The sequence below is a fragment of the Cavia porcellus genome, unplaced genomic scaffold, assembly GCF_034190915.1.
Source record: "Cavia porcellus strain 051 isolate PalLab524CR breed Dunkin Hartley unplaced genomic scaffold, mCavPor4.1 scaffold_13, whole genome shotgun sequence".
NCBI classification, from domain to species: Eukaryota; Metazoa; Chordata; class Mammalia; order Rodentia; family Caviidae; genus Cavia; species Cavia porcellus.
Window position 1 is genome coordinate 8792993 of NW_026947496.1, and position 71005 is coordinate 8863997.

At 48.1% G+C, this 71005-nt stretch overlaps 1 protein-coding gene and 2 pseudogenes across 1 annotated transcript; 1 reads left to right on the top strand and 2 right to left on the bottom strand.

Moving 5' to 3' along the window:
• Positions 1-14788: 14788 nt before the first annotated feature.
• On the top strand, positions 14789-25230 carry LOC100736109 (serpin B9-like). Its single transcript, XM_023564699.2, has 6 exons — positions 14789-14963; positions 18196-18333; positions 18698-18815; positions 19612-19754; positions 22136-22291; positions 23649-25230. Exons 1-6 carry the CDS (start codon positions 14796-14798, stop codon positions 24051-24053), a joined length of 1128 nt encoding a protein of 375 aa, XP_023420467.2. The 5' UTR covers positions 14789-14795; the 3' UTR covers positions 24054-25230.
• Positions 21475-22051, bottom strand: LOC106027464 (HIG1 domain family member 1A, mitochondrial-like; annotated as a pseudogene).
• A 5136-nt stretch (positions 25231-30366) lies between the features above and the next one.
• On the bottom strand, positions 30367-44031 carry LOC100714664 (serpin B9-like; annotated as a pseudogene).
• Positions 44032-71005: the final 26974 nt, after the last annotated feature.

Consider the following 71005-nt stretch of genomic DNA (forward strand, 5'->3'; position numbering starts at 1 on the left):
TAGGAGCCTTAAGCTGTGTTTTAGCTCATCAGCCGTCATCACAGCCTGTGTGTCTCTGGCTCAGCTGGTCACTTGTATGGGTGGGGAGCTGGCTCTTTCTGTCTCCTGCCTGCATGACAGAAGGGGCTGGCTCTGGTTCTTCCCCCAGCAGCCCACCATGGTGCAGACTCACAGGAGGTCTTAGCTTCTTGGTGACTTCTTGCTCTCCTCCCCCACAGCCCACAAAGGGCACAGACTCCCAGGAGAGGGCTGGTATATGACTCTGTCCTTGTCAGCCTGGACACAATGCCCTGGTGTCATACTTTAAATATTAGTTACCTGGTATTTAACATGGAAATGTAATTGTATACAAACACTCTCTGTAAACTGGGTTTTCTATAAACATAAGGGGAATTTCTGTCTTCTGGGGCTGTTAGAAGAAACAAAGTATCTGATCTCTCCAACCTGGGTTACATGTGAAATCACACACAAATGTGTTAGGCCTTAGGGAAAGGGCCTTTAACTTTTCAAGGGTCTGGGCTTCTTCAATGCCCTTGGGGAAAGGTTCTAGAGAACCTGAGCACGCAGATCACATTCTGCACAGAATATCTGGGGTGTGTGGATAATCATTCTGGGAACCCAGGTGGAGGGTTGTTCTTCCTTGGAGGAGAAAGGCTGTGGGTTTGCACTGGGTTGGAGACATCTTCTCATATCAGCCAGGCTGCAGCTGAGAAACCCCGGGCTGGACAATCCCATGAACTCTGTAGCTGGTGCTACTCGCGGTGCTGGGTGATGAAGGGAAGGCCTGGCTCGAGCTGCACCTCCAGCCCCACGTCCTTTCCCACCGGGACCCCGCTGAGGTCTCAGCACAGAGGTCCGTGTGGAGGTCGGTTTTTCGGGAACCCAGAGGGTAATGGCGTTGGGTTTCTGCTCCCAGGTGTGTGGGAGCAGCACAGAGACATGCACCTCCCTACCGAGGTGCCCACAGCTTCCTCTGAAGTCAGCACATGGGCCCTGCAGAGCTTCCTCAGAACCATATTCGGGCTTAGGAGGAGTGAGCCTCCTTTGGTAAAGAGGGTTTGCACACTGGTGAAAAGGAAAATCATCTGCAGAAGAGTAAGTAGACTGTGAGTTTTTGCATTAGAATGTACCCACTCTACACTTCTGTAAGTGCAATTTCTGATCCATGGTTGCTTCTGAATTGTGTCTTCCTCTCTTTTCATCCATCCCGCTGAATCCCCCAGTGTTGTAGTCAGGGGTTGTACACAGAGAACCATTCAGGTCAGGCCATGGAGTTTATAATATTTTTATAATGGTCACGGAAGTTAACACAGGAGAATGCAGGAAATCTATCTGCAACACCAAAGATATAGATTATTTAGTCAAGAGTCTAAACCCCATGGCAATGTCCCACATGAGTCCAGATAAAAACCCAGAGCTCAGGACAACGCCTCCACGAGTCCAACTGGAGGTCCAGAGCCCACAAGAAGGACTCATGCCAGTCTCTTTTATGGATTCGTGCCGGGAAGACCCAAGGGTCAGCGGTGGAAGCCAGAAAGTCCATTCCAGCAGGATGAAGGAGCTGTGCTAGTGGGATGAGGGTTCTACACTGGAGCTGAGAAGTCACACTCACAACAAAGAGTGGGGCTGTCCTGAAAGGAACCACAGCTGTCCTCGGCAACAAGGAGGCCCCGAGCTCCTCCGACGACAAGCACAGTCGGGTACATGCCAGGAAGCAGCGGGAAGAGTTCAACCTGGAGACCAGGCAGCACATGTCTTCCCCTCCGGAGCCAGGAAGCAATGATAGATGTGAAGACCAAAGCTTCTCCAGGAGAACCAACAGCTCAGACAGCAACTTGCAGGAGAACTAACAATGCCTCCTTAACGCCTCAATCCCTCTCCACACCTCTCCTCTTCTCCACCTATTTATCCTGGCAACCCTTCTCAGGTGGAGCATCTTCTCTCAATGCATGCTGATGTAATCCAGCTGGCGTTAAGTTGACCACTAGTTATCAAACCATAACACCCAGTCCTGGGCCAACTCCAGTGTGTCCTCCTCCTGCAACTGTGCCCACGGCTCTCCCTCTGTCCCAGCCTGCAGGAGGGGAGCTCAGCTCATTGGGACTCCTCCTACCCCAGCTGGGCCTCAGCCTGTGGCCACCTTGGTGTGCCCTGGGGCATCAACTGGATACTGAGCCTGGGGCAGCAGTCAGAGAGGTGGGCAGCACTGAAAGAGGACAGGCAGGCAGTGGCTTTCAGTGACCAGAAGGGGAAACCGTAGCAGTCTATGAATGAAGCCAGAAAGCTCTGCGGTCCTTGAAGGAAGAGGGGCAGTGCATGGAAAACCTGGATGGGACCCTGAAAACACAGATGCCACAGATCTGACCCAGAAAGGACCCTGAGCTCCATGCTGTCTTCATCACAGTTTATTTCCATAAGAACATTTCTGCCTGGATTGGAACACAGAGCCCGCAGTAGTGCAACGTAGCTGACCTCTCTGTCTCGCTCCCGGAGCTGCCTATGGGCCTCCCAGCTTTCTCCCTTTCCTGTAATAAACTTTCAATGAAACTTTTAGTCTGGAAATTTGTGCTGCTGTCTGTGTTTTCATTTCCAAAGTCACTGACACAAGGACCCATGCTGGATGATGACAGTGACAAATCTTACCATGGCACCAAGCACTGTGTAAATGTTCAGTTATTTTTTTTTATCAACTGAATAAATGAATCCTAGCACGCTGCATGACCTGTATCTAGTCATTTATAGGAAATACATATTAGGAGGAGGAGCACATTGTCAGAGATGTGGAATCCTTTGGAGAAAGTGACCAAATTCAATAGTTTTCTCTTTGAAGTCATTTAAGGAATCTTGTCAGGCAGAGCTCGGGAAGCTGTCTTTTGCCAAAGATACAGAACAGTCCAGAAGCATACATGGCAATATCACAGGAAAGAGAGTCAGCGATATCTGGAACAGACTTGCGCGGCTGCATTTGCCCTCCAGGACTGTGGAGCTGTGGTGACTGTTCCTGGATGCCTGTGAGGAGTTTTCAAAAGCTGTCAAGGCAGTGACACAGCTCCGTTATTGCTCTTGACCTTTTGGCCTGATGGAAAATCTTTGAAAAGTGGTTTGGACTAGTGTTAGCATCTCATTTCTCTTAGCAATGCTGAGAAATCCCCCCAAAATGTGTCCTCTCTGAGGACTTGCTTATATTCCATCTGGGAGTTCCTTGAAATCAACCCACAGGGAAGCATTTTTATATACACTGTGACTTCTTAAAAATAGAGAGGTAGGGAAGATTTCTGAATGGGAATGATAATTTTCTTCAAAATCTCTGAATTCTCTGTTTCTGTTTGGATTTATGCCTCTTACATATCTTTATTGGGGGAAAGGGGACTTTTTTATAACTACAGTTTTTATTTTCATTTAATCTATCTTTAAACAAATCTGTCTCAGTTACTGGTCATATTATTTGGATTAAAGGGAAGTTGCTGCTAGAACTTGGAGCACCGACACCCGCAATATTATTATAATTTTTTGAGTGAGAGTCTCATGATTTTCCCAGGCTGGTCTTCAGCCTGTGAGCTCAAGCCGTCCTCCTGTCTCAGACTTCCCAGGAGCTGGACCTCCTGCACTTTCGTGGCCTGATGCACTCTGTACCATCTTGTCCTGCATTAGTGTGGACACCAGAGCAGTGCAGTGAGACCCTCACCTAAATAAATATACACACAGCGCCTGAAGGGAGCCTTACCAGGGGCTGTCCCGTGCACCATGCCTCATTCTCCTCTGCAAGAGCAGCAAAGCCTGAGACCAGTTATCTAAGAGGGCTCATCGCCTTCGGAGTGTAATTTCTAATCGAAGCTGTAGTTCTAAGAACATCACTTCATGTTCCTTTTAACTTGGGGAAGGAATTTAAGCTCTAGCTGGGTGAGGTGGTACAGGCCTGTAATAATCCCAGCACTTGGGAGGATGAGGCAGGAGGTTCAGCACAAATTCCTTGCCAACCTGGGCTTGTTTTCAAGGGCAGCCTGAACTACATAGACTCTCTCTCTCTCTCTCTCTCTCTCTCTCTCTCTCTCTCTCTCTGTCTCTCTCTCTCTCTCTGTGTCTCTCTCTCTCTGTCTCTGTCTCTCTCTCTCTCTCTCTCTCTCTCTGTGTCTCTCTCTCTCTGTCTCTGTCTCTCTCTCTCTCTCTCTCTCTCTCTCTCTCTCTGTGTCTCTGTCTCTCTGTCTCTCTCTCTCTCAAAAAGTAAAAGATAAAGCAACAGCAAACCAAAAGCTGAGATCCATGGGTGTGCTTCTCTATGAAATTTCTTAAGACAGGGAGAAACAAAATCCCAAAACACAACTCCTGGCCAACCTGCTCTCTGGGTGAAGCCAGATGGACCCTGATGAGGGTTCTCATGGGGTATGGGCTTCCAGCACGGTGACTCAGCTCCTGAGATTTCGAATGTCATACTGGCTGCTGGCAGGTCCAGCTCTGCACACCTCCCTGTACAGCCAGGTGATAGATCTACCCTGGCTACTTAAAAGGATGGGCAGAGGCCAGCGACACAGGTAACCCGGAGCTGCAGTGTAGCGCCCACGTGTGAGAGCCTCCGTGGTTAGAGAAGGGGAAGATGGGACGCTGTGGTCCCTCCTTCCCTTCCTCCTTGTGACTAATATCAATACGTGATGGCTCGCAGAGGACTGGGAACTGGCCCCAGGGCAGCCCAGGAGCCTGATGGATGAGGACAGACAGGGGTGCTGAAAGCCAGGAGCCCTCTGAAAGCCCCATTTGGCTTGCTCCTTCCTCGAAGAAACACACTGCCTTCCATGTGGGGATTGCTGTCTCCTCTCCTCTGCAGGCAGAATGCTGGGCCCTGGCTTTGCCTGTCTTTTGCCAAACTTCTCTCTGGCTCACAGCAATGTGCATCACGCAAATCCTGATATAAACAACTGGTTACGAAAATTCGTGCAATCAAATCTGAAATCAGCCTGGGACAGGGCTTAAAACCTCTTGTTTGTATCAGTTTCCCAGCTGTTTCACTTGGTGCCCACAAGACAGAAAGGGGCAGGTAGAACTTGGGGATAGCTCCACGTAGCCTTAGATGGCAGTGGGCCTGGCTGTGTGGTGGCCTGCGAGCCTGGTGGGAGGAGGGGCCTGTGCGGAGAAGTGGGGTGGAATTGGCTTCTGCATTTTTAGATGTGACTCTCTTTTCCAGGCAGGAAAAATACATACCTGTGAGAAGTTTTCAGCCTGGAGAATTTCAGCGAATTTGACTAAGTGCGCTTGGGTTTTTCCTTGCTGGGCTAAGGCAAGAGGAGCTCTTTCTTTGCCTTGGAGAAGGGATGTGAGCTTTGGGGGCTGCTTGCTCTGGAATCTGGCTAGGAATGGCCATTTCTAAGGTTACACACAAGTGCTTTGCAGAGGCAGTGGGGAGGCTGATGTGCAGTCTGGCAGGGACCCACATGGGAGGGCGGGGACTGCGGGACAGGACAAGATCTGGTGTGGCCCAGCCCTGGATGCTTCACTGAGTGCCACCAGATGAGCAGGCCAGCAGCACCTCATCTTGGATGGGCTGCTTGCTTGTAAGAGGCATGGCCGGCCGCCCTTCATGACCCCTGTCCCTCTGACTACATCGCCTTCCTTTAGAGTTTGTAGGGTCAGCTGGCTTGGCGGTGCAGACCTATAAACCCAGCTCTCTGGAGGGTGAGGAAGGAGAAGGTTGAGCTTGAAGCCAGCGTCAGCTATATAGCAAGACTTCAGCTCAAAATACAGACAGAAAGCTAGCATGCAACTGATGCAGGAGTTTGGGGAAATGAAGTGTCAGCTCTAGGGAGCTCTGCAGCCCTGGGAGCACCTAAGCTCCATCAGCCATGCTGGAGGGTGGAAGGCTGCTCTGTCCTGGCCAGCACGCCCTGTGACAGCCTCCACAGCCCCCCAGGTTGGGCCACACTTGCAGATGTGTTCAGGAGCTTTTCGGTGAGTCCTGGACAGCACACCTTATGCATCCTGTGTCCTGGAGATGTCTCCAGGCTGTGGCCCTTTGACATCAGGCTCCCCAAGAGAGATGCCAGCCCAGCCTTGGTGAGCCAGAGAGTCTGCAAGGCTCACCCACAGCCACCCAGGCCTCGTGACAAGTCATGCAACCCTGCACATCCCACATGACACAGGGTCCCTCATGGAAACAGGTTGGCCATCGACTTCTTCCATCAGCCCCAGCTCCAGGGTGGGCCTGTGGCCCTGAGCTTCCAGAGGGGCCAGGGGTGCCTCTCTGAATCTGATGCTAAACAGACACCCTGTGATGCACATACAGATTGCAAAAGGGACCACTCAACCCCTCCCGGGGACCAGGCCCTCTATGGAGATCAGAGACACTGAGAGATGGCTGAAGCTCAGCCTTTGCTTAAGGAAGGTCCTCCTTATGCCACATTTTTTATTGGAAGAGAATATGTGTTATGGCAGAAATTTATAGACTGTAGATAAGTGTACTTGCAGGCTTCTTACAAATCGCTCTCTAAGGTGTTGGGCTGAGGGTCCTTAACTTACACCAATATTTCTGCCCCGCTTGGTATTTTAGACTTGGGCTGAACAGTTCTGCTCCTGGTTCTTCTCTTGTGTCCCCATGCCTCGGCTGGTTACAAGAGTCCTTTGTCACAGCACAGCTTTGGCTTAAAAATTACCAAGGAAAACTGTATTCTCTTTTAGACCACATTCATTTTAAGGAATTCATTTTGCAAAGTGGGATTTGTTTTAAAGACAAAAAAGAAAGAAAAAAAAATGAATCCATAGAGCTGCAAAGCCAGTATCATTTACTCCTCTAGTTTTAAAATGTATTTTCACAGTTTCATGACAGTGTCCTTGAGCCGGTGAGCTTCACTGTGTAAGCACTAATGCAGTTCAACACTTAATCTGCTTGTCTGTAAACTGCTACCCTGGTGAACTGTCTTTTAAATATCTCAACTTTGTTGGGGATTTAGCTGAGCAACATAAATGCCTGTCTGGCAAGCACAAGGTCACGAGTTAAACCCGAGGTACCAAGAAACAACAACAACAAATAATAATAATAAATATAAATATATATATCAACATTTATTTTATTTTACTTCATTTTAATTTTTAATACTGCTTGCTTAGTTTCAATAAGGGTGTGTGTGCATATATATATATATATTTGTGTGCATATATATATATATATATATATATTTGTTCTGTTTTTTATGGTATCAGAGCTTAAACTCACGACCTCTGCTTGCCAATAACACACTCTTGACTACTGTCAATTAAGAACAAGTTGTAAGACAGCATGACTCCTATTCTTATTTTCCAATGCTTTTAGCAAGCTTTGGATCTTTATATTTCCCGTGAATTTAGATTATAAATATAATTGATTTGTGTTTTAGCCTTGTAAATTCATTAAATTACTCATTAATAGCCTTTTTAATAGACTACCTTGTCTCCAGTGAATTATCTTATTTCCAGTTGATAAAGATGATTTTGTCTTCATTTCTATTTAGATACCTTTCTTCTGTTTCTGGCTTTCTTGCAGTCCATAGAATCTACCCCTTTGCAAGTAGCTTTTCCTTAGCACGTATGGTTTTGCTGTAGGTTTTTCATAGATGGTCTTTATCAGGTTGAAGGACTTCATGTCCAATTGTAGTCCGCTATGTTTTGAAGCAGGAACAGATACACAGTTTTCTTCTGTGCTGTTTCCCCATCTCTGAGATAACCGTATTTTCTCTCAGATTGTTCATGTAATGTATTCTATCACTTAATTGTCTGATGTTAAGCCAGCCTTTCATTACTAGGATAAACCCATTCCTTCATGCCATTTTCTGTGTTGTTGGATTCAATGTATGATTCAGAATCTTCATCTATGTTCCTGAAGGGTACTGATTCTAGTTTTCCTTGGGTGTCATCTCTTTGCCTTGTTTAGATATCATGGTAATTCTAGCCTCGTAGAATGAATTAAGTAGAAATTTTAGAGAATTTTTGTTCCTTCACACATTACTATTTTATGAGCTTCACGAGTGAAGTCATGGAAACCAGCGTGTCCTTGTGGGATTTGAACTTCAAATCCAGTGTTTTAATAAACTCAGGACTCTTTATCATATCTATTCTTGAGTGAGGCTTGGCAACCTTTGGTTTTTAAATATGTGCTCATTCTATCTAATTTGTTAAACAGATTGGCATAAAGTTGTACATCCTATTCCTTTATCATCCTTTTAATATCTATAAATTCTGGTGTGACACAATCACTTTTATTCCTAATGCTGGTAATTCCTCCCCCTCATGCAGTCATGGGGCGGGCTCCTAGAGTTTCCATTGACTCAGGTCCAGTGCTGAGCTCACAGGCCCTCGGGTGACCACATGCATGTGATAAAAGTGACAGAAAGAGGCTTCTCCCCGCGCTCCTCCCTCTTTGCTCTTGTTCCTTTGCTGTCTTCTGTCTCCATGAACTGCTGTCCTCTGCCATGATAGCCTGCCTCGGAGCCAGCAAGAAACTGGCTGAAACCTCCACAAACTGTGAGCTAAACAAATCTCTCCTTCCTTCATTTTGGGTGTTGGGTATTTTGTCTCAGCAATGAGAGAAAAGTAACCAAGACAGCTATGAATTTAATTTTTCTCAAGGAAGCACTTTCAAGTTTCCAGTTTCATCATTTTATTGTATTCAAATCATTGATTTCTGCTCTGATCATTATTACTTCTTTTTCCCTGCTTATTTTGGGTTTAATATTTCCAATTCTCATATCAAGTGGTGTCACTTCAGTGAACTAAGGGCATCCTTGCTATTGTAGTTAGGGGCTGTACACAGAGTACAATTAGATTCAGGTCACAGAGTAGATAATATTTTTATAATGGTCACCGGAAGTTAACACAGAAAAATGCAGGAAAACTATCCACAACACCAAATACATAGATTATTTAGTCAAGAGCTAAAACCCACAGCAATGTACCACATGAGTCCACATAAAAATCCAGAGCTCAGGACAATGCCTCGCATGAGTCCAATTGGAGGCCCAGAGCCCACAAGAAGGACTCATGCCAGTCTCTTTTATGGATGTGAGCCGGAAGTCCCAAGGGTCAGCCGTGGAAGCCAGAAAGTCCATGCCAGCAGAATGAAGGAGCTGTGCTAGTGGGATGAGGGTTCTACGCTGAAGCCGAGAAGTCACACTCACAGCAAAGAGCAGGGCTATCCTGAAAGGCACCACAGCCATTCTCAGTGACACGGAGGCCCCGAGCTCCTCGGAAGACAAGCACAGCCGGGTACATGCCAGGAAGCCAGCGTGACGAGCTCATCCTGGAGACCAAGCAGCATATGTCTTCCCCTCCGGAGCCAGGAAGCAATGCTCGATGTGAGGACCAAGGCTTCTCCAGGAGAGCCCACAATGCCTCCTTAACACCTCAACCCTCAAGCCTCCTTCTCCTCCACCTATTTATCCTGGCAACTTTCCTCAGATGGAGCATCTTTGCTCCATGCTATGCTGATGTAATCCAGATGGCATTAAGTTGACCTCCAGTTCTTAATCCATAACATTTGCTAATTAACTGCCTCAAGAGGGCTTTAAGTGTTAAAGCCTCCATGAGGAGACAAGGGAAACAAGTGCTGAGTCACTTAAGGACAAACAACCTGTCATGCTCTGCTCTCATCTGTTAGCCAAACTTAGAACTTTCCCAGTGATATGGTACCCTTTCGCCCTCTGAAACTCATGTGGAAATGTAATTCCCATGGCAAGATACTAAAAAACAAGGAAGACTGGGGCCCTTCAGAGGTTATTAGTGCTCTGCTCTTAGGAACTGAGCCACTAAACCCGAGGTCATCCTGGGTTAACTGAGCTTTGCCAGTGGACCTGGCATAAAACGGATCCTGCCGGGCCTCTGAAGAGTTCCCTGTCTGTTGTCAGGAGCTGCTTTGCACCACACAGGGCTCTGTCTACAGTAGAGTACTTCTAGATGTGGCCCCTGCACCTCTGCCAGAGGAGTGAGCCCAGGGAATGCTCTTCCTTTATACTCACCAGCCTGTGGTGATGGGTCACTAGCAAGAGAGAAGGAAGAGGCAGAGTACAGAGGTCACCAGGGTAGAGGCCACTGAGCTGTTCCAACATCAGATCAGCACTGGCCTATAGCCAAGGTTGGATGTGCAAATCTCTGGGTCAGAAGGAAGTTCAGCCCCACGGAGCCTGAGAGATGGTCTGCAGTCCACCATCAGGTCTGGACTCAGGGGATCGAGAGCAGAGACACCAAAAAGCAGTAGAAGGAAAATCCCCTTACTATGTGAATATGGCGGGGTTTGGGGCACCACTTGGTCTGAGATGAGGTGACCCAACGGCCTGACTGCAGGGAGATCCGTCAGTCTGATCCAGGGGAACAAAATTCTCCACCTACTTTATGTCCAGAAAGAGATCGTGCTCTCTAAAATCGAAGAATGAATTTTAGAAACAGTGGAGGTTCACAGCAGAAATATTTATTTAGAGAAAGAAAGCTTCTGTCTGAGAGAGAGACAGGAGAGGTCCCAAGTTGGTTGCCAAAGATTGTGTATTTTCTCAGGATTTTTATGAGTAAAACCATGAGGTGAGGCGGGTCTCAAGTTGGGGAAAACTGGGAACTCTTGAGGTAGATGGCAAGAGGAGGGACAGAACCATGTCAACCAATAAGTTTAATTGCTCAGGTAAAATGGACCAAATCAGCAAGCTAGTATTTTTTAGGGATCAGTGACTGTTCCAGTAGGGGTTGGGTGGTGACTCCTGGCTTCTCAAGGTGATCCATACCTAATCCCTAAGGGTTATACTTAGGCTGTGGTTGCATTTGTTTTGTCTTCTACCTTGGGGTCTGGCCCACAGCAAGAGGTATGTGTCTCCTCCAAGCTCACAACACATCTGGTCCTCTGGGCCAGCCTAGCCCTGTCTGACTGCCTATAGCATTTTTAACTAGCTCAGCTGCCTGTAACATGTCCACCTACCTGTTCTCACAGTGCTGACGGTCTGCTGGCATGTTACATAACCCAGAACTTCAATCTTGGGAGGATCCTGAACTCATCATAGAGATGAAAAAGCAAATTGTGACCCCCACACTTAAAAGTCTCATGCAAAGCTCAGCAGTAAATAAACCAGTTACACAACTGTAAAGCAAGGGAAGGTATTTACATAGGCCTTTCTCAGGGAAAGACCTTCAGAATGTCAGCAAGCACAGGAAACGTGCTGGGTGTCAGCTCACCAGAGATGAGCAGCTCAAAACCACGTGGAGACCACACATGACAGCCAGCAGAGGGACTGGAAAAGAAAGGCGGCAGAGAGGGGGTGAAACAGATGGTCACCTTTAAATTTACAAGAAAACTGACTATGGTAAAAGACACAAGGCCAAGAATGGTGGCACCACGTGCTCTCTGAGGCGGGAAGTGTTTTGCACATTTTGAAGGGGATCAAAAGCAATGTATCTTTCACTGTAATACATGTTTAATTTAAAGATTTGTCACAGTTTGTCATCTGCCCACTACATTCTGGGCAGGAACCTAATGTTACACAGTATTGTGCAGTTGCCAAATATTCAGATACATCTTCAAAAAGTTAAATATGGAGTTAATATGTAGCCCAGAAATTCCATTTGAAAGTTTACACCCAAGATAAGTGGAAGGAAGCAAGTTGACCTACAGAATTATACACGGATAACTCACAGCAGCGTTAGTCACAAAGGACCAAAGATGGAAACCCTCCAAATGTGGGCCATCCATAAAGAAACAAATCGTTGGTGGTAGTTTCTTGAAACAATGTCTACCCATGTGTTCTAGGCTGGCTTTGAACTCATCATGAAGCAGAGCCTGCCCTAGACCCGTGGTGATGCTCCTGCCTCAGCCTCCAGAGTGCTCACAGGTCCACTGCACCCAGCTTGTAAAATGTGCTCTGAATCTAAGGAATTTCTGAATGAAAATCAGGAGAGGAAAAGCCATAAATGACTTATACTGACCCACACTGGTCAGAGGTGAGGGCAAGGGCAAAGGGACACCAGCCCAGTCCCGGGTGGTCCACATGGGAGTTTGCTGATTGGTTTCACCATCTGCAAGGAGATGAGGCCCATGGTCACCCTCCTTAGTGAGGGAAGGAGCAGGAAAGGTTTTTCTGTCCAGTGTCCCCACCCCCAGCTCCCATCCCCCGCTCCCCACCCCCTTGTTGGTTTAGCTTGAAGCTGTCAGTTAATAGAAACTCTGTCTTTTCCTCTTCCTCTTCCTGCCAGTAACCTAACTCTGGAATTTCAGGATTCTTCCCTTGTCAGTATTATGCTGGGTATGTTCCGTTTTAAGAAGGGTGTTTGTGAGGTCCAGGGATTTAGCTGTGCCTATCTGTCAAACACTAGGTCTTAAGTTCTATCCTTGGTACCAAAAAGAAAGATGTGTTTTGTTTTGTTGCTAAGTGAGGAAAAAGTTAAGGATCTCTGGATGAGGGAGGGGATGTCATCCCAAAACAGGGCCTGCACCCAAAGGGTTCTGTTAGAAGACCCCAGCTGACCTCACCTAAAGTCAGGCCTCAGAGGATCCCAGGACTGACCAGATGTGGGTTCCTGGGCAAACCCTGGGAATTCATCCCCAGGGTGCCCTGGTGTGAAGCTGGGGGAGGGGGCGGTGTGAGCTTCCCAGGCTCCTTTGCCTCCTAGAATTTGGAAAGCCTGGCTTCCTGGGTGCCTCCCCTCCTCTGGTTCCTGTTCCTTCTTAGGTTTTTGGTAGGGGCTGTAGTGGGGGTGGAACCTAGGACCTGTATACATCCCCAGCCCCCACCCAGTCTATATATACATATATATATTATACCTATTTATAATATATATATATTTTTTTTCTTTCTTTCTTTTTTAAAGAGGGATTCTCCCTAAGTGGCTCCTGCTGGGCTGCACGGCCTCCCACAGGCTGGGACCCAAGTTGCCAGGTCCAGGTTCTAGTCCAACTAAGTCCCTGGGGTCTGCTTTCACTTTCTCTTTCATGGAGGCTGCATTCCTTCCAGAGCTGAGCAGTTGTAGCAAGTATGCCCGCATCACCCTGCACCTCTGTGGTATCTGCGGCCCAAAGTGACCACAGGCAGGGACAGGAGGTCCATACAAGTTGGGACAGCCCCTGCCCCTGGGACTGGAAAACTCCCGCATCTCCAGGGCCATAAAGCCCCTGCGTCCTCCTCCACCAGGCAGAGCTGCCAGCGCTCCTGCAATCCTCAGGTGAGGTCTCAGCTCCAGGGGAACAAAGCCAGGTGGGAAGGCGAGGCCGGGCTGGGCAGAGCAGGGGACAGACCTGGCTCAGACCCTGGGGATGGAGCAGAGACCCGGGCAGCCTGGCCCGCTGGTTCTGCAGCCACAGCTCCTGGACTGGAGGGGACAGACAGGGATCCTGGATTGGAACCATCCCGGCGCGGTGCGGAACCTGCCATGGCACGGTGTCCCCTGCAGCAGCCCCGCCCAGGTCCTCTTCTGTCTTGTACAACCCAGGCTCCTGTGCACATGCAGGGCCCCCAAGTATCTTGGAATCCCTGCCACTCACCCCAGGAGACGAAAGCCTTCCCTGTCCTGAGCCCGCGGCCTCTGAGGGACCCGGTCCTTGTCCCCACAGCATCCAGGTTGGCCCCAGGTCACTGACTTGGGCTGCATCACATCAGAGAGGGTGACTGTGGCTGAGAGGTAGGACAGGAAGCCATCTCAGCTGCCCTGAGATCCTGGGGGAGACCAGGGCACAGGGACCTTCTTAGTGGAAAGAGTGTCCAAGCGGCCCACAGCCCACTGTGAAGGGGACATTGATGGGCAGAGGTGGCTGCAGAGCAGGGAAGGAGCACAGGTCAGCACCAATTAGAGGTGGGGTGTGGGGAGCTGTGTTTGATTTGCATGGTGGTGAGGACAGGCAGGTGACAGAAGGGACCATGGTAGAGGGACAGCAGGGACTCTGTAGAGAAGCCAGTGTGGAGTAGAGCAGTCGCGGTCTCCAGTGGGTGGTGGCAAGAGCTGGAGGGTCCTGGGCAGAAGAGGGGTCTCCGGAAAGGCGGGGAGGGCAGATGAGAGGGATCAGGGAGGTCCAGCAGGTGAGCTGGGACCAGGGAGGAGAGGACCCTACAGGTCCTTAGGGAAAGTGCAGTTGATTGGGTCTGAGAAAGCAAGCAGGAGAACAGGGTGCAGGGTCCTCTCCCAGTCCAGGGTTTCGGCCACGTGACTTCCTGAGCAGGGCAGGATGGAGGTGGAACTCTGAACAGGATGCAGGCTGAGCAGAGAGGTCAGCCAGGCTGGCAGCCCACCCTAGGCTCCTCAGGCTGCAGGGCAGGAGACACAGCAGCCTGGCGCCCTCTGCTGGCCCTGGTCCCTGATCCCTCCCTGTAGAGAAGGCTCTGGCCTCACAGCGGCTGACACAGCTGCCTCTGGCAGCAGCTCCTGTGTATTCGCAGCCTGGTGTCCATCAGAAATCACCCAGTGACTCTCAGACACACATGTGAGAATAAGCGAGGCATGCGCTGTGGTCAGGAATAAGTTTGGTTGTCCAGGTAAAATTGACCGACTCAGGGCCAATGGGGGAGCAGGCAGGTAGCAAGCCAGGGTTCTTCACACAGCAGTGACCCTTCCTATAGGGCTGGGTCGGCGACTCCTGGCTGCTCAAGGTGATCCATACTTAGTCCCGAAGGATTATTTTTAAGGCTGTGGTTGTATTTGTTTTGGCCTCTATTTTGAGATCTGGCCCACAGCAAGAGGTGTGTGTTTCCTCCAAGGTCCCCAGACATCTGCTCCTCTGTGCTGGCTTCTTCCAGGGCCCAGCCCTGTGTGACTGCCTGTAATATTTCTAACTTAGCTGCCTGTAACACGTTTGTCCCTCCCTCCAGACCTGCAGCATGGATGCGCTGTCTAAAGCCAACGGTGCCTTTGCAATCCAACTCCTAAAGCTCCTGGGCCAGGACAACCCTGAGCACAATGTGTTCTGCTCTCCTGTGAGCATCTCCTCGGCCCTGGCCATGGTCCTGCTGGGAGCCAAGGGCAGCACAGCGGCCCAGATGGTCCAGGTAGGCTGGCATCTCCCACTCTCTTTCCAGAATGGGGCTCCTTTTTTTTTTTTTTTTTTTTTTTTTTTTTTTGTCTCTGTGGTCTTTTGTGGTGGTGGCAGGACAGAGAGTGTTTCACTAAGTACCACCTCAAGGAAGACTCAAGATTTTGCCTGGCACTGAGTTTAGAAAATAAGTGGAGGCCGGGGTGGCTGTGTGTAAGGGCTTGCCTGGGGTTTGATCCCCAGCTCCACAGAGGGGTAAAGGAGGGCCTGCTGGAGTGGTCTGAATCAGAAGGCGCGGAGATCTGTCTCTCCTGTGCAGCACCAGCCTTTAGAGCTGTGATCGATCACTCATCGGCGCCTTGAGGTCGCAGTGACAAACAGAACATGACAAGGCCAGGCCAGACAGAAGGCCTCGATCCAGGCAGGGACCCTGGAAGCTCTAGTGTGGCATGCTCACTTCCCCTCTGAAAAGGCACAGAACCCGTTCCTGTTACGAGGAGTTCACAGGGTGGGCAGCGGCCAGGCCTCTGAGTGGAAACCCCCAAGGCCAGTTGTTTGCATCCTGTGCCCTGCACAGGCCATGCTGTGTGATGTTGCTGGTCTCTGTGACCAGCTTTACCTTGAGTTCCGTGGACTGCAGCCTCCATAAGTGTGGACTGCAGCAAAGCCTTAAATCAAAGAGACAAGTGATGTGATTTTAGGGCTCCAGGAGGGTCAAAGCCCTTTGGCAGAATTCAAGTTTCAGGGGCTGCAACAGAGAACTCTGAGCATCCATATTCAGTTGGTTTTCAAACAAAGGAAGGGTTTAGAATTAAAAGTTTTGGAAACCGAGCAGGACCTGGGGATTCAGCTCAAGGGCTACTCCAAGTAATGAATTATGCCAATTTGGAAGAACTATCTTATGCCAATTTGGGAGCCCTTGACCACTGGAGTGAGAGGGAGTATAGTTTCCAGTTAATTGGGGTGGGAGCCAGGCGTCCTCAGCTGTGGCCGTAGAGGTCATTTACTATGGATCGGCTGCCACCTCCAGATAAGGGGCATAGGCCTGGGACAGACACACAGGGAAAAACAGAGAGCCAATCGGTTCATTTAGAAGCTGCTCTGGCCTCTACTTAGTGGTCTCCAACACTTGAGGACCCTTTCAGTGGTGACAGCTCTTGGTCCCCTGTCCCTGACTCTCTATTGGAGGCTGAGGCCCAGAGGGGAAGTCCCTTCTGTGGATCTCCTGGTCCTGCAGGCTCTGAGCTCCCTGAGGACCCTGTTGGGGCCTCTGCCTGTTGCCTGGCAGCTGTGTGAGCCAGGTGGGCTCCCTCTGCCCAGCTCAGTGCACCTAGGCACTGAGTAGCTGAGCACAGCCTGGGGTTATTTGTGTGGCTGTGTGGTCAAAGGCTTGCATGATGCCAGCAGAGGAAGCCAAATTTCCTATGGGCGCGTTCTGCCTTGACAAACATCTGAGGACCGAAAGAATTTTCCTGCAGTCCTGTGAACTTGATTTGGTTTGAGATTTGCTGCTTTGATTGTGAGCTGTGACCTTACTTCTGCAAATGTTCTCCAATTCTTGCCAGCATCTGGCAGAACCATTCCCACAAAGCAAGTGCTGGTCAGGAGCGAGCTGCTCACAGTAACAGCAGGCCGCATCCTATGTGAAATCCGTCTAAGATTCCTTTTATTCAATTTTTGACATTTTCTTTTCCATAATCTGTGTTACAAAATGAATTTTTGTAGGTGTTATCTTTTCCTGTATAGACCAGTGTCATGAAGAATAAAATTATTGACTATTAAGAAAATTTCTTTTAAAGACCACCTAATTCTTTCCAGAAATAGTTCTCTGTAAGTTTTCTTGTTTCTTCATTGTGATGGGTAAAGTCACAATCTCTTTTATAAGGTTTAAAATTTTTTTAAATACATTTTACCTACTACGTAAAATTGTAAGAACTGCATGTGTTTGTGGAATAATGTTTTTATGCCTGTTTACTGTGTAATGTTGGAATTCGGGTAAGTATACTTGTGCACTTAGAAGCGTTACTTTTATAGAATATAGCAGCACTGTGATCTGCACACTGCAGGTATTTACTTAGAAGAGAGGGTTTTTCTATAACTTCTATAAAATGAATATAAGGCCTTCACAATGAGCCAGCCCCATTAAAAAAATTTTTATTCCAGCCCTTGAACAGTTGTTTGAGAGTCTTCCTAAGTTACCTGGGGGCCAGGCTGGACTTGAACTTTAGATCATCCTGCCTCACCTTTCAGAGTGCTGAGAACAGAGGTGCCCGCCACCCTTCCAGGCATAAAAAGTGTGTTTTCATTAGTTACACGGAGTGACGTTTCCATGTCATTGGTATTTCATTTGTAGTTTTAAAACAATATGTGAATGTAAGAGCCTCATTTCTGTATAATTTCTTTTTCCTGTACTCCGGGTAGAACCCAAAGCCCTCACCCTGAGTAACATCCTCAGCCCTTTTTATTTTGAGATCATCATGCTCAGTCCCTGAGTTTCCCACACTGAGTGGAACTTGCATTCCTCCTGCCTCAGCCTCCCAGATTGCTGGGATGACCCACGTGTACTACACCATGCTGAACTGTAAGCTCTGTTTATATTTTGCAATCATTTGAGAATTTTCTTATCACCTACTACAGATTTTTAAAATTTTGAAGTGATGCTTAAAATATATGTAATAAAATCTCTCTAGCATACAGTTTTAAGAACACTGTTTGAGTCCTGCTAATCACATTGCTTCTTTTATACACTTGTTTCCTTTTAAGATCGCCTTTGTGGTTTTATTCCTGCACAGTTTCCTTACCTGTTTAGTGTTTTAACCAAATCTCTTTTTATTGACACAAATTTTGCAGGTAGTTTTTTATTCTGTTTCTGGTGTATTCCTGGCCAGCAGGGAATGCAGGGCTTTACATCAGCTGAGCTTCTCTGGCCCTTCCATCCTCCCCTGGAATCCAGAGGGGGCAGAAGAGCCCCACATTTGACTGCCCTGTGTCCTGTCCCTCTCTGATCTCTGCTCCTGGCCCCCAGCAGCAGCTCCGTCGGGTGCACTAATCTCAAAATATACCCAGCACTCTGGAGGCTGAGGCACCAGGACCCTCCTGGATTTGAGTCAATATCAAGATTGTGACTCCAAAAAGATAGAAAGAAAGAAGGTTCTTTCAAAAGCACATTTTATGGGACAGCATTTTTTTGGTAACCTCTTTGTGAGACCAGAAGACCAGTCTAACAGTGCCCATCACTTCCTTCCCAGGCGCTGGGGCTGAGCTCAGTGGAGGACCCTCATGGAGGCTTCCAGTCGCTTCTCGCCCAGGTGCACAAGCCTGGTGCTCCGTACTGTCTCAGCATCGCCAACAGGCTCTTTGGAGAAGAGAGCTGCCAATTCCTGCCCGTGAGTTGAGTCTAACAACAGAAAGAGTTGCTGTAAAATACCTGGTGGCGCCCACCCAGCAGAAGGACCCTAGAGAGCTTGGGGACCAGACAGGCAACCTCCTGTCTTGAGATGACGATGCCTCCTGAAGGGTTCCCTTTGAGAAGCCCCAGTGGACTGGACCAAGAGCTCCTCATTCACATCTGCTTTTCCCAGACTCAGAACACCCCCACATAGAAACTGGTATCCCACATTCCAGAGCCTCCCAGTGACCTCTCATCAGCCCTTCTCAGGGTTTCAGAGAACCAGGGAGCGCTCAGCAGGCTTGGCAGCTCCCAGCCTTTCCTGCAGCTCCCTGGCTCACCTGCCCTGTCTCTGTCCCCAGTCCTTTCAGGAGTCCTGTCTGCGCTTCTACAAGGCCAAGATGGAGCCGCTGTCCTTCGCCAAAGCCCCAGAGAGGTCCAGAAACCACATCAACACCTGGGTGTCCAAGAAGACTGAAGGTCAGCAGGCAGGGTCCCTTCTGCAGCTCCCTCTCCCCGCCTCTCCTCCCGCCAAATCCTCCCTGTTTTGGGCTGAACCATCTGCACCTGCTCGTAGCCTTCCTATTTCTGCTCACAAAGGAGACAGCAGCAAAGCCAGGCCGTTTTCCCTTAAGGCTCAGCACTTATTCCCCCATGTCCTCCTGGAATCTTTCCCACTCTTGCCCTCTGGAAGCAATGATAAGCAAGGATGCTGTCAGCTCAGGAGAAGGCAGCCCTGGAGGTCCAGAGGCAGAGGAGCTAGTCTGCTTGCCCACATTGCGTTCTTGGGGATGCCTGCTGCTAGGTCTCCAGGCTCCCCCTCCCCTGGCTCCCAAGAGCCCCTCCCATGGGCATCAGCCACCTGCTTCTGTCAGCTTCTGGCTGCCTCTGTCAGCCTCATCACGGCCCAAGGTGAGCTCTGGGTGTCAGCATGGAGCCTTTGGCCACATGTCCCTGGGACACCTAAGGGGACCTCAGTGCCCGCACTGTGCATCTCTCATGTCCTGCCTGGCCTGGTCTCCAGCCTGTCCCTTCTCATCTGGGCTCTCCTCGGGTGACTCAGCAACCCCTCACTTTCCTAATCAGGTGGATGCTCCCCAAGTGTCCCCATGCATGAACGCCACATCTAGGGGCTGCTTCCCACTTTTCCATCTGTAAGGACACTTACTCGCAAATTGGAAAACGTGGTGTTCAAATCTGCCTGTTGTTCTCCTGGAGTTTGTTCATCTCATGTTTGAAGGGCGCCACTGAGTGTAGGCTTTGCTTTTCTCCAAAGGCAAAATTCCAGAGCTGTTGGCAAAGAACTCCATTGATGCTGGGAACAAGCTGGTTCTCATTAACGCTGTGTACTTTAAAGGAAAATGGAATAAGCTTTTTCAGGAGTCGAACACAAAGGAAATGCCTTTCAAAATCAACCAGGTACGCAGAAGCTTTAAACAAAGTCATTTAATAAAGAAACAGTTTAGAAAAGTTTAACGCTGTAAGGGCATAAATGGTTAAAAATTCTTAAAAACAAAATATTTCAGAATTTGTTTTTAACTCAGTAGAAAAAATGGTTGGAGTAAAGAATATTTGCTGCTGATAATTTTTGCACAAGCCACTGTCTTCCTCTCTGATAATTTCTTCTGCATCCATGACTGCAACCTCAGTGGGAAGATTTTCCTCTAAGTGCAAGTTGCCTAAGTAGAAGCAATAAAACAAGTGTGTTAAGAGATATTTACATATGTATGGGTCACAGGGAGGGGCCAAGCAATTTTAAAATTAAAATGAGTAATCATTTGCATCGTTGTTAGTGAATTTAAAAGTTACTAATTCAATATTTGCAAATTCCTTATATTAAAACCAAATGTTAAAGACTATGGTCCAGACATTTTTAATTTCCTTTTTTAAACTTTTTTATTTTATTTTTTGCCTTTTTGAGACAGGGTGTCTCTATATAGTTCAGGCTGGCTTTGAGCTCACTTTGTAGCCCAGGCTGATTTTAAACTCATGATGATCCTCCTGCCTCAGCCTCCTGAGTGCTAGGATTATGGGAGTGCACAGCCAGTTTGACATTTTTAACTTCACTTGAGCTTAGCCAAGAGACAGATAAGTGATCGTAATTTTTAACTTTCAGTAGATTTAAAATAATTTGTCAAGTCATATAATCCCTTAAAAATCAGAAAACAAATTATAAATAAATAAAACATTTAAAATGATTATACATGTTCCATATAGTCCATTTTACTTTGTAAATTTTTTTTTCACATTTAAAAAGTAGTCCTAGGCCTGGCAATTCAGCTCAGCAGCAACAGCCTTCCTGGCAAGTGCAATGTTGTGAGTTCAGTCCTTGGTACCACAGAGAGAGAGAGAGAGAGAGAGAGAGAGAGAGAGAGAGAGAGAGAGAGAGAGAGAGAGAGAGAGAGAAGTGGTTATCTACGCTCTCGTACTTAAGTACAAGATGAAAATTAAAAATTTTCCTCATGCAACAGCCATAAATGTATGCTTCTATAATCATAAAACATTTAAACTGAAGACCATATTAAAGCCACTTTTGCATTTCAAGTGTGATTTTGAGATAAATACTACTTCGCTGCAACTCTGATGTGAGTTTTGTAGGTTGGCAAACACACACACACACACACACACACACACACACACACACACTTCATTTGTGGGAGAGTTTATAGGTTGTGTCTCATGCCTGTTTTGAAAGCCTACTTAAGAGCCAGCCAATCCTAAAACCTGAGACAGCCAATCCTAAAAACTGAAGTCTTCACAACAGTCTGCAAGGCAGACAAATAAACCGGAAATAACCGAGAGCCAGCAAGATGCCTACACAAATTCGAGGCAGCAGACAGGAGCACCTCAGGGGCAGCCTGCCTTAGAACTGATCTTGTCCTGAGGATTAGGGAGAGCGGACTTTTTAAACATTCAAGTGCACACAGGTGACCGGGTGTTGTCTCCTCGAACCACGCAGTTATGCAGTCATCACCGATAATTTTGGTGCTCAATTAGGTGAGGAAGGAAATATTATTCAAAACATTGCAATATGGTCTCAACCAACTCACATGATTTATTTTTGACACAAATACGTAACCTCAATGAGAGATGTCTAACTGAAGCGAGAGCCTTCAAAAAGCCCAACACAGTATCTCTTCTAAGGTTTAGGCTGCACCCAGAGCTCCCCATGTGGGCAATAGCCTGCCCCAAGGGTCACTGTGCCCTCCACAGAGCCTGGGGCTGCTGCACGCCTGTGGATCAGGTGCATGGACATTTTAGATTTTCCCCTGCTCTTTCTTTTGTGTAATCCACACGGGACAGTTGCTGCAAAGCCTGCCATTCCAATAAGGACAAATGGCACCTCCTTAGTTTTTAGGATAAGTTTCGATCCCTAATCTTCATCCTGGGACGAAAAAGAAACATCAGTGTTGCTTGACACAGGGACTGAAGATTCTTTCTTTACCTCTCTAGAACCTAGCCTTGCCCCATCGTCTATTTTAAATTATCAGGCACTTCATAGAATGGTTCATTTTTTTTTCCGAAGGATCCAGGGGCATCTCAGAGCCAGGAAATATCATGTGGAAAATTTATAGCAGCCCATTCTGTTTTGCTGGGTGGAACACTCCCCAGGCTGCTCCTGCCTGTGCATTCTCCATGGCTTTCCACGCCATGAGAGGTGCTCGGTGAGGCTTCGATGGGTGACCCAGGCACAGACACATTCCCAAGGTTGGCATGGGCTGCTCACACAGATGATTCAGGCAGGTGTCCTGCTACTACTGGAGGAACCACTGACCACACTCCTCTCTGCTGGTCACCAGAAGGAGCAGCGGCCGGTGCAGATGATGTTCCGGAAAGGCAAGTTTCCCTGGGCCCACGTGAGGGAGGTGCAGGCCCAGGTGCTGGAGATGCCCTATGTGGGCCAGGAGCTCAGCATGATCCTCTTGCTGCCAGACGAAGACGTGGACCTCATCATGGTGAGACGGGGGTCTAGGCCTGTGTGTCTGCTGTCCTGCCAAACCCTCTGGTGACATCCCTGTGTCCTTTCCACCAGGGCACGTGGGCACACAGTCCTGCCCTGGCCATCCCTCTGTCCTCTCCCCGCCTAGGATGCATTTCTCCCAAAGTCACTCAGAGTCCTGCCGTGTTTGTCCAGTGCTAAGCACCCTGAGATGAGCAGCAGCCTGGAATGCTAAGCTCAGCTCCACTGATGAGCTGGGGACAGAGCTCGGGACAGGAGGACACCTCATTTGTCAGGTGGAAATGGCTGAAGATAGAGAGCTGCCCCAGACAGGGCAGGGGCCTGCAGAGCTTCATGCCCATGGGCCTTTCTCCCTGGCTCCCTTTATAGTGTTTTGGGACCCTCAACCGCTGGACCTTGTCATAATTTGCTTGGCCCTGTGGAGTGTCCTGGGATTAGGTGGGCACCACTGCCTATGTGGACATTCCTCTTCCTGGGCTTCCTGTGACTTCTTTCTGCCCTCTGTCCCTGCAGGGTCTTGTCTCTGGGAGCAACTTGTGATTGGTTGGGAGGGGCGTTCTACAAGTCAGTTTAGTGTTAGGTGTGTCAGCAGTGGTACCACAGTGACTCTGCAGGGATGAAAACAGCTGAGCACGTGCACAACTGTGGGTGCTACTGTGAGCCCTGGGGGGAGCTGTCCCTGCAGTGGTCCTGGCCACTCCTGCACCCTGTGTGGTGGCAGGGACACCATCCCAGCTCAGTGTGCCAGGTCTCTGTTCTGTGCCATCTGCCTTCCCTCTGGTGTAAGTCCCCCTGCCGCTCATGCTCTCTGTGTCTCTCTGTCCAGTTTCTTTTTCTCTCATTCCCTGTCCTTGTGGTTCTTTCCCGGGACTCCTTCCTGCATGCCCCTGAACCTGTCCAGTCAGGCTTAGCTAGAATCCTCATGAGGCCCCCACTCTGTGCTTTCCCTGCAGACAGACCCAGTCCCCTGCAGCCTCAGGCCCCTGCCCGGGGTGGCTCAGGGCCACAGCCCTGTGTCCTTGCTTACCAGCAGAGCTTTGTCCCCTTCAAAACTAAGCCTTGTGCACAAAACCAAAGACTCAGAGAGCCCTAATCCCCTCCCAACACCTGAGGCACAACCCCTGGCACAGATGTGGTTTGGGCTGGTGGGGATGGGGCGCCTCCCTCACCTTAGGAAGTTGGACCTGGTGGCATCTGAGCAGCCCGTGCAGGACAAGCCTGAGACCCCACAAGCTTCCAGGTCCCTGCAGGGCTCAGTCTATGGTAGTCAGTACTACGTGCCCGCCAGAGGAGGTCAGGTGCCCGTGGAGGGACACCTGTGGGTGACACTAAAGTCTAATTCTGTGTTGCAGGTTGAAAAGAGCCTCACTTTTGAGAAACTGCAAACCTGGACCAGTCCAGAGCAGATGAAGAGGACCAAAGTGAGAGTTTTCCTGCCAAGGTTTAAGCTGCAGGAGGACTATGACATGGGTACCGTGCTGCAGGCCCTGGGCATGGTGGACGCCTTTCAGGAGGGCAAGGCTGACCTGTCTGGGATGGTGGTGGACAGTGAGCTGTGTCTGTCCAAGTTCGTGCACAGGAGTATAGTGGAGGTCAACGAGGAGGGCACAGAGGCCGTGGCGGCCACAGCTACCGTCATTGCATTGCGTGGTACAATAAAATTGCCCGAGTTCTGTGCTGACCACCCCTTCCTGTTCTTCATCAGACACAACGCGACCCACAGCCTGCTGTTCTGTGGCAGGTTCGCGTCTCCATGAGGGGTGCACCCCTGTGTCTGAACTCTTAGAAGCTGGCTCATTAGAAAACGCAAGTGGGGCTGACTGGCTCCCGTCTGAAGCGTGGGTCAGCACTGTCACACAGCGCCCAGCTCAGCTGTCCCTGCGCTGACCACTCACTTTTGCCTCTTCACTAAGATCTTGGGACAGCAGAGCTTGGTGCAGAACCCAGGGTGCAGAGCAGACCACATAGCCAGACTGCAGGTTTCCTAGACGGTGGCCAATGTCTCTGGCACTAGTCCCACGTGCTGCTGACAGCAGTTACGGGTGCTTCCTCGTGCCTCAAGCCCTGTCCCACACTTGCCTTAAGCTGACTTTCTAAGTGGTAATCCATGCTGTAGATGGTAGGGTTCCTGTGACAGTTGTCCTGGTGCTTGGGCTTTAATTAAAGATGTGCACATTTTAATTTTATTTTATTTGACATGTACCATTCACCGGGCTGTGCGCAAAACCAAAACCACTCTGTGTTGGGCCCAGGCACACAGCTGGTTTCCTCAGCAGCTGCCCTTTATCTCTGTGCCCAACTTATGTTGTTTTGGTGACACTCAGGTGGCAGTATTTGAGATCTCAGTCCTGTAGGGATGACACCTTTATTCAAGGGGTTTTTTTTCTCCATTTTCAACGCTAACAGTTAAATTCCATGCAGCACGTTAAATTCATTTCATACATTATCTTCAAGAAACTTTCCCTTTTGCCCAGAACCTGGTGGACATCTTTGAACTCACAGTGCAGCTCTTTGTGGCAGTCGCTTTATTTATTAACCCTCTGTACTCTGAGGTCGTCCTCACCCAGCCTTGCAGTCGCAGAGACTGAAATTCCATCTCTCCCATCTCTGTGTCTCTGAGACTAAAATAATAAGTCATGGTCATAGCCAACCTCTAACTTTTTAATGTTCAGATATCACCAACTTTTTAGGGTTTCATTGTTTGTGACAGTTACATAATAAAGTTAACCATCTTAAACAGTGTGTTCATCGTGTTATGTGACCACCACCTTTTCCACTTCCAAGAAGCTTTCATTGCCCCAAAAGAAAATCGTCTCCACTAAGCCATGCCTTCTCATCTGTTCCTCCCCGAAGCCCTAGAGATCACCAATCTGCTTTCTGTCTCTGAACTTACGTACTCTGAACATGTCATAATAAATGGAATCATATACATGGCCTGTTGTGTGTGACTTCTTCTTTTAATATAGTATTTTCTAGACATCAGTGTAGCATGTATCTGTTCTTTGTCCCTTTATGGCAGTATAATCGTCCATTGCAGAAATGTACTACGATGTTTTGACTCATCCATCTGATTTTTTCGCTTGCTCAGTGACATGTGAACACTGGTGCTGTTTATCTGCATGCCCACGTGTTTGTTTGGGTGCCTGTTCATTCTTTCGCATAGGTGCTCAAGTACAAAGGAAAGGAATTACTGGGTCCTTTGGTAATTAACATAGCCTTGCAGGGAAATGCCAAACTGTTTCCCACAGTGGCTGACCATGTACCATTCCCACCAGGAAGGTATGAGACTCCAACTTCCTGTGTATTTTGGTTCCATTTTAAATGCTGACCCGCCCAATGGGGAGTGGGGCAGTGATAGCCCGTGGTGGTCTTGATTTGCTGATCTGCAGTGACTGCAACTCTCTGCTGGCTCTTATCAAATGCACAAGGAGCAGAGACAGGAGTGCAGTGTCGATAGGGGTTCAGGGTTAGAAGTTCAGGAACCCTCACTTCTGCAGACCAGCTCATAAAAGAGGAATAAGGCATTCGTTTGTCAGGCTAAAACCATCAGCTTTTCCATATCTGCTTAATGGGTAGCTTAGTATCCTTCCAGGCAGCTTGGTTAGTTAGAAATATTACAGGCAGTCAGACAGGAGCCAGTATAGGAAACTTGGTATCTTGAAAAGTTGAAGATGACAGACACCTCTGCTGAGGCCCGACCTCAAGGCAAACACAAAACAAATGTGCAACCATGCCCTAACCCTAAACATCAGGGGTTGATATTCCAAATAGGTGTGGAAGTCACCATCCCAACCCTCTACTGTAGGAGTCCCTGCTCTTTAAGCATGGCTGCTTGATACATGACTCGGTTCCTCATTTGTCTCAGACTTGCTCAATTTTACCTGAACAATTAAAGACTTATTAATTGACCATAGCTCTGTCCCATGTCTTGCCCCTTGCAAGTTCCCATGTTTCCCCTTCTTTAGACTTGCCTCACTGTGGTTTTGCTCTATGAATGTCCCTGGAAAAGACATAGCTTTTGGCAACCCATTCAGGACCCTTTTGTCTCTCTCAGTCAGAAGCTTTCTTTCTCTCAACAAATATATTCTGCTCTTAACCTCCACTGTTCCTAAAATTCCTTCTTAGATTTTAGAGAGCACAAACTCAGCTGACATCCAGTAGTTCGGGAGTTTTATGCCCCTGTATCAATACCTTGCTGAGAGAAACTTTTTCCTGCTGAGAAAAAGACTTTGTTCTGAGTCTTAATGATTCCGTATTAAGAAGGTCCTTGGCTCAGTCATGTCCCTTCATTAGCTGCTTAGCTGACATCAGAGGTGGCCCTTAATAGGATTGGGGGTGCCTCTGCATCCCAGCACCTTAGCTGGACTCCAGTTGCATTCTCTAGGCTAATTAAAATGCAATGTGTCTCTGTGCGGGTAGCACTGCCTGCACTTCTGTAGTGATTATGCCAGGGTTTACTAAGGAAAAGCAAAGTGCCTGCAACAGGAGATGCAGTCGGGGGTCCCACAGGTTTCTACTTTGTGACTGTACAGCAGGTGAGTGTAAGGCTGCATGTATGAATTAGAGGCACACGTTCTGCTGCTGTTTCCATCACTCTTGCTGAGTTTGCTGTGTGCTTATTTGCTTTCTGTTTTGTCTCACCCTTTTTGCATCACCCAGACACTCCGAGGCAGGGTGCAGTGGGAATCCTTGCAACGCTGTTTGTGTTAATGTAGAGGTTGATAATGTCCAGTATTAGTGACCGTGTGAGGAAATGGGGACCTTACTCACTTTGTGCAGGAGGCCAACCTGAAAGGAATCAAACAACCTTTCAGTGTTAAACCAACCTTCTCCTTGAACATGCATTTTCATTCCTGGGTGTGTGGTCTACAGAAATCTTTGCCTGCATACTTAGAATGTTCCAGGGTTTTCTTTGCAGCATGTAAAAATGAAGGCCATGGCACAGGCACGGGCCCTGGAAGGAATTCATGCTGGTCTCACAGAGCAAGTTGCTTCTCACCAGGGTCATCAGGAAAAGGCAAGGCTGGCTCTGCTCTGTCCTGTCTTGCCCTGTGACCTTTCTCACACATCCCCCTGACTAGGCCACACACTGTGTTGTGCATATCTGGAAGACCTAATCCTAACCCTAACCCTAGCCCATCTCCACAATTGTCTCCATCCTACAGGTGATCTGGACAGAGCCCCTTCCTCGGTTCTAACACTGAACAATCCAAAATCATCCAGGACACTCTCACCCACCTCATCCAGCCTCTGACAGGAGGAGCGGGCATCTCAGCCCCGAGGGACCCCAGGTGTCTTGCTCTTGTCCCCAGATGACTGGAAATCCGAGGTAACCCACCTCGGGGTCCCCATGGCCTGCAGTCTGGAGTGAAGGAACTGGGAAATCTCAGGCTAGGCCTGACTGGGAGTCGAGAGGCCACAGGTCAGGGAGAAACTCTCCTGAGCCACGGTAGGCAGGCTGCTCTGGGCCTGTCTGCCCTGGGCCTCAGCCTGGCCTGTAAACTTGCGCTCTCTCACAGAGAGTCCCCCAAGCCCTTCATTCCACACTGAAAGACTGGAGTGCTAACGTGGTGTCCAGAGCTGCAGGCTGTGTCCCCAGGACAACCTTGGTCCATCGTGAAACCACCCCTTGGGAAAACCGAAGGCTTCCAGGCAAACTCACAGTTGGTTCTGGCCCCCACTGCTCACAGGGCCCTCATCTCTCTACTGTAGAACCTTCTCTAGAACAAACCTCCATTGGAAATCGTCCTTGTAACCTTGAGATATGTAAAGTATGCAGTGCTTATGGCCCGGGGATGTTGTTCTGAAGCACCGGAAAGTCATTCCTTTGGAACGGGATCATCAGGAACGAGGAGGCCTCTGTGTCCCAGTCTCTGGAGGGATCGACCCTCCTAAGAGGGCTGCTCACACACCTAGGCCTCCGTGAGTCCCAGCTCCCCTGGTCACTTTCTGTTTCCCTCGTTCTACCTGTAAAACGCCCAAGCTTTCCCCTAGAGTGCGGTTCATGCTGCTCAGCCCTCACTCCTGCAGTGCTGTATCCTTGTCTGGCCTCGGTTTCCTCTTTGACAAAGATCAGCCCAACAGTCAGTTGATGATGAGGTAAAACCGAAACTGAGTGAGGCCCTGGAGTAAATCAGATAACTGTGGTCCCCTGGGCAATGACAGCTCCGTGCTCCTCCTGCCTTGACCGAAGTCTGCTTTGTGACCCTGAACCATGTTTTTTTGAGAGATAACCCTCATAATGTAGCCAGGAGCCAACCCTTCAAAACAAATACCTTATGATCATTAGACCCCAACAGACAAGACATCCTCTGAGATGACTCATTTTGTGATGACCTGACTGTGTCATTTTACCCAGATATTTGGCAAAGCACCAGTCTATATACCAACAGAACAGTGTTATTACTCATGGTGAGAATTACAAGAAGAGATTATCTTCCATGACCTGGGTGATCTTCATGCAGGGAGCTGAAGGTCTTAGGAGGTTCACATTTTGGTGGGAAATCATATATATAATGGATTATGATGCCACTGCAAAGGGAATGAGCCCTTCAGCCAGGAAAAGACCTCAAGGAGAACTCCAGAGACATTGGAAGTGCCATGGTTTCCAGGAGTGTGCGGTGGGGAAGAGTGAAGAGATGTCCCGGGCAGTGACACTGTTCTGAAAGACACCATGGTGATGGGCGCATGCCATTGCACCGCTGTCCAGATCCACAGTAGTCACCACCTTAGGAGCAAGAGGCTGGCTGCCAAGACTTGCCAGCAGGCAGCTGGCACACAGAAGGGGCTGCTGCATTGCAGTGGCCATCGTGGGTGAGTTGGGTGGAACCAGTCTGCAGGAACCAGTCTGCAGGAACAGCATGTCAATCACAGTCACCTAAGGCTGTGGCCATTGAGACTGCAGCAGTGCACAGTGCCTGGGACAACCTGAGCACAAGGCTGGAGATGGTCCCTGGGGAACCTGCAAGGGAAGTGCCTGTCCCTTCGCAGGGTCTGGGAGCGCCCTCTATGGACCACGCCCTACATTGCACTTGCTGGTAAAGTGGCACTGAGCTCCAGCTCCAGGCTTCCAGGCAGGACCACAGAAGGTGGGTTCAGAGCTGGGAGACAAGAAACTAGTAACTGACACAACCGTGCCAATTCCTAGTTTCAAGCTGTGCCGTAAAATGAAAGGCAACATGTCACTCTTTCCCCATCTGCGCCATCCAGTGGCCTCCTGCTTCCAGGACAGCTCAGAAGGAACTAAGTGTGCTTGGCCCCCAAGTGGGTGGACACAGAGATGTCCTCTGGACTCCGGTCCTGAGAGGCCAGTTACCTGATCCACACTAGGTGGAGATATGGCTTGTGGTCTGGACTGTGGAGGAGAAGCCAACATCTGACAGGGTAGATGGAAACACAGAAAAGTGTAGGCTGAGATGGGCATAAATGGTTTCGGGAGGAGTAGAGGCTGAGCAGCTATGTGGGACAAGACCTGAGTCTCTGTGCTCCAGGGGCTGAGTCATCATATAGTGAGACCTGTGGTCTTTTATTGTGGGGTTAGACTTTTTAAAATATTTCAATTCGTGCTTCTAGCAAACAATGAGCACAAAAATTTATGTACTGAATTTTTACATCTCAAAAATAGGATGTTTACTATGGAAAAAAATGACGCTGTTTATCACCTACCATTGAGACCATCGTGTTAACCCCTGACTATGTAAAACCACAAGATATTAAGTATGAAAAACCAACATCTTCTAACCTGCGTAGTGTTTGTTTTGTTGAAGTTGGGCATTGGTACTGGGACTGAAGTTAGGACCTGGTACATATTAAGCTCATTCTGTATAACTTAGCTACACATCCAGCTCCGAAGTAGTATTTTAAGGAAATTCTGTTTTAAAAATATCAGTCCAGGAACTAGGGCTGTAGAGAGTACATTTCTATATGAATTTGAGAGTTAGGGGTGTAGCTCAGTTGTAGAGCACTTGCCTAACATGCGAGGCGGTGTGTGTTTGAACCCAGATCCACATAAACACACAAAAAGTATATCTAATATGTAACACATATTATAATTTTTATTTATGAGCCAGACTTTTGACCTGATTCAATGAAATTGTAAATATTTTATTTTGCTTTCAAAAAGAAAAGCAGGGTGCAGAAGCGCTGCCTGAAGGAGAAGCAGGAGAAAACTTTACATTTGGTTCACATCGCCTCCATCAGATACTTCAAACTAAAGCAGCTTAAGCTGTCCATCTACTTCACAGGAGGAATCAAGATCAGCTTCCAGCAGTTCCCTCTGGCACAGATGCACCTTAGCATGTGCTGGCGTTGGATGCTGTTACAAACATAGCCGCAGTGTGCCCGGGCAGATCACTGCAGAGACAGCTCGGCCCCCGAGCGGAAATGGCCTTGGCCTTCTCTGTGACTTGCACACAGTTTTGGGTCCCACTTACGGAGCTGCACCACCCTTCCAAGCAAAATAGCATCTGGAGCTGTCAAATCATACAAACATTCTATAGATTATCGCTGCTACAAAATATTTGTGGTGAAGTTGATGATGAGCAAAAGAGAGAGAAAGGCCGGCAGGGGTGCTCTTCCTTCGTGGTGCCATCCTCATAGGGATGAGCCATGTTACATCAGCCTGCCTCTCCCACAGTGACGCTAACCCTTTTAAATGAATTATCTAAACTTTGGGTGCATATTATGCAAAATCAGCTGGAAATACTTCACCTAAAGATTCACCGGAAAGCACTTACCATTTCAGTATGGAAGATTTTAGTTGCTTAAAATCATCAAAAACAAGGTTTGCAAACAAGAAGTCAGAAAAATTTCCCAAAAAAACATTTTCCCTACAGAAACAGCAGGAACAAAGCAAAGAAAATATGGTGAGCTTCATGATGGCCGAGATTTAATTCTGCGGCTGTTTTTCTTCCTTCTGTTCTTTTCTTGTTCCTATTCCCTCCCCCTCCCTTCAGCCCCCACCTTCCGTTTTTCTCCTTTCCATTTGAACTATTTTATGTAACTTCTCTATATCTATCACTCATTTTATTGCTTATTTTTCTTTGGTTTTCTACATAAGAGAAACAATGCAATATTTAAACCTGACTGTCATATTTATTTCACTTAAATATGTGGTCTCCAGTTATGTCTATTTGCCTAAAACTGTCTGAAATTTGTCCTCCTTGCAGGCAAAGCAGCACTGTGCTGTATGTAAAAACCACATTTACCTTCCCATATGGGTTCGCCCATTGATGGGGGTCTGGGCTGTTTTGAAGATTTAACTATTGCAAACTGTGCGGCTACAAAGGTGTGTGTGGGTCTGTGGCCTGATGCTTTTAACTCTCCTGAGAAGATACCTCAAGGGAAACAGCTGGCTCAGGTGGAACCTCTAGCTTTAGGTTCTGCTGAATCCCATATTGATTTCCATATTCGCTGTATCAATTTGCAATCCTGCAAACACTGAGAAGGGCTCCTTTTTCTCCCCAACCTGCCAGCTTCTGTTATTGGTCGGTTTCTTAATGACAGTCACTCTTTCTGCAGGGAGAGGGGATCTCAGAGTAGTTTTCCTTTGCATGTCTCGCAGGACCGGGGACGGTGAACGTTTTTTTCGTATATTCACTTGCTGTTTGTGCTTCTCCATCTGAGCAGTGTCTATTCCTTTCAGATGCCCAGTTTTGGGTGTGTTAAAGTTGAGAGTCTGATTTTTTCAGGTTTTTACATATTCTAGAAGGTCCTTTCTCTGAGGAACAGCTAGCAAGACTTTTTCTCATTCTGTGGGTTCTCTCCTCACTCTCTTGGTGGTTCTTTTGCTGAGCAGAAGCTTTTTAATATGATGTCACCCTGCTGGTCGATTTTCTGGGAAATTCCCTGTGTGCTGGAGCTTTGTTCATAAAGTCTTTGCCTGCCTCTATGTTTTCAAGGGATTTACCTATTCTGTCCTCCAGCTGAACGTGTTTCCCTTTGACATTTATATCTTTGACCTGCTTCAGTTTTGGTTTAGTGCACGGTGGGTGACATGGGTCTAGTTTTAGTCTTTGGCAAGTGGAAAGCCAGTTTTCCCAGCACCATTTACTAAGAGACTGGCTTTCCTCCAGTTAAGATATTTGGCCGCTTTGTCAAAGATAAGGATGCTGAGTGTGCTTGGAGTAATTTCTGTTCCATTGATCCTCATGTGTGTTTTTGCGAGTAACTTGCTGTTTTTATCATGGTAGCTTCATAGTATAATAGTCAGAGATTGGGATGTCCTCTTCTATCCAGAATTGTTTTTGCTATTGGAGGTTTCTTCTGGTTTTAAATGAATATTAGGATTCTTTTCTCTAGTTCTGTGAGATATGCTAATGATATTTGGATTGGGATTGCATTAAATCTGGATAACAGTTTACGAAATATACCTATTCTCACTATATTGATTCTATTTATGCAAGAATAAGGAATATCTTTCCATTTTCTGATATCTTCTTCAATTGCTTTTTCAGTCTGTCATAGTTTTCAATATAAAGCTCTTTTACTTGCTTCTTTAGGCTGCTTCCTAAATGTTTCATTTCTTGACACTGCTGTGAAATTTGTGGTTTCCTTAATTTCTCTCTCAGTGAGTTTGGTGTTTGTGTACATGAATGCTATTGATTTTTGAATGTTGACTTTCTATCCTGATACACTTCCGAATTTGGATATTAATACTATGAGTCTTTTGGTGGAGTTTTGGGGTGTTCCATGTAGAGTCTCATGCCATCTGGGAATAGTGCTAATTTAACTTCTTCCTTTCCTACCCTTATTCCTTTAATTTCTCTCTCTCATTTAATTGCTCTGTCAATATTTCCAGAACTGTGTTAAATAGGAATGTTGATAGTTGGCATGCTTGTCTTGCTTCTGATTTTAGAGTAAAAGCTTTCAGTTTTGACTATATAATATTGTGGCTGTTGGTTTCTCATAGATAGCTTTTATCAGATTGAGATAAAGAACTTCTGTTACGATTTTCTGAAGGATTTTTTTAAAATTATGAATGGATGTTGAATTTTGTTAAATGTTTTTCTGAATCTAGTGAGATGGTGTTGTGGTTTAGTTCTTCATTCTGTTAGTGCTCTGTATTACATTTATTGATGTGTGTATGTTGAACCATCCCTGCATTCTTGGGATGACTCCTCTTGGGTCTCGTTATATAATCTTGAGGATTTCCTGTATTCTCTTAGCTAGTATCTGACTGAGAATTTGTGCATCACTAAGGAGATTGGTGTGTTGCTCTCTTTTTTGTTTGCATTATTCTCTTTGGAACCAGGGTTATGTTTGCTTCCAGGAATGCATTTTGGAATACTGCTTCTCTCTCAATTTCATTACACAGTTTGAGGAATGGTGACATTTGACCTTCTGTAAAGTTCTTAAAGAATTCAACAGGAAATCCATCATGACCTGTGCTTTTCTTTGCTGGCAGTTTTTAAAAATTACCTCTTCGATTTTATTAACTGATATCGAGTTATATAGAATTTTTATATCTTCTTAAACCAGCTTTGGTAATTATTCATATATAGAAATCTGTACATTTCTGCTGGATTTTCCATCCTATTGGAGCACAGATTCTCAAATCAGTATTGATGATCTGGAATTCTGATTTCACTGTTTTCATTCTTTGTTTGTTTGTTTGTACCGGGGGTCAAACTCACGACCTCGTGCTTGCCAGTCTGGTGCTTCACTGCTGAGCAATCTCCAGCATCTTTTTCATTCTTAATTGCATGAAATTGAGTTTTTTCTTCCTTTTTTAAATTAGTTTGGTCTGGCATTTATCTATTTTATTTAACCTTCCAAAGAACAATTCTTTGATTCACTGGTTCTCTGCATGGTTTTGTTAGTCTCAGATAGATGAAATCCTGCTGTGATCTTTATCATTTTCTTGCCTTCTTTTACCTATTCTGTCCTCCAGCTCACTGTGCTTCTCTTTGACAGTGTATCTCTGACCTGTTCCAGTTTCCGTTTAGTGCACGGTGGGAGACATGGGTCTCGGGTTAATCTTGCTCTTCCTTTAACTCGCTCTACTTTTGGTAGAAGCTTGAGATTCCATATTAGACTACTTATTTGCAGTCATTCTGCTTTTTTAATGTGCGAATTCACTGCTATGGGTTGCATAATTCAGTTACAGCAAATAATTACCTTGCTTAATTCTTAATACTTAAAGGATCATCAGTGTTTTTTTAAGTTTTTTTTAAAACAGACATAATATATTTAATCTTTTGGAGAAAAATATATTTTTCAAGAATATTTTGAGAAGGGTTCTTCTTAAGCCTGCTTTAGTTACATGCTTCAGGAGTAGACCAGATGGAAGACACAGCTCCAGTTGAATTAACAGCAAACTGGCAGCTCATCACCAGGATTCCCCACTAGCTCTTGTTTTCACAGACAAGTCCAGATTGTGGTATTTGTTGGGCCTCAGTTGGGCTGTGATACAACTTCACATGGGGAATGGCTAGGTCAAGCCCAGAAAGACACACACCAGCCCGCATAGCTCCTCTGTCTGCTGACAGCAGGTAAAGGCGACTCTCTTAGCTGTTTTCAGGGGCACAATATGGTGCTGTGAGCTGTGTGTGCAACAAACAAATAAATTTCACAGTGAAGCAGTGTTTTCAATTTCCAGCTGTCCTAGTTGGGACATGTTATGTATTCAGCATGGTGTGAGTGTGTGTGTGAGCTCGTGTGTGTCCAGGGTCACACGCTGAACATGAAAATTTTGGCTGTGTTTTCAGAACAATGTTCAATGTGCTACCTCATTGAGGTGGGCTCTGTGCTGCTCAGGCTCCTCTGCCAGCCAGGGGAGGTCAGGGTGGCCCCTCCAGGCGGAGTCACATGACCCAGGGTCTCCATGCCAACCTCAAGGCCACTAGCCAGCACTTCCCTCTGAAGGCCTCCCTTTACCCCAGCCAGCATTCCCAGTCTAGTGGCTCAGGAGCACTGAGCAGAGGCTGTGTGTGTGTGGAAGGGTTTCGTGCAACCAGAAGAGAGCAGAGGAGCAAATTCCAGGCCACCTGGTCCAGCCAGACTTTAGGTTCTAAGGACTGAATCAGGAGGCTGGGACACTCAGAAGCCCTTTCCCTGAGTGCCCAGGGGCATGGCATCCTGTGTCCTTAGTCCCCTTTGCCCCACTGCCCTCCCTGCAGAGGGGACACCTTGCCTGGGTGAGCACCCTGGCTCTCTCCTGTGGCTCCTCTGCTGGCCTTGGCGGCCTGCCCTGCTCCTGCCTGTGGACTTGCTGCTGTGGCCTAAAGATGGGGAGAGGGGACCCCTGCTGCAGCTGAGGTCAGAAAGGGAGGGAGCCTGGTCTTGTTGAAATCCTCAGCCTCCAGCAACCCCAGTTGGCTGCTGTGAAGCAGCAGGGCTTCCCGGAGACGCACTGGGTCACCCTGCCACTTCCCCTGATGTGCCACAGCCGGCCCCCAATACAGGGTGAGATGTCCCTCCCCACAGCTGTGACCACCCATCACACCTTCACTCCCACCAATAGCATACTTAAATTTGAATTCATCAGCCTTCTGCACCTGAGCCTGTCACAGAGATAACCCAGGGCTCCGCTCTGGGGTGCTCTGCAGCCCACCTTCAGCACCAAGGTCTGCAGTCCCAAGATCTTGGTGGAGTGGCACAAGTGAGTGGTCAGTGCCGGGAGAGACCAGCTTGTGTGCTGTGTGACAGTGCTGACCCATGCTTCAGACAGGTGCCATTCGGTCCCCAGACCACACTTAGATTCTACAGCTTCCAGGAGTTTGGGCTGGGATTTGGAGACCCAGAGGGAACTGCTTGCATGCACATGGGTGCACCCCCCACGGAGATGCGAACCTGCCACAGAACAGCAGGCTGTGGGTCGCACTGTGTCTGATGAAGAACAGGAAGGGGTGGTCAGCACAGAACATGCGCAGAGATTTCTCACAGCACCCGGGAATCACCATTACTGCTGTCACCACCACGGCCTCTGTGCCCTCCTTGTTGACCTCCACCACACTCCTGTGCACGAACTTGGACAGACACAGCTCACTGTCCACCATCATCCCTGACAGGTTGGCTTTGCCCTGCTAAAAGGCGTCCACTACGCCCAGAGCCTGCATCACCGGGACCATGTTGTAGTTCTCCCCCAGCTTGAACCTCGGCAGGAAAACTTCCACTTCGGTCCTCTCCATCTGCCCTGGCCTGGTCCAAGTTTGCAGTTTCTCAAAAGTGAGGCTCTTTTCCACCTGAAAGAAAGGATTAGACTTTAGCATTCAGACCTCTGTTGCACTCATAGCTCTCCCTCCAGGGGCACCAGACCTCCTCTGGCAAGCAGGTAGTACTGACTACCATGGACTGAGCCCCGCAGCCATCAGGAAGCTTGTGGGGACTCGGGCTTGTCCTGCACGGGCTGCTGAGATGCCATCAGGTCTAGCTTCCTGAAGTGAAAGAGGCGCCCCATCCCCACCACCCCGAACCACATCTGTGCCAGGCGCTGTGCCTCAGGAGTTCGGGAGGGATTAGGGCTTTCTGAGTCTTTGGTTTTGTGCACAAGGCTTAGTTTTGAAGGGGACAAACCACTGCTGGTAAGCAAGGGACACAGGGCTGTGGCTCTGAGCCACTCAGTGCAGAAGCCTGAGGCTGCAGGAGACCAGGTGTGTCTGCAGGGAAAGCTCAGAGTGGGGGCCTCATGAGGATTCTAGCTAAACCTGGGTGAAGGAGTTCAGCTGCAGGAAGGGGTCCCTGGAAAGAACCATAAGGACAGGGAATGAGAGAAAAAGAGAAACTGGACAGAGAAAGACACAGAGAGCATGAGCGGCAGGGGGACTTACATCAGAAAGAAGGCAGATGGCAGAGACCAGAAATCAGGCACAGTGAGCCGGGATGGTGTCCCTGCCACCACACAGGGGGCAGGGGTGGCTGGGACCCTTGCAGGGACAGCTCGCCTCGGGGCTCACAGTGGGCACCCACACCTGTGCACGTGCTCAGCTGTTTTCCTCACTGCAGGGTCACTGTGGTACCATTGCTTACCCACACAAGGCCCACTGACACTAAACTGACTTGTAGAACACCCCTCCCAACCAATCACCTGCTGCCCCCAGACACAAGGCCCTGGATGGACAAAGGGCAGAAAGAAGCCACAAGAAGCCCATGAAGAGGAATGTCCACATAGGCAGTGGTGCCCATCTCATTGCAGGACAGCCCAGGGAGCCAAGCAAATTATGACAAGGTCCAGGAGTTGAGCGTCCCAAAACACCAAGGGGACCCAGGGAGAAAGGCCCATGGGGGTCAAGCTCTCCAGGCCCCCGGCCCTGTCTGGGGCAGCTCTCTATCTTCTGCCATTTCCTCCTGACAAATGAAGTGTCTTCCTGACCAGAGCTCTGTCCCCAGCTCTTCAGTGTGCTGAGCTTAGCAGCCCAGGATGCCTCTCGTCCCTGATGTTCTCAGTGCTGGACACACATGGCAGGACTCTGAGTGACTTGGGGAGAAAAGCATCCCAGGAGGGGAGAGGACAGAGGGATGGCCAGGGCAGGACTGTGTGCCCATGTGCCCTGGTGGAAAGGACACAGGGATGTCACCAGAGGCTTTGGGCAGGACAGCAGACACAGAGGCCCAGACTCCTGTCTCACCGTGCTGAGGTCCACGCCTTCATCTGGGAGCACAATGACCATGCTGAGCTCCTGGCCCACATAGGGCAGCTCCAGCACCTGGGCCTGCACCTCACTCACGTGGGCCCAGGGAAACTTGCCTCCCTGAAACATCATCTGCACTGGCCGCTGCTCCTCCTGGGGGCAAGCAAAGGGGAATGTGGTCAGCGGCTTCTCCAGGAGCAGAACACCTGCCCCAAGCAGCTGCCCGTGTGCCCCAACCCCACAGTGGGAAATGTGTCTGTGCCAGGGTCACCCCTGGCACCCTTCTGTGGGAGGCGCACCCCTCACCGTGCACCTCCCACAGAGTGTAAAGCTGAGGACCGTGCACAGACTCAGGAGGGTCCTTGGGCAGTGTTCTGGCGAGCAAAATAGAATGGGCTGCTGTGAGTTTTCCACATGCTATTGCTTGGCTGTGGGATGCCACCGAACCTCTCACAAAAAATAATTGAGTCGTTACATAAATTGCATGTGAATTTAAAATGGAGTGATGCCTTAGCATGTATAAATTTCCTAATTTTACCTTTCCTACTTAGTTCTTTGTGATGCTTTCTGTTTTTTAAGAATGAGAGCATTTTGCTAAACTACTATAACTTCTGCTTTAAGTGAAGTTAAAAGGGTCAAGAACAGGGTCTTCTCCACATGCTGTTCATTTTAGAAAATGGCAAGGGGAAAATTCATAAATGTTAAATTAAAGATCTATGATTCAAATGAATTAATTTCCACATTAGGTCATAAAAGCAAATGTTTTCATGAGTTTTTTCCTTGTCCCCTACCCAGCATCCTAAACTTATGTCAGGATACCTTACAACCTGGTTTGAATTGCTTCTATCTAGGCAACCCAGACCTATAGGAAACACTTTGGTTCCCACAGAGCTTGCAGCACTAGATGTAGGAGAAATCACCAAGACAGAAAGAACAGTAATATGATGAAAAAAAAATCACCGCCATAAAATATTCTTACTCCTATACATTTTTAAGGGATTCAAAATCCAGCCATAAGTATACTGCTACAAAGGACTACTTATTCCTTTGCAAATTTAAATTTTGTTATTTAGTTTGTTTTTTTTTTTTTTTAATACCAGGGGTCAAATTCACAACCTCACAATTGCCAGGCAGGTGCTTATGCCGCTGAGCTAAATCCCTGGCACCTATTCAGTTTCTTTATCAAATGATGCTGTTTAAAGCTCCGTACTTGGTTTATCTTAAAAGGCATTTTCCTCGTGTAGGACTTGTTAAACTGCTTGTCTCACTTTCCTTTAAAGTACAGCGTTAATGAGAACCAGCCTGCTCTCCTCATCAATGGAGTTCTTTGCCAACAGCTCTGGAATTTTGCCTTTTGAGAAGAGCAGACTCCATTAAGTGGCGCCTTTTAAACACAAGATGAACAAACTCTAGGAGAACGTCCGGCAGATTTAAACAGCACGTTTTCACATTCACTGACTTAGGGTCCTTACGGATTGAAAAGTAGAAAACAGCCCCTAGGCATGGCACTCATGCGTGGGGACACTTGGGAAGTGTCCATCCAGTGCAGTAAGGTGAAGGACTGATGAGTCACCCAAGGAGAGCAGAGATGGGAAGGGACAGGCTGGAGGCCAGGCCAGGCAGGACATGAGAGATGCGCAGGGTAGTCACTGCGGTCTCTTGGGGGTCCCATAGAGCATGTGATCTACGGCTCTGGGCTGACACCCAGTGCTCACCTTGGGCAGTGCTGAGGCAGGGCGACACAGGCAGGCAGAAAGGGGTGCAAGGCAGGCAGGTGGCTGATGGGCACTGGAGGGGCTCCTGGGAGCCAGGGTAGGAGGGAGAGATTACTGTTGGAGCCTGGAGAGCTAGCTGGCAGTGTGGGCCAGTGGATTCCCTCCTCTGCCCGTGGACATCCAGGGCTGCCTTCTCCTGAGCTGACAGCATCCTTGCTTATCATTGCTTCCAGAGGACAAGAGTGGGAAAGATTCCAGGAGGACATGGGGAAATAAGTGCTGAGCCATAAACAGAAAACTGCCTGGCTTTGCTGCTGTCTCCTTTGTGAGCAGAAATAGAAAGGCTCCAAGCAGGTGCTCATGTACAGATGGTTCACCCTGAAACAGGGAGGAGTGGGCAGGAGGAGAAGAGGGGAGAGGGGAGCTCCAGAACCGAAGCCCTCCTGCTGACCTTCAGTCTTCCTGGACACCCAGGCGTTGATGTGGTTCCTGGACCTCTCTGGGGCTTTGGCGAAGGACAGCGGCTACAGCTTGGCCTGGTAGAAGCGCAGACAGGACTCCTGAAAGGACTGGGGACAGAGACAGGGCGGGTGAGCCAGGGAGCTGCAGGAAAGGCTGGGGGCTGCCAAGCCTGCTGAGCGCTCCCTGGTTCTCTAAAACCCTCAGAAGGGCTGAGGAGAGGTCACTGGAGGCTCTGGGATGTGGGATACCAGTTTCTAGGTGGGGGTGTGCTGAGTCTGGGATAAGCAGATGTGAATGGAGGAGCTCTTGGTCCAGTCAAACAGGGACATCGCAAAGGGAAGCCTTCAGGAGGCATCGTCATCTGAAGACAGGAGGTTGCCTGTCTGGTCCCCAAGCTCTCTATGGTTCCTCTGTTGAGTTCTAGTCCACCAGGTATTTTACATCAACTCTTCCTGTTGGTAGACTCAACTCACTTGCAGGAATTCACACCTCTCTTCTCCAAAGAGCCTGTTGGCGATGCTGAGGGAGTACGGAGCGCCAGGCTTGTGCACCTGGGCGAGAAGCGATTGGAAGCCTCCGTGACGGTCCTCCACTGAGCTCAGCTCCAGCGCCTGGGAAGGAAGTGATGGGCACCGTCAGACTGGTCCTCTGGTCTCACAAAGAGGTCACTAAAAAAATGTTTTTCTTTCAAGTATCCTTGGAATGATCCTTGGAAAGGAACTACTTGTTCTTGGTATTGTTGTTGTGTATTTGTTTTGGATTTTTATTTTTCTGAGCAAAGATGTAGCTAAGTAAGCAGACTGGACTCCAACTCCTGCTCCAAATGCTGAGTGCTGGGGTTGCAGGCAAGCACCACCTCACCCGCTAGGCAGCTTTACATTAACTGAGTAGTGCACACTACAGAGGTGTTGCTGGGGAGGAGGGGTGCAGAGATCAGAGAGGGACAGGAAACAGGGCAGCCAAAGGTGTGGCTCTTCTGCCTGCTCTTGACTTCAGGGGAAAATGCAAATTGAAAAGGGCCAGAGGCTCAGAATGCAGCTGATATAAAAGTCCTGCATCTCCTGCTGGCCAGCAATACACCAGAAACAGAATTTTCATTTAAAAAGAAGAGTGTAATGGTTGATACACTGTGTCAACTTGAGAAGTCTAGAAGTAAATGACTCAGGAGGGGACCACAGTCCGCACATTATAAACGTTATCATCCTGCACCAAGAAGAAATGATGCCAGCATCACACCCACCGTTGGGTCCAGTACACTGCTTATAAGATAAGAGTGTAAAGAGGCTTGCTCTCCCCCACCACTTTGCTTTTGCTGCTTAAACTGTCTTTTGCTGCCTGAAGTGTTCCCTTCTGTGCCATCCCATCCTGCTTTGCAGTCAGCTGATTATACACTTAAATCTCAACGAACTGTGAGGTAAATAAAACTTTCCTTCCTTTGTTTTGAGTGTCAGGTATTTTGCTCAGCAACAAGAGAAAAGTAACATTTAAAAGCACTAAAAATGTAGAAAAATGTGCACAAATGTAACCATGGTGGCAATCTTAAAAGGAAATAAAGGTATAAAAGATGCAACATGGTTAACAGAATGAAAACAGAGTTCTTAAAATTGTATCCTACATAGACTATATGTGTATTTTAAGTGTTACATTAATATTTCAAAAACATACATATTAAGGTACATAAAAACTCTCAATTGACTGTAATACAGAAATTACAGTCAGGCACTGTAGTACACACCTCTAATTCTAGCATTCTGATAGGCCAAGGCAGGGAGATCTGAAGCTCTTGCTCTGCCTGGTCTATTTGGGGACTCAGTAGGATCTTATCTTAAAATAAAGAAAGGCTAAAGATACAGCTAGGTATGAAGATTGTGCATGAAATCCCTAGTGCAAAAAACACCCTACAGATTTTAGTCTCTGACATCAGTGTAGTAATCCAGACACCAATAACAAGATGAATAAAGTTTGGGAACCGTGGAAATGATGGTGCTGAGTCATTACTGCCACCCTTTCCCAAGCCAGGCGTGGTGGTGGAACCCAAGGCCTGCTGTCCACCACAAAGCCAGTGGGGCTTGGATCATTTTCTAAACTCAGTGCCAGGCAAAATCTTGAGTCTTCCTTGAGCTGTTACTTAGTGAAACTCTTCCTGTCCTGCCACCACCACAAAAGACCACAGAGACAAACAAGAAGGAGCCCCATCCCGGAAGGAGACTGGGAGACATCAGCCTACCTGGACCATCTGGGCCGCTGTGCTGCCCTTGGCTCCCAGCAGGACCATGGCCAGGGCCGAGGAGATGCTCACAGGAGAGCAGAACACATTGTACTCAAGGTCTTCCTGACCCAGGAGCCTTAGGTGGTGGACGGCAAAGGCGCCATTGGCTTTGGACAGTGCATCCATGCTGCAGCTCTGAAGGCAGAGACCAGAGGCAAGAAACTCACCCAGAGATCCCGAACTCCTGGACGCCCAGTAACTGTGCTTGTTAGAGCCCCAGAGCTGCTCTCCTTCAACACTGACCTCCTTCCTCTTCCCTTCCCTTTCACTAAAAATGTTCCTGCTCCCTGGCCTCCCCCAGCATTCTGGGGCCTCCCAGGTCGCCTCTCTCCCACTACCCACCACAGACACACTAACAGCTGTGATACAGCCCCTGTCAGTGACCTGGGCGCAGCCTGGAGGCCACGGGGAACAAGGATCCACTCCCTCAGAGGACGCGAGTTCAGGAGAGAAAAGGCTTCAGTGTTCCGGGGTGAGTGGCAGGGAATCTGTGATGCCCAAGGGCACTGCGTGTGCACTGGAGCCAGGTTGCACAGCACAGAAGAGGGCCCAGGCGGGGCTGCTGCAGGGGACACTGCAACAAGTGCAGATGTGGACAGGAAGGTTCCCCTAGAGGCCACCCGCCTGTCCCCTCCAGTCCAGGAGCTGTGGCTTCGGAAGCAGTGGGTCTGCTGCTCGGGTCTCAGCTCCATCCCCAGGGCCAGAGCCAGGTCTGTCCCTGCCCCGCCCAGCCCGGTCATGCCTGCCCACCTGGCTCAGTTCAGCTGGAGCCAGGTCCCCACTGGAGGATCAGGATCAGAGGATCACAGGAGCGCTGACAGCTGTGCCTTGAGGCGGGGAAGCAAGGGCTTTGTGGCCCTGGAGGTGGGGGAGTTTCGGGTCGCAGGGGTGGGGGCTGTCCCAACTTGTCTGGCTCTTCTGTCCCTGCTCTTGTCACTTTGGGCCATGGAGACCACCGCGGTGCAGAGGTGGCGCAGGCGTCCTCCCTGCAACTCTGCAACTGTGCAGTTCTAGAAGGAAAGCAGCTGCCCTGAAAGGGAAAGTGAAAGCAGGGTCCCAGGGACTCTGCTGGACCAGACCTGAGCTTGGGAGGGTGGGTTACCGGCCTGGGAGGGGGGAAGGGGGCGGGGAGGCAGCAGGAGCCACTTAGGGAGGAACTAGCTCAAAAAAAAAATAGAGGAGGGCCGGCTGGGGATGTAGACAGGGCCTGGGTTCAACACCCACTACAGCCCCTGCCAAAAACCTAAGAAGGAACAGAAACCAGAGGAGGGAAGGCACCCAGGAAGCCAGGATTTCCAAATTCTAGGAGGCAAAGGAGCCTGGGAAGCTGGGACAACCCTGGGGAGGTGTCAGCTTCACACCGGGGCACCCTGGGGATGAATTCCCAGGGTTTGCCCAGGAACCCACATCTGGTCAGTCCTGGGGTCCTCTGAGGCCTGACTTGAGGTGAGGTCAGCTGGGGTCTTCCAACAGAACCCTTTGGGTGCAGGCCCTGTTTTGGGATGACACCCCCTCCCCCAGCCAGAGATCCTTAACTTTTTCCTCACTTAGGAAAACAGAGCAAAACAAAACACACCTTTGTTTTTGGTACCAAGGATGGCACTTAAGACCTAGTGTTTGACAGGTAGGCACAGCTAAATCCCTGGACCCTACAAACAGCTTTCTTAAAACAGAACATACCCAGCATAATACTGACAAGAGAAAATCCTCAAATTCCAGATTTAGGTTACTGGCAGGAAGAGGAGAAGGAAAAGATAGAGTTTCCATTAGCTGACAGCTTCAAGCTAAACCAACAAAGTGGGGGGGAGCGGGGATGGGGGCTGGCGGGGCAGGGGACACTGAACAGAAAATCCTTTCCTGCTCCTTCCCTCACTGAGGAGGGGTGACCATGGGGCTGCATCTCCTTCCAGCTGGTGAAACCAACCAGCAAACCCCCTCGTGGACCACCCAGGACTGGGCTGGTGTCCCCTTGCCCTCACCCTCACCTCTGACCAGTGTGCGTCAGTGTAAGTCATTTATGGCTTTTCCTCTCCTGATTTTCATTCAGAAATTCCTTAGACCCAGAGCACATTTTACCAGCTGGGTGCTGTGGACCTGTGATCCCGGCGCTCTGGAGACTGAGGCAGGAGCATCACCGTGGGCTTTGTCTCAAGAAACCACCACCACCAATTTTAAAAAGGGGTGGGGGTAAGGATGACATTTTTCCAGATGCCCCATGGCTAGGTGTAGGTGGCTTAGTGAATTTACCCAAGGCCTGTCCTTTTATGTAAGAGTTTAGTGAACGCACTTATTTCAGAGAATGTTGGTGTGCACACTCTGACTTAATGACGTCCATCCCTTTAAAGGAGGTGACTCAGTGGCTTTTGCTGTATTCACACAGCTGAGCACTTGTCCCATGACCTAACTCTAGAACACTCCATCCCTTCTGACAGGGATGAGGGCATCAGGAGTGGGTGCCCTGCTCGGCCCCTGCCTTCACTGCCCAGGCCTGCCAGACACCAGGCCATGCTGTGTGGCTGTTTGTTTAGGGAGAGCCCCTCCCATAAACGGGCTCGACCCATGGCTGTCTTCAGGGACTGCTTTTTTTTGCTCACCCAAGGCTTTCAGGTTTCCTCCTTGCTGGGTCAAGGTGGCATTTATCCACTGTTGATTTTTATGAAGGAAGAATATTCACAATAATATTGTGTGCACACATTCATTTTGTTTATTTATGGGTCATCCACATTTGGAGGGTTTCTATCTTTGGTCCTTTGTGACTAATGCTGCTGTGAGTTATCTATGTATGATTCTGTAAGTCAACTTGCTTCCTTCCACTTATCTTGGGTGTAAACCTTCAAATGGAATTTCTGGGCCACATGGTAACTCCATATTTAACTTTTTGAAGATGTATCTGAGTATTTGGCAACTGTACAATACTGTATAACATTAGGTTAGGTTCCTGCCCAGAATGTCATGGGCAGATGACAAAGTGTGACAAATCTTTAAATTAAACATGTATTACAGTGAAAGATACATTGCTTTTGATCCCCTTCAAAATTTGCAAAACACTTCCACTCTCAGAGAGCACGTGGTGCCACCATTCTTGGCATTGTGTCTTTTACCATAGTCAGTTTTTCTTGTAAATTTAAAAGTGACCCTCTATCTCCACCCCGCTCTCTGTCGCCTTTCTTTTCCAGTCCACCTGCTGGCTGTCATGTGTGGTCTCCACGTGGTTTTGAGCTGCTCATCACTGGAGAGGTGAAACCCAGCACACTTCCTGTGCTTGCTGACCTTCTGAAAAGGCCTATGCAAGTACCTTCCCTTGCTTTGCAGTTGTGTATCAGGTTATTCACTGCTGAGCTATGCATGACACTTTTAACTGTGGGGGGGTCAAGATTTGCTTTCGCATCTCTATGACGAGTTCAATCCCAGGATTGAAGTAACGGGTTATGTAACATGCCAGCAGAGACAGGTGAGAAGAGATAGGTGGACACGTTACAGGCAACTGAGCTCATTAGAAATATTATAGGCAGTCAGACAGGGCTAGTCTGGCCCAGAGGACCAGATGTGTTGTGAGCTTGGAGGAGACACACACCTCTTGCTGTGGGCCAGACCCCAAGGTAGAAGACAAAACAAATGCAACCACAGCCTTAGTATAACCCTTAGGGATTAGCTATGGATCACCTTGAGAAGCCAGGAGTCACCACCCCAACACCTATTGGAAGAGTCACTGATCCCTAAAGAATACTCGCTTGCTGACTTGGTCAACTTTACCTGAGCAATTAAACTTACTGGTTGACATGGCTCTGTCCCACCTCTTGCCATCTACCACGGGACTTCGCGGCTTTCCCCAACTTGAGACCCGCCTCACCTCATGATTTTACTTATAAAAATACTGAGAAAACACAGAATCTTCGGTAACTGACTTGGGACCCCTGCTGTTTCTCTCTCAGACAGAATCTTTCTTTCTCTCAATAAATATTTCTGCTGTTAACCTCCACTGTTTCTAAAATTCATTCTTCAATTTTAGAGAGCACAAACTCTTTCTGGACATAAAGTAGGTGGAGAATTTTGTTCCCCTGGATCAGACAGAGGGATCTCCCTGCAGTCACGCTGTTGGGTCACCTCATCTCAGACCAAGTGGTGCCCCAAACCCCGCCATATTCACATAATAAGGGGATTTTCCTTCTATTGCTTTTTGGTATCTCTGCTCTCGCTCCCCTGATTATGCTGGTGAGTCCAGACCTGGGGGTGGATTGCAGACCATCTCTCAGGCTGCGTGGGGCTGAACTTCCTTCTGATCCCAAGATTTCCATATTTCAACCTTGGCTCTGGGCCAGTGCTCATCTGATGTCTGCTTAGTGGCCTCTGCACTGGTGACCCCCGTACCCAACATCGTCCTCCTCTTTTGCTAGTGACCCACAACCTGGTGACTATAAAGGAAGATCATTCCCTGGGCTTACTCCTCTGGCAGAGGTGCAGGGGTGGCATCTAGACACACTCTCCTGCAGACAGAACCCTGTGTGGTGCAAAGCAGCTCCTGCAAGAAATAGGGAACTCCACAGAAATCCAGCAGGATCAACTTTGATGTCAGGTCCACTTGCAAAGCTCAGTTAACTCAAGGTGATCTCCAGTTTAGTGGCTCAGTTCCTGAGAGCAGAGCACTAACAATCTCTGAAAGGCTTGTTTCTCAGTATCTTGCCATGGGAATTACATTTCCACATAAGTTTCAGGGGGCAAAAGGGTACCATCCTGCTGGAAAAGTTCTAAGTTTGGCTAACAGATGAGAGCAGAGAATGAGAGGTTGTTTGCTCTTAAGTGACTCAGCAATTCTTTCCCTCATCTCCTCATGGAGGCTTTGACATGTAAAGCCCTCTTGAGACAGTTAATTAGCAAGAATGACCTTAGCATTGAAATAGCACCACATGATAACCAGGATTGGAAATATTAAACCCAAAGTAAGCAGGGAAAAATAATTAATAATGATCAGAGATGAAATCAATGATTTAAATACAATAAAATGATGAAACTGGAAACTTGAAAGTGCTTTCTTGAGAAAAATTAAATTCATAGCCATCTTGGTTACTTTTCTCTCATTGCTGAGACAAAACACCCAACACCCAAAATGAAGGAAGGAGAGGTTTGTTTAGCTCACAGTTTGTGGAGGTTTCAGCCAGTTTCTTGCTGGCTCCGAGGCAGGCTATCATGGCAGAGGACAGCAGTTCATGGAGACGGAAGACAGCAAAACAGCAAGAACAAAGAGGGAGGAGTGTGGGGAGAAGCCTCTTTCTGTCCCTTTTATCACATGCATGTGGTCACCCGAGGGCCTGTGAGCTCAGCACTGGACCTGAGTCAATGGAAACTCTAGAAGCCCACCCCATGACTGCATGATGGGGTTAGGGTTAGGGTTAGGGTTAGGGTTAGGGTTACGGTTAGTTCTCAGACTGGCGGATGATTTAATTGTCATGGCAGAGTAACAAAGAAGTTCCTGTCTCCAACCCAGTCCAGACACACAGTCTTCCTCTTCCAAGAAGGAACAAATTCCAATTGGGGTCCCAGGAGGACCTAGGAGACTGCCCACACACCCCAGATATTCCGTTCAGAATGTGACCTGTGTGTTCAGGTTTTCTAGTATACTTCCACTAGGGCATTAAAGAAGCCCAGACACTTGAAAAGTTAAAGACCCTTTCCCGGAGGCCTAAACCGCTACCTCATTTGTATATGATTTCATATGTAACCCATTTTGGAGAAATCAGATACTTTGTTTCCTCTAAAAGGGCCAGAAGACAGAAGTTCCCCTTATGTTTATTCCTCTTTCACTTGCACACCGTCATAGGCTACAGAAAACCCAGTTTACAGGGAGTGTTTGTACACAATTACATTAACATTTTAAATACCATGTAACTAAACTTTAAAGTATGACACCAGGGCATTGTGTGCAGGCTGACAGGGACAGAGCCATATACCAGCCCTCTCCTGGGAGTCTGTGCCCTTTGTGGGCTGTGGGGGAGGAGAGCAAGAAGTCACCAAGAAGCTAAGACCTCCTGTGAGTCGGCACCATGGTGGGCTGCTGGGGGAAGAACCAGAGCCAGCCCCTTCTGTCATGCAGGCAGGGAGACAGAAAGAGCCAGCTCCCCACCCATACAAGTGACCAGCTGAGCCAGAGACACACAGGCTGTGATGACGGCTGATGAGCTAAAACACAGCTTAAGGCTCCTAGTGTTTAGTGCCTCTGCAGGTCTAAAGCCCACTGTCTGCTCATCTGTTCAGAGGATAACAATACCCAGGGTAGCCTCTAGAGGGATCTCCTTCTGAGGCTGTGGCCTTTGTTGATTCCCTGTTGTCTCCTTTTGAAGTCCAGTGTCATTGTCACTGCTTTGGATGGCTGCTCCAGAATCCTGTTACTTTAGCCACCCAGTGCCCACACGCCCCCCTCAGCCTGCCCACCTCAGCCTGCCCACCTCATCCTGCCCACCCCTGCTGTGTAATCATCTTGTCCTTTCTCCCCTCCACCACCCCTGCCAGTCTGCTTGCCACTGTGAAGCCTGCGTCAGCGCTCCCCACCTCACTTGCCCACCTAGCTTCCCTGTGGCCTGCACTGCATCCTTGCATCTCACCAGCCTGAACTCTCCAGGAGGGGCGAGCCTTGAAATATGCTGTCTGTGTCTTTTTTCCTTTAGAGCCCGGAAGCTGTGTGTAGCCCTCCCCACCTGCCCCACAGGCACCTGGCACCCTGGCTTCTCTGTGAACCTCAGCTCAGACAATGCTTCCTTGGAGAAGCTCTCCTGAGCCTCTCCATGTAGGGTGTGGATCTTTTCTTTTCCAAAAGGATGCTGAGCCTGATGAGTCAGGCCCCAGACTCCACGAGGTTGGGATCTTTGCAGGTATCCAGCCTTACCAGTGATCCCAAGTGCGGCTGCTCATTGGGCATCTATTGTCAAGATCCCTACCTCCACAGGCCTGTTGTGGGATCCACCCTCTTTCTCTGATTTTTGGAAAGCTTCCCTGTAGTGGGCTGGGAATCCCTGTGGCCAGGCTTGTTGGCTCACCTGCTAGAAACCTCAATGTGTCCTCCTCCAGGGTCACCAACTTATATTGACAGTGAGACCAAGATCCAGAGGGTGGTCCCTACCTGCTCCACCCCCGAGCAGTGGACAGAGCCAGCTCAACAAGCGCAGGGCTCTGTCCTTCCCCAAGAGGCTTTCGTGGCTGTGAGGAAGGCTGATGCTTCAGTTTGGGTCAGAGCTGTCCGCCAAAGGTGACTGTGTTCCAGCTTCAGCTGGGAGTTGATGGGACCCTGGGGGTGAGTTCGGCGCCAGAGGGAGATGGTGCAGTATGGGGTGTCTCCTGGGATGACTCACCAGACACAAATGTGTGTGTCCCCCACCCCATGGCTTCTCAGGGCCAGCAAAGCTTGCTGCAAATCTCCAGGGAGGAGGGGCCAGGAGTTTATGAAGTGGCCATGGTTGTCTAATGGCCAGTTGGTTGTTGACTGTAAAGTATGGATGCCCACTGAAGGTCAAGGACGGATCCTTATGAGACAGGGGAGCAGGGAGAGGGACATTTTCCAGGGGAGAGACACACACAACACAGTGCAGTCCTCAGCATCACCTATCACAGAGCCAATCAAAATCGTGCTCTCTGGACCAATCAGAAGACGCCATTTCAAGCTTTCATTTTCATGTGGACACAACCAATCAAAATGCTGCTGTGTATGCTTCACTTGCATGTCACAGAAGACACCTGAGCTTCCTGACAGGAGGGTGTAAAAAGGCGTGATGCCAAGAGAGAGTCTGATAGCTTTTTCCAATGCCTTCTTTACACACAGGAGGAAGCCCCCTCTCCCTTTCCCTGAGCCTCTTGCCAGGCACCTCTCACTCTGCAGACCGCACCCCTTTTCTGTCTTCCTCAGAGGCACCTTTGCTGCCTGCTGTGTGCGGCTTCTCCAGTTCATTGCTGTGGACACCAGCAGCCTGGATAGAATCCCCTGGGCCTCCCCACCTGGGAACACGCTCCTCAGTCCCAGCTGGCCTCTCCCAGGGGCAGCGAGCCCTCCTGTGACAAAAGGAGCAGGCATCTCAGCCCAGAGGGAACCCAAGTGTCCCCTCCTCTCCCCAGATGACGGAAATCCCAGGTATCCCAGCCTCGGGTCCCCATGGCCTGCAGTCTGGAGTGAAGGAATTGGGAAATCTCAGGCAAGGCCTGACTGGGAGTTGAGAGGCCACAGGTCAGAGAGAAACTCTCCTGAGCCTGCACAGCCGAGCTCTTCTCAGCGTCTGCCTGCCCTGGGCCTCAGCCTGGCCTGTGAATGTGCGCTCTCTCACACAGGGCCCCCCCAGCCCCTCATTCCACACTGAAAGACTGGAGTGCTAACGTGGTGTCCAGAGCTGCAGGCTGTGCTTCTAGGATGTCACTTGAAGTCACTGCCTGAGAAATCCCAAGGCGTCCGGGAGAATTTACTGTTGGTTCCAGGCTACAGTGCTTGTCCCACCAAGATCGTCCCCTTGCAGATGTTTTCTAGAATGAACTTACCGTGGCAAATCCTCCTTCTGTACCTGGAGCTATGTAGAGTGTTGGTCTCTGAGAGCCTGGGAGTGTGTTTTCCAGGATTGGAAAGTGATTCCTCTGGAATGGGGTCCTAAGGCAGGACAGGCCTCTGTGTCCACTCTCTGGGAAGATGGACTCCTAGCTGAGATACTCCTCAGAGGCACGAGGAGACCAGAATGACTGGGCGGTGGGAGTCTTAGCCTCCAGTGGAATGGTATCTTTGCAGTGCTTCCTGGTGTAGCCTTCCCCACTCTGGAAGTGAGACTTCTGAACCAGCAGAGCCTCAGGTCTCAGCAACAGGAAGCCACGATTTTGCTCCTGGGTCACTGCACGTTACAATGAGCAGCACCATTCTTGCTTCCACCCCTCGACTCCTGAGCCCGTGAATCCTGGCTACAGGAGCCTCAGTGCCATAGAATGGAGGCTGATTCAAAGCATATACAGCCTCTTAGAGAGCCTTACCCCAGCCCCATAAGGCATTGCCAAGTAGCTGTTTCCCAAAGCATCATTCCACATTTCTGTCAACCCAGCCTCTTCTGCATAGTGAGGCCCATGGCAAGAGCAGTTAAGTCCTTGAGCTTGAGCCTGTGGCTTCACTTTTTGGCTATAAAATGTGTTCCCCTCTGAGTTATGCCTCTACCCTTGGCATTTTTTGTGTTGAGGTAAGATCTCATGAAGTTGCCCTGGTGAGACTCACATATATGATCCTGCTGTTTTAACCTACTAAACTGCTACAATTACAGGTGTGCACTACCTCACCCAGTCTGGCTCAAATTTAATGATTTAGAGAAAGAATAGACTACTTAATCTTACCCCTCTTATAATTCCATGATACCTAGTTCTGTGAGAAAGCCTTATTTTCTCTATAGCTTTAATTAATACCTTATTCAAGAATATATATTCATGGTAGAATGGTTTTTGATTTCTTTTAAAAGAAAACTATTAGCAGGGCTTGGTGCTATAGGCCTTCAATCCAAAACAATCTGGGAGGCTGAGACAGGAGGCTCACAATGTGGAGCCCAGCCTGGGCAACTTTGCAACTTAGGGAGAACTTGTCTCAAAGTTAAATAATAATAAATAAATACAAGAGCTCTGGCTCTCCCTCAGTGCAAAGGCTCTGGGTTCAACCACTGGTACTACAAAGAAAAAGCGCCATTTTATACAAGATGGAGAAACATTATTTGGGTCACTGTGTCTTTTCTTGAAGTCAGATGCTGAGGGAAGACTTGCACGGGACTCAGCAGGCAGCTAAGTGTAAGTGAGTGGAACAGAACCCAACTGAACAGCCTGACGGGCCGCAGCAGGGGATGATGCGTTGCTCACCGAGGAGCTCTTCTGAGCTCTTCCTGCTGCAGGCCTGAAACAGAGATGCTGGGCTTCCCCCTTAGGGCTGAGTGAGGAGAGATTGGTGAGAACCCTGAAGCTGGATAGTTAGAGACTCCACTCAATCCAGCGGCCTTTGGCACCGGCCCCTCACTGACCAGCCATTCATCAAGTCAGCTATGGCGAACTTCTTAGAGTCAAGTGTTCAAACTAACCCAAAACCCACTTATTTATTGTAAAGTGCCAACCCTGCAGTTAAACCTAAATTGGGTTTGTTTCAGTAAAAACCACGTACACATTAACATCTTTTGTCTTAAAAGAAAAGCAACAGCTTTCAGTGATACAAAGTGCTTTTTACTAAAATGCAAAAGTTCGCATTTGGCGTGCTTTTGCACAATTCACGTGACCTTTGCTGTAGTTTGCGTGCTGATAACGGGTCAAACTCTGCCCATCTTTCATTAGCTTGAGGTCATCTGTTAGTCTATTTCTTACATCAGATTTGGTATCATTCAAACCAGAAAACAGCGGTTCACACGAATAAGATGATCCAAACCAAGTGGGAGAACCCCAAAGGCTTTCATTGGCTTCACGTCATCTGGCAGAGGATTCCACACTTCACAGATTTCATTTTGGAAGCTACCAGCTGTGCTGTCCTCTGTCGCCCGTTCATACTCTGCCTTCTCACACAGCTCATAAGAGTATATTTTTCCAGAAACGGTTTCTTGAGATTCCCATGACTGCATTTCCAGATTTCCAAAATCTAACCAGTGTAGGTAGGAAAGATCAAGTTCTCCTTCAAATCTGGTTTTATCGAGAGATAAAACTTAGGGTGATCCCCATGAAGGAGAGGTTAAAAATCTCATATTGAAATTCTCATTTGTTGCTGTTGCAATGCTTAATGCCACATAGATTTCTTTATTACCTATGAGATCGCCTGTGAATGTTGTAGAATTTTCTAAATGCATTTTTAGATTAGAAAAATACTTCAGCTGCTCATTTTGAAAACTGCTGTTTCCCCCACCCCTTGTAGTTCTAGTTCGGCACACTGACGTATAGTGGGAAATCCACAGAAGACACGCAGGTGTTCAGCCAGGCTGTGTCAGTGACTTACCAAGAGCCTAATTTCAACCAGACAGGCTGCATCTCTCTCCAGGACTCACGCTCTGCTCAGCCACCAGATATTATGTGTATAGGCACAGCACTGAGCCAAACCTCAGCAAAAAGTGCTTAAAACTGTCAAAAGTTAAGAGCAGGAGCCGTATGATTCCCCAGTTTTGTGACTCTCTGAGGATGCCGTCTAGTGTTTTGCTGCTCTCTTGGTGCCTTTTGGGGTATAAGACAGTGAAACAGGCTGACTGGAGGTTTTGCTTCTTTAACAAAGAACCAGTCATTGAGGCCAATTTTTCTGGTCTTTTGTTTTCTGACAAAAAACCCTCCATCACAGGACTGCATATGTCTATGCTGGGATCTTGCAGGCAGTGATGCCAGTTTCACCAGCTCTTTTCTCATCATGTCACGAACAGTGAAACACGGAATCCCTGCCAGGCTTATATGGTTACTTAGATCTGTGCTCTCAGCCAGGCATGCAGAGTAACAGGCCTCCTTCTGCAGGGCAGTGCTGAGCTGCTACCATCAAGTGCCATGAGCAGGACTTTAACAATATTTCTGCTACGTGGCATCTCAGCGAGGCACTGCGTAATTTTATCCCTATTTGGGAAATCTTGAAAAAGGGAATTACTCCCAGTTTGACAAAATCCCCATCACACAGGGGCTTGCCCTGTTTTGCTATGCACACTGGGATTTGAAAGCTGGCAATGGGTGGGTTTATTTGTTTTAGAAATATAGTTGCAAAAATTAAAACACCGGGGAAGTTTCTTTGATTTCTCTTCAGGAAACTCTTTGCTTTCAGTTTAACCAAGTTGAGTGACACTTCTTTGGCTGGTGACACAGTGCAGACTAGTACTGACATGTGACACACACCACTCACTACACAGAATACGTAATGCTTTCTCGTGGGGCCCAGTCACTCTAGATGACTCTGGCAGGCATCTTAGAAGAATCTCCCACCATCTGTTTTCAGTTTTGCTTACTGTGTGTGGCTATTTTTTTGTGTCCAAGACTTGAAGCCTTAAAAAAATCCATTTTAAATGAAGCACCCAATGCAAACTTACCCCTGTACCAAAAATAACTGCACCAAGTATTGCATAATCCCTCAATCAACACTTTACTGCGGTGGCGCTCAGTTGGGCACCTCTGGAGCTTGCCGAGCACCAGTGTACTGGGACAAAGCTTCACTGACCACCAGCTTTTGGCCTCTGAGTACAATGTCCATCTTGTGGGGGCTTCTGCTGAAATCACAGCCAGTCCAAGCAGAAACAGACAACAAAAGAAATGTATAATGTGTATGCGTGTGTGTATGTGTGTATGCACATGTGTATGTGTGTATGTGTACGCTTATATGTGTGTATGTGTTTATGTGTGTAGGTGTGTATGCATGTGTGTATACACATGTGTATGTGCATATGTGCATGTTTGTGCATGTATGAGTGTATGTGTGTATGCGTGTAAGCACGTGAGTATGCTTGTGTATGTGTGTATGCACGTATGTATGTGTATACATGTATACGTGTCTGCACATTTGTGTGTATGTGGGTGTGCGTATGTGTGTGTGTATGTGTGAATGTGTGCATGTATTCCTGTGTATGTGTGCATGCATATGTGCATTTATGTGTATGCGTGTATGCCTGTTTGTGCATGTGTATGCGTGTATGCCTGTGTATGTGTATGCTGGTGTGCGTGTATGCGTTTGTGTAGGCATTTTTGGGTGCGTGTGTGTGTATGTGCGTGTGTGCATGTGTGTGTATGCTATGTGTATGTGTATGCATGTGTGTGTGTGCGTGTATGTGTGTATGTGTATGTGCGTATATGTATGCATGTGTGTGTATGTGTTTGTGTATGTGTGTATGCGTGTATGCATGTATGCACATGTTTATCTGTGAATGTGTATATGGTTGTGTGTATGTGTATGTGTGTGCGTGTGTATTCCAGTATGTGTGTGCATTTATGTGTGTGTATGCCTGTATTTGTGTGTGTATGCGTCTGTTAATCACATTTCTTCCTCTTTCCCTTCCGCCTCATCCTCCTCTTCATCTTCTTCCTCTTCCTCTTCTTCTTCTTCTTCTCCTTCTTCTTTTTCTAGCTTTACAACAGTAGCTGTACTCTGCTTAAAGTCATATGCCGTCTGGGCATATCACATATATGATAATATTTAAGACATGCATTGAAGCCTCAGTTCTCAACTCTAGCACTATGAAGGAATGAACCAACACTGCAGTTTAAAAAAATCTATTCTTTCAACAACAAATTGATAAAGCACAGAGTCTGCCACCGAAAATTGCTACTGAAAAATTAATTGCCTTATTTGTACAGTCTTGAAAATTCCCGGGGACTCTAACTTTCTTTTTAACACAAATTTTTAACATACATATATGGGTTCAGTATTCAAATAAAATTCCTCAACAGTTAATAACATTTTAAAAATGTGCAAAAGTGCACAACTCGGGGGCTGGGGATTTAGCTCAGCGGCATAAGCACCTGCCTTGCAAGCAGGCAGTCGTGAGTTCGATCCCTGGTACCGGTAAAAACGAAAAAGACAAAAAAAAAAAAAAAAAGTGCACAACTCATTGTAATGGAATGTGTATGGTCTAAAGGGCGGAGCGGCTGACAGCTACGCGATTGAATAAGTGTTTTGTGAATCTTCAAAGAAAAGAAAAAAATCACTTACTGTAGAGTCTCAAAATTTCCTGTGCAGCATTACAAAATATCTTACATTTAGGGAGTGAAAGGAAGCTTGTGCGCAGCACAGGAAGCATCCACAGCAGGTGTATGATTGAAACCTAACAAACTGTTGACTGATCCAGGTACTAACAGACATCTGCCTTTGGCACTGGTCCTGATTACACAGGAGATGGAGCGGGCATTACCGTTGCTGCTTTCACAGCCTTATTTACTTTTTAGTGCTTTAGCCAAATCTCTCTCTGTCTCTCTCTCTCTGTCTCTCTCTCTGTCTCTCTCTCTCTGTCTCTCTCTCTCTGTCTCTCTCTCTCTGTCTCTCTCTCTCTGTCTCTCTCTCTCTCTCTCTGTCTCTCTCTCTCTCTCTCTCTGTCTCTCTCTCTCTGTCTCTCTCTCTGTCTCTCTCTCTGTCTCTCTCTCTCTCTCTGTCTCTCTCTCTCTCTCTCTGTCTCTCTCTCTCTCTGTCTCTGTCTCTCTCTCTTTGGTACAGGGGATCAAACTCACGACCTCATGCTTGCCAGGCAAGTGCTTACGCCACTGAGCTAAATCCCCAGCTCCAAATCTCTGCTTTTTGAAATAAATTTTGCAGTGGGTTTTCTTCAGTTTCTGGTGGATTCCTGCCCACAGGAGATGCAGGGCTTTACATCAGCTGCATGCTGAGCCTCCCTGGCCCTTCCCATCACTCCCCTGGAATCTTAAGTGGGCAGCAGGGCCCACACCTTTGTCTGCCCCGTTTCCTTTCCCTCTCTGATCTTTGCACACAGGCAAAAGCAGCACCTCTGCCAGATGCACTACTCAACTAAGCTGAGTGTAGAGGTGCATGCCTGCAACCCCAGCACTCAGGAGGTGGGGCAGGAGCATCAGCAGGAGTTTGAGTCCAGCCTGGCTACTTAGCCAGATCCTTGCTCAGAAAAATAAAAAACCCGAAACAAACCCACAACAACAACAACAACTTCCTTCCTAAGGATTATTTTATGAAGTACATGAGAAAAAACGTTTTTTGACAATTGTGAGACCAGAAGACAACAGGGACAGGCACCTTGATTTCCCTCCCAGCCACTGGTGCTGGACACTGATGAAGATCATCAGTCCCTACTCGGAGAACCTGGATGCAAATAAGATGGAAAAAACCAAAGAAATGAACCGATTCCTAGACACAGAAGGATTGCCAAAACGTAATCGAGGATATAAAAATGCTAAATAACCTGACATCAGTCAATGAAACTGAAAACATTATTAAAAACTTACCAACAAAGAAAAGCCCTGTTGAATTCTACAAGAAACTTGGAGCAGAACTAATGTCACTCATGCTGAAACTCTTTGATAAAATGAAGGGAAGCAATACTTTCAAAATCATTCCTGCAAGAAAGTATTACGCTGAAACCAAAATCAGAGACACCTAGGCTCCTTCGGGGCTGAGATGCCCGCTCCTCCTGTCAGAGGAGGGCACGCTGCCCCTGGGAGAGATCAGCTGGGACCAACGTGCTGTTCCCAGGCGGGGAGGCCCAGCGGCTTCTTTCCAGGCTGCTGGTGTCCACCAATGAACTGGAAAAGCCGCACAGAGAAGGCAGCAAAGGTGCATCTGGGGAAGAGGGAAAAGGGGTGCGGTCTGCGGAGTGAGAGCTGCTGGGAAAGGCTCACAGAGAGGGAGAGGGCGCTTGCTCTTGTGGGTAAGAAGGCATCACTGAAAAGCTGTCAACTGATCAGGCCCCGAGCATCCTAATATGAGTGTGCAATAGATTCTTAAAGAGACAAACAATTCAGCTCCTGGGGAGTCCAGGCAGGACAAAACTCTCTCAGGAGCAAAGCCTCTGTGGGAGTAAGATAGGAACGCTTCCCGATAACCGCATTTATTGGAGTTTTACAGATTTGTGGGGAGCAGGAAGAGGTGGGCACACTGGAGATGAAAACCTGGGAAGTCCAAACCAAGGCCGTAATTTTGCCAGTTAACAGGACTGTCTGACCTGCAGGGCTGGCCGCTCCGTTGCTCTGGAGCAGAGGGGTCAGCACCCCGTGTCCTCAGCTGCCTCCGCTGTGGTGTGGACTTCAGAGCCCCGGGAAAAGCAGCTTTTCCAACACAGCTGGAGGTTCCTTTTTTAAAAATTCACATTTCATTTAGATTGAAATAAACTATGCAAAATTGCCTTCACCAAAAATAACAGCACTATTTTCTGTATATTTCTAGATAGACCACAACACACTCACTTTGTAGGTTTTCCAGGTTTTGCTTCTAAATCAAGGCAAGGCAGGAGGGTCATGGAAAAAGACAGAAGAAAACGGACAAGTCCCTTGCCCGGGTGACAGCCTCAGGCTCCATCTGGACCGGGAAGTCAGCATTTCCCTGGGGAGCAGTTTAGAAGATGTGGGTTCAGTGGAGGAGTGCACCCCAGCAGCCAGATGCAGAATATGGTGGCTTTTCCGTTCAGCTTCACTTCGTAAAGAGAAAATCTGCCCTGAGAGCTGGCGAGCTCATAAACTCCTCTCTAGGGATGCCCTTCGCCGTCCACTATGGATTGTTCATAACACACTGAAAACCCTTTCTCGTCACAGGCCTGTGATGGGCTTCACCGTACCATGTCATAAAATGCATTCCTTTCTCCCACATCACCTCAAAATTCATTTCTTCAAAAATTGACCACTCTAATACAGTGTTGTCTAAAATGTCTTAACTAACACAGTTCCACAGTGCCACCAGCAGAGGGCACCCTGAAGTAAAGTGGGCACTGCCAGGGCTCTCAGCAGAGTTCAGAGGGGCCATTGGAATGCAGAGATTGTCAGTGGCTGACACAGTCAGCCCCAGGCCTAGAGGCTCACCTACTCAGTGACCAGCTGGCCTACACACCCCTGATGGTTTTCCTTACGAATAGCAAATATGAGAGAAAGGCTGTTTTAAACATTTCTTGGGTATTTTCAGCAGTCTCTGAATTCTCCCTAGGAAGCTCTGATTTACTTGTGTATAGTTTGGTATATGGGCTCACCATTAAATCTGGAGCATATTTTATATCAAAATTTATGTTAAGCAAACCATGCTACTTGAGCTTTGTCTGTCAAGGTGTTGCCCTGGGCTGCTCTGAGGCTCTCAGCTTTCATCTCAGGATGAATGCACAGGACGTTCTCAAGGTGAACACATCAGGAGAAAATCTCGTCAGGCAAAGGAGAGCTTCATGAATGGGAGGTGGAGGTTCTGTGTCTTCCTCTGGGCTTCCATTTGATTCTCCAACGGGAATCTCAGCTGAGAGTGCAGGACGGGGAAGTCCCTTCTTTCTGTAGCTGTCAGCACGCTGCTGCTCTGATGTGTTGAATGCCAGCTGTCCCGTGACTGAGGGTACCAGAGATAAGCGCTTAAGAGCTTTGACTCCCTGCTCTTGAACAATGTGCTCCACTGTTGGACATTCAGGATTTCCTTATGGTGACTCTCGGAGGTTACCTGAGATTGTTGGCCATCTGGCTGCACCCTAAGAAACTTCCCAGGGAGTTTCATGTGAGTTGGTTCATCGAATTGGTTGCCACTCCTTTGCTGAGTAAGAGCAGTACAGTAGCGGCAAAGCTGACATCAGAAATTTGTCCCTGGAGATTTTTCCCAGAGGCCCCTGTAAAGGATTAGACATTCTAAGAACAAGAATAGTAACAATAAAATCAAAACCTGCCACTGCTCTACAGAGTACAAGTGCTCGGCCAGCTTTACAGTTATTCCATCTAATAATTGTGTCACCATTTACACCATCTAAACATTAACACCAGTGCTTGCAGGAGGTCCACTCCAACTTCCAATGCATCGTGTCTGCCTGTCCACCGAGCGTGGTGTAGTTCCTTCAGTTCCTTACCTGTTCTTCACTGTCTGAAAAAGAACAGAAATGGCACTGTCAAGTTCTAAAAGTAGTTGAGACTGATGGAAAAAAGAGCAAACTTCTTCAGTTGTTCCTAAGGCAGCTGATTCCCGCCCTCAGGCACAGGCTTTGGGGAGCACACCCCTGGGTCAGGAAGCGCAGGGTGTGTAGACAGCTTGGGGATATTTGTGTGAAATTTCACAGTCAAAATTTCTGCATGAGCTTCATGAGGTAGGAAGCCCACAAACTCTTCTCTCAGGTTACCAGATTCCTTGGCAAAGTCACCAAGACAGGCAGTGCTCCCCCCTGCGATGTCCCCTGCACCATCAGTAAGGATGGAAAAGAATTTTCCAGTCTCTCCCTTACCGGAGGGTTTCTCCCTAGTGCAGCTCTCACAGATCTCTCGTGTCTGTTTCTGCTGTGTTGTGAACAGAACAATGTGTCCACAGCTGTGGTCGCAAAGCTGTCTCAGGACCTCTTCACCATGATTTATCCAGCGCTCTAGCGTGCTTGAAAGTTACCAGGTGGAAAGAGACCTCCTGGAATTCCATCAGTCTCATGACCATCCAGAGGCATGATTTCTTTTCCCATAAGAATCAACATTTTAAAGAAAGAATTTGAGTATTCTTCGTTTTCTGTCTCTTCAAGGGTTACATCCTGTCCATCGCCTACCACTTCTGCACCGAGATCCTCAGGGTCACTGTTGTTTGTTTCTTTATGTTTCTGTTCCTTCCTAAACATTTTTAACACCATGTACATTCATTAGAAAAGAAGGAAATTATGAAATATCCTCATATCTTTCCTCAAGAAATTATAAATGAAAGAGAATAAAATAAAAAACAAATAGAGCAAACTAATATTGATTAGAAACAATCCTTTATCAAATACCAACATCATTTTTCATAAAAATTAACATTTTGATTCTTATATTTTTGTAGAAATACAAAAGACCCAAAATAGTGTAAACAAATTAAAAAGGAACAAAATTAGAGCTGTAGCCCTCGCCATTCCCGAGGCTGATCGCAAAGTTAACACCAATCATGACAATGGCATTGATATCAAGATAGACAACCTATCAAAATGAACTCCCCAAATAGAACCCCACATAACAGATGATTGAGTTCTGTCAAAGATGCAAAAGCAATTAGCTGGAAAAGGATTGTACCTTCAGTAACTATACTGGAGCAACTGGATATCCACATGCAAAAAACCCCGATGTTTCTGTTCCTGTTCAGAAATTTCATCAATATTTTTCTGTTTCAGTGTCCTGATTTATCTTTACTCAGTTCTTTAACTTGTTTTCTGTGTCTAATATTTGGATCTTTCAAATGACTGGTAAGATCAAATGTTGTTGGTCCTGCTTTATCTCAAAGAACAATCCTAACAGGACTATTCTGCAGGTCACAGAAGTCTCAAAGTGTTAGGCACAGAATTGGCAATGTTTTATTTAGTTTATCAGGTGTTGCGACATCTGAGTCTGCTCTTCCACAATTCTCCACCCAGTTCTGGCATCTGCTGGACCCCAAGGAAACCTGAAGAAGCTCGGGTCAGACTGTATGTTCTTCCTCCTGCAGCTGGGCCCTCACAGAAGTACATATCTTTGCCCACCCAGTCCTCCCCTCTCCGCCTCCTCTGGGTAGCCTCCCCACCCACTGGGACTCGGGGAGTGAAACAGGCAGGCCCTGAGGTTCATTTTTGTTCAGCAGTTTAAATCTTACAAAGCTTGTCCTCCAACGGGGAAGTTCTTCAGACTCCTACTTGGGGTCCAGCCTTCCTAAACCATTTTATGAGAAAGCTGATTTGGCTGTTGTTTTCCCCTTTTGGAGACAGAGTCTCACTATGTAGTTCAGGCGGGTCCTGAACTCACTATTGTAGCCCAGGCTGGCCTCAAACTTGAAACAAACCTCCTAAGTGATGGAATTATAGGCGTGTACCACCATGCCCAGTGCCTGTTACATGTAAATAAAGAATTAGTAACATTCTTTTGATTGGTTGTGCCCGCATGGAAATGAGGCATCCAGCAGAAGTATTCAAATGAAGGATTGAAATGGCATCTTCTGATTGGTCCAGAATAGCACTTTTCTGATTGGTTCTTTAAACAGTGATGTTCACTTTAAACAGTGATGTTCACTTCATGAATCTTCATGATTCCACTGTGTTGTGAATGTCTCTCTCCTTGAAAATGCTCCTGTCCCTGCTTCCCTGTCTCTAAGGACCCATCTTTGACTTTTAGGGCTCCCATACTTCACACTCAACAAACAACTGGCCATTATACAGCTGTGGCCACTCCATAGTCTACTGGCCCTTCCTACCTGGAGATCTACAGTAAGCTTTGCTGGCCTTGAGAAGCCATGGGGTGGGTTTGCAGACATTTGTGTCTGGTAAGTAATCCCAGGAGACACCCTGCACTGTGCCATCTCCCTCAGGCACAGGTCCCAGGGTCCCATCTCCTCCTAGTAATGCTGCAGCTGGAACACAGTCACCTTTGGGGGCCATCTAACCTAAACTGTAGCATCAGCCTCCCTCATACCCACTGGAGGTCTGGTCGGGGAGCACAGAACCCTGAACACATCCTGTGCTTGATAAAAATCCTGCTGGTAAAGACCAGGCTCAGGAGGTTTCTGCTGGAAAGGATTGCATTGGCTGCTGGACTCTAGCTGATGTGTGTTATGGCTTGGCAAAAGTTTGTCTGCATTTTTCTTGTGTCCAGAGACTTTGTCTGAGACTGAGATTAATGGTGGTAGACTAATTGAGTGGACAAAAGAAATTTCAAAGCAGTCAAATGTTTAGGCAATGGCATGGCTATTGTTGGGGGCTTTTAGCCAGATTTATGTAAGTCAAGAGCACAGAACCCTAGAAAGTGAGTTAAAATGTTATAAGTTTGGCCAGGAAAAAAGTTGCAGTAAAACTGTGGATCAAAAAGATAGAGCTGAGATCTCTATTGTTGAGAAGAAACAGGAAAATATAAAAGATGGTCTTAGGACATCACAAGCAACAGTGGGTTTCCTGTGCTTTGCAACCTCAAAACTACAAAAATAAAAGACTTTGCTTTGAGGAGAAAGCTGCAGAGTGTCTTGTTCCAGAATGGTGATGATGTAGAGAAGCTGTTTCTCACAATCAGGTTCAGAGAGCTCAGTGATCCAGACACTGGACCCCTACAACCAACAGACAGGAAGGCCTAGCTACTGCTCCATCTGGCAGGACACCTTGGCATCATCCACACGGTGCTGGTTTTAGGAGTGCTGAGGGTGAAAACACTTCCACCCCCATTTCAGAAAGCCTGAGAGACCAGGCAGTGTGCCTCACAAAGGTCAGTGTGTGAAACTGAGTGTGAAGCCAAAGGCACAATGGAGAACCCAGAAGCCTGCAAAAGCTAGGAGTATGAATCATCGATTTTAAAAAAAATTTACAAGGATTGAACAGAGCAGGCCTAAGAAGAAAGCTGTGAGAGCTGCACCCACCAAAAGTGTCATGGGAGTGAAGTCACTCAAGCCCTGAAGCTTACAACACAGATGTCTCAGACGCTGCACACAGAACTGCAGAACTTAACATTTGTCCTTCTGGATTTTGGACTTCCATTGGTACCATTCCTTTGTATTCCCATTAGTACCCCTTAAAACGATAATGTTTATTTTGTACCGATAAATGTTAACAGGGTTTAATTCTCTTTTCATTTGTACAGGGGATTACAGCTATGAGTTTGCCTTAGAACTCAGAGGAGACTTGGGACATGGACTTTTCAGCAATGCAAAAACTGTTAGGAGTTTGGCAAACTCTTAGAGATAAATTACATAGATACCTTTGGTTTCACACTCACATTTTACATAAACGATGTACATAAGGCTTTGGGGGCCACGGATGAAATGGTATGGTTTGGGTCTGGGTGTGCCCCCAAACCTCATGCAGTCATGGAGGCAGCTAAGTCTAGAGTTTGTGATTGGTGTGTTGTCTAGAGATGGGGTTGGCCCTGTGAGTGCTAACCTGCCCAGGGCTGGGGAGCAGGCATACAGTATAAGGGAGGTGAGGAGCTGTGCTTTTCCTCCTTTTTGCTCTTGTCATTTGCAGTCTCCATGAACTGTAGCCACTTAGTGATGACACCCTGTCATGGAACCAGCTGAGTCTGGACTGAAACTTCCAATCACTGTAAGCTAAATAAACCTTTCCTCCTGTTATTTTGGGCATCAAGCATTTTTTCTTAGCAATTAAAAAAACTAACCAAGACACTTACTTTGAGAATCTGTACTCTAATAAGGTAGAAAACAGAGATGAACTCATTCCTAGACACAGATGAATTTCCAAAACTGAATCAAGAAGGTATAAAAGATATAGCAAAATCATTTATGCAAGAAAGTATTACCCTGGGACCAAAATCAGAGAGGGACCTTACTAAAAACAAGGACTACAAGTCAATTTTTCTAATGAATATAAATACAAAAATCTTCAGTAAGATTCTGACAAACAGGATGCAGCAAATCATCCAAAAGATTACATACCATGACCAAGTAGAAGTCATCCAGGAACGTAGGAATGGTTCAAAATATGCAAATCAACAAATGTATTATGCCATATTAAAAGGGCCAAGGACAAAACTCACATGATTTCTCAATAGATGCAGAAAAATATTCGATAAAGTCCAATATCCATTCATGATTTTAAAAAACCCTTCAGGAAGTCAGAATAGATGATCTTTATCTCAATCTGATGAAAGGCAGCTGTGAAAAGCCAACTGCTAACATCATAGTAAATGGTCAAAAGTTGAAAGCTTTTGCTCTAAGATCAGGAACAAGACAAGAACCCACTGCCACCCCTCCTGCTGGATGTAGTTCTGGAGCATTAGCCAGAGCAATTAGATAAGAGGGAGAAGTAACAGGAACAAGGACAGGAGCAAGAAGCTAAATGACCACTATTTGCAGATGACCTGATACTCTACTTAGAAGACCTCAAAAACTCCACCAAAAGCAGCCTCTTCCCTGAGAGCTCAGGCCCGCTAGTGTGGTGAGAGGGTGCAGTGAAGGTCTCTGAGCAGGCTGGGCAAGTTAGGTTTGAACACAGGCTCCACGGTGGCAAGCAGGCTGGCATAGGTAGTTGTTGGGAGCCACCACATTGCCGAGCCGCCGCATATAGCGATCATGCGGCCTGTGGTAAAGAGTAAAGCCTGAGTTAGATTACCCCTCCCATCGAGCACGTTAGTTTCCCGCTTCCTGGTTGAAACAACCCGCTCAACAATGTAGTTTACCTAGTAACTAATGACGTTAGCCAATCAGCTTGCATCGCCGGCTTTAACATGATTGGGCGCTGTATCTGCATATATACTAGTGCCTCTTCCGCGAGAGGAGAGAAGCACGGAAGGAGCCGCGGGGAGCGGACCAGAGGAGGCTTCGGCTGGGAGCGATCCCAGGGCAGGCTGTACGGAGAGAAAATAAAAGAAAAGGTTGTCCACTGCCAGACTTTGTCGTGTGTCCTTCCTGCCGGCCGGGAGCGACACCGACAGGTAGTGGAGGGAGAAACGAGGCGATTACACAGTCTGAGGGTGGACAGGATGAGGTGGGCATGAGGGCACTGGGTGACTAACGGGGCAGACGTGGACTGTTCAGCACTAGAGCCAGGGAAGAGGCTCAGCCTAGGTCTCTGAGAGGCCCAGCAGGACAGAGACTGGAAATGCCTGTAAGAGTCTGGGCCACCACGCAAAAGGACTTGAGGTGTTCACATAGCTGAGGTCATTCAAGAAGGTTACAGAATAGCAGTGAAATGGGGCTTCTCAGAGGGGAGGGAAAGGACAGAAAAGCAGTGTGGAGAGAAGGCAGGGAAGCCATGGCTCTGACATCACCCATGTAACAGGGTGCTCCCCCGTGATTCCAATTCTGGGACCACATCTGCAGAGTCTCTGCTCTGTGAGGCAGCACGGGAATTGGGACGTAGGCACGTTGGGGTGGGTGCTGTTCTGCTGACCTGCCCTGTGTCCCTGACAGGAGCAGTGATGACTGGGTGACCACAGGAGGGCTTGGCCAGTGGGCCTCCCCCCAGGCTACTCTGCCAGGTGAGCTCTGGTGCAAGTCACACTTCTAAGTCAGTTTATCAAGAAGCTGAGCATGGTGATGCACACTGGAATCCCAGAACTTCTGGAGGCTGAGGCAGGAGGATGGCTAGCTGGAGGTCAGTCTGGACAATTAGGAAATTTGGTGAGACCCTATTTCAAAAAAGGGAGGGGTGTGGCTGGAGATCTAGCTCAGTGTGAAGTCCCTCAATATGATCTTTAGTATCACACACACACACACACACACACACACACACACACACACACACACGGGGAATGGGGTGGGAGGAGAGAGAGAGAGAGAAAGAGGGAGAGAGAGAGAGAGAAAGAGAGAGAGAGAGAGAGAGAGAGAGAGAGAGAGAGAGAGAGAGAGAGAGAGAGAATAAAGTAACCTAAACAAAGAAAACCGAGAGGCAAAACAGGCTACTTATCAAATGTGATTTCCTGTCCTTAAGCAGCTCCTCTATGTCCTCCTGGAAGCTGAATGAGATGTGCCTGTCACACTCAGGATAAGTGGAACACTTGTGCAGCTGTGTTTCAGTGGAGAAGTCCTTGTACACCTTTAGGCACAAAGATAACTGCCAGGATTCCGGCTGGTGGCAGGCGGGACACCTGTGTCACAGCCACGGACAACCGAGGGACTGAAGGAGAACAGTGGGAACAGGGAGTCTTCCGTGGACGTGATGGGAGCCCTGAAAGGCTGAATTAGTCTCCCTGGACCAAAGCATTAATACATGGTGGAAAACCACACCTGGATGAATAAGGTCAGACTCCAAGCCTACTCCACACAGTTTTGAGTTTTTGTTAAATGATATTTAAAATGGAAATATAATTGTGTACATACGCTCTCTGTAAACTGGGTTTTCTGTAGCCTATGACAGTGTGCAAGTGAAAGAGGAATAAACATAAGGGGAACTCCTGTCTTCTGGGGCTTTTAGAGGAAACAAAGTATCTGATTTCTCCAAAATGGGTTACATGTGAAATCACACACAAATGATCTAGCAGGTTAGGCCTTAGGGAAAGGGTCTTTTAACTTTTCAAGGGTCTGGGCTTCTTCAATGCACTGGTGGAAGTGTTCTAGATAACCTGAGCACGCAGGTCACGTTCTGTACAGAATACCTGGGACGTGTACCTTTACAGAATACCTGGACAGTCTCCTGTGTCCTCCTGGGAACCCAGTGGGAATTTGTTTCTCCTTGGAGGAGGAAGAGTGTGGGCTTGGACAGGAACTTCTCTGCCATGACAATTAAGTCATGGTGCAGTCTGGGAACTTCTGTGAAGTCTTCTGTGATGTTTTGAATTTTTGTGTGCTCTTTATGTGTCCCCTGGGGCCCTGTGACACTGAACTTTTCTGGTCTGCCTTGCTCTGGTCACCACGCCTGTGTGTTAGAATAAATCTGCTAGTCTAGCATTCTCACCTGGGTGTGACTCTGCCCCTTCCCAGGACATTTCCTAATGTCCAGGGTCATTGCTCGGCTTGCTGCTGGAGTCTCTGTGTATACCCAGGGCTGCTGCTCAGCAGGCCTCTGTGCCCAAGACAAGCACAGGCAGACACTGCTCTGGGACCAGCTTCTTGCATCAGGGAGGATGCAGCTGAGAAGCCCCGGGCTGGACAATGCCATGAACTCTGCCGCTGGTGCTGCTCATGGTGCTGGGTGATGAAGGGAAGGCCTGGCGCTTGCTAAGGAAGCTCCTCATCCCGAGCTGCACCTCCAACCCCACGTACTTTCCCACGTACCCTGTGGAGGTCAAGGCACAGAGCTCTGTGTGGAGATCAGTCTTTGCAGGAACCCAGAGGGTAATGGCATTGGTTTTCTGCTCCCAGGTGTGTGTGAGCAGCACGGAGACATGTACCAACCTATGGAAGTCCCTACAACTTCCTCTGAAATCCGCACATGGGCCCTGAAGCAGTTCCTCAGAACGACAGGCAGACTTAGAAGGCGGGAGCCTCCTTTCGTAAAGAGGGTTTGCACACTGGTGAAAAGGAAAATCATCTGCAGAAGAGTAGAGTGTGAGTTTTTTGGGTTAGAATGTACACACTCTACACTTCTGTAGGTGCAATTTCTGATCCACGGGTGCTTCTGAATTGTGTCTTTCTCTCTTTTCATCTGTCTCGCTGAATCCCCCAGTCCTGGGCCAACTCCAGTGTGTCCTCCTCCTGCAACTGTGCCCACTGCTCTCCCTCTGTCCCCAGCCTGCAGGAGGGGAGCTCAGCTCATTGGGACTCCTCCCACCCCAGCTGGGCCTCAGCCTGTGGCCACCTTGGTGTGTTCTGGGGCATCAACTGGATGCTGAGCCTGGGGCACCAGGCAGGGGAGCAGGGCAGCCCTAGAAGTCCTATCCTGAGAGAGGACAGGCAGCAGCTATGGCTTTAGGTGACTAGAGGGAAAGGGTAGCAGTCTATTAATGAAGCCAGCAACTCTGTGGTCCTTGAGGGAAGAGGTGCACTGCATGGAAAACTGGATGAGAAGCTGCAAACACAGATGCCACAGATCACACCCAGAAAGGACCCTAAGCTTCATGATATCCTCACTGTAACTGTTTTTGTGGGTACTGGGAATTGAACTCAGGACCTTGCACTTTAGGCAGCCACTGCACCCCTGAGCTACGTCTTATTTCACAATAAAATTTCCCCGTAGGCTGGAGGGCAGCACCTTTAGGAGCCACGTATGGGCCATGTACAAACTCTTGCCTTCCCACTAACTAAATCGCATCTCACCCAGGGATCCCTGTCCCTTGGAGAAAACATGAATGTTTAGTGACATTCCTTTGCAACCCCATAAAATACAGTGCAGCCCACCTCTCTGTCTCCTCCTGGGGCAGCGTATGGAACTTTGCTCCTTCCATTGAAGGGTTTTCTCTAGGCAACTGTGCTGCTGCCCAGTTTTCTTTTCCATCATCACTGACACAAGGATCCATGCTAGCCGGGGACAGTGACAGGTCCCTAGCAGAGTTCCAAGCTACAGTCAGTTATTTTCTTGTCCACTGAATAAGTGAACCTTAATATCCAGCATGGTATGTGTACAAGCCTTCTTTTGACAACCATCAAGAGCAAGAGATTTTCAAAGTCACGGAAATTGTTACAGAATGTGGCCAACCTAAATATTCTGCCCTTTGAAGGCATGAAAGGAAACCTGTCTCGCAGCCCTTGCATGCTGCACTATGCCAAAGGCACAAAAGCATCAAGATAGATACATGGGAAGATCACGGGACAGACTATGGAGATTTCAGGCAAGATCAGGCGTGTTAGGGCAGTGCAGCCATAGACAGCTGCTGGTCTCAGTTACACTGGAGTCACTCAGGAAAGAGTGGCTGGGCTGTGACCTTAACATGTCATTACTGTGACTTCCTGCCTGCATGCCAGCTAGGAGTTTTGAACACTTGTTAGGCCAGTGTCACAGCTCTGTTAGTTTTCACGGACTTTTCTACCCTGATGTTCTCAATTTGGGAAAAAACCTTTCACCTATTGTTAGGATTCAGACTCCTTTTCCCTCATCAGTGCTGAGAAATCCCAGAAAAATGTTTCCTATGTAAGATCTCATTTCATCAAGTAGATAAGAAGGACAATTGACTTCCTAAAAATAATAAAGTAGGTACGTGAGTTTTGAGTGACAAATACAGTTTCAATGGGGATTCAAAATCCTGAATCATTAACCTTGTGCTAAATGAACTCATGCCCCTCAAATGTCTTTCCGTGGCAAAGAAGAGTTCTTTTAAATACTCACCTTTATTTATCGTATTCACCCCTGACTAAATGTATCTTGATCACTGGTCATATTATTTGGATTAAAGGGAAGTTGCTGCTAGAAGTTGGAGAACAGACACAGCCAGCATATTATTTTTTGAGTGAGTCTCATGATATTCCCAGGGTGGTCTTCGGCTTGTGAGCTCAAGCCGTCCTCCTGACTCAGACATCCCAGGAGCTGGACCTCCAGCACTCTTGTGACCGGTATCACCCACTGCAGCTGTTCCAGGGGTAGAACTAGCAGTGTCTCCTGAGATCCATGCCATCCTGGAGCTTAGGACTCCTGGAAGCCAAGCAGGCACCTCGCCTTCCTGGTTAGTATTGATAGTTTGGCCCACTGCAGCCCTTCCAGGGTGAGAACTAGCAGTGTCTCCTGAGATCCACGCCATGTTGGAGCTTAGGACTCTGAGAAGCCAAGTCAGTATCTCCCCTCCCTGTAAGCAGAGGCAGGGTGAGAGCCTGCAGCCCATCTAAGGGGAGTTCTAGCACTGTCTCCTGAGATCCATGCCATGTTGGAACTTAGGACTCTGGGAATCCAAGCCGGCACCTCCCCTCCCTGGTAAGTGGCAGTAGTTTAGTCTACTGCAGCCCTTCCAGCGGGAGAACTAGCAGTGTCTCCTGAGATCCACGGCTTGTTGGGACTTAGGACTCGGGGAATCTAAGCCAGCACCTCCCCGCCCTGGTAAGTGGCAGTAGTTTAGCCCACTGCAGCCCTTCCAGGTGGAGAACTAGCAGTGTCTCCTGAGATCCACGCCATATCGGAGCTTAGGACTCTAGGAAGCCAAGTCAACATCTCCCCTCCCTGGTAAGCGGTGGTAGTGTGGCCCACAGCAGCCCTTCCAGGGGAAGAACTAGCAGTGTCTGCTGAGATCCACGCCATGCAGGAGCTTAGGACTCTGGGAAGCCAAGTCAGCCTCTCCCCTCCCTGTAAGCGGAGGCAGGGTGGCAGCCTGCAACCCTTCCAGGGTGAGAACTAGCAGTGTCTCCTGAGATCCACGCCATGTTGGAACTTAGGACACTTGGAATCCAAGCCAGCACCTCCTCTCCCTGGTAAGTGGCAGTAGTTTAGCCCACTGCAGCCCTTCCAGTGGGAGCACTAGCAGTGTCTCCTGAGATCCACTCCATGTTGGAACTTAGGACTCTGGGAATCCAAGGCAGCACCTCCCCGCCCTGGTAAGTGGCAGTAGTTTAGCCCACTGCAGCCCTTCCCGGGGAAGAACTAGCAGTGTCTCCTGAGATCCATGCCATGTTGGAGCTTAGGACTCTAGGAAGCCAAGTCAACATCTCCCCTCGCTGGTAAGCGGTGGTAGTGTGGCCCACAGCAGCCCTTCCAGAGGGACAACTAGCAGTGTCTCCTCAGATCCATGCCATGTTGGAGGTTAGGACTCTGAGAAGCCAAGCCAGCAACTCCCCTCCCTGGTACGGGGCGATACTGTGGCCCACTGCC

Bases quoted from the DNA above. Each gene is read 5' to 3' on its own strand.
- LOC100736109 (XM_023564699.2), top strand. From the start codon at position 14,796: ATGGATGCGCTGTCTAAAGCCAACGGTGCCTTTGCAATCCAACTCCTA. The intron at 18,816-19,611 runs GTCAGCAGGCAG...TTTTCTCCAAAG, and splicing joins GGTGTCCAAGAAGACTGAAG to GCAAAATTCCAGAGCTGTTG. The intron at 19,755-22,135 runs GTACGCAGAAGC...GCTGGTCACCAG, and splicing joins TGCCTTTCAAAATCAACCAG to AAGGAGCAGCGGCCGGTGCA.